The sequence below is a fragment of the Saccoglossus kowalevskii genome, chromosome 22 (genome assembly GCF_978046115.1).
Source record: "Saccoglossus kowalevskii chromosome 22, keSacKowa6.1, whole genome shotgun sequence".
In the NCBI taxonomy this organism is placed as follows: domain Eukaryota; kingdom Metazoa; phylum Hemichordata; class Enteropneusta; family Harrimaniidae; genus Saccoglossus; species Saccoglossus kowalevskii.
Window position 1 is genome coordinate 23,657,049 of NC_140662.1, and position 72,089 is coordinate 23,729,137.

General features: G+C 37.1%; 3 protein-coding genes across 4 annotated transcripts; all 3 read left to right on the forward strand.

Annotated features, from left to right (window-relative positions):
• Window positions 1-8,061: 8,061 nt before the first annotated feature.
• Window positions 8,062-14,386, forward strand: LOC146729198 (sushi, von Willebrand factor type A, EGF and pentraxin domain-containing protein 1-like). The gene is made up of 11 exons (XM_085495603.1): window positions 8,062-8,104; window positions 8,971-9,045; window positions 9,431-10,051; window positions 10,284-10,466; window positions 10,621-10,800; window positions 11,132-11,311; window positions 11,771-11,950; window positions 12,263-12,346; window positions 12,541-12,619; window positions 13,449-13,609; window positions 13,899-14,386. The coding sequence occupies exons 2-11, from the start codon at window positions 8,982-8,984 to the stop codon at window positions 13,907-13,909; spliced, it is 1,743 nt and encodes a 580-aa protein (XP_085351729.1). The 5' UTR covers window positions 8,062-8,104; window positions 8,971-8,981; the 3' UTR covers window positions 13,910-14,386.
• Window positions 14,387-17,964: 3,578 nt separating this feature from the next.
• Window positions 17,965-19,152, forward strand: LOC146729199 (uncharacterized). The gene has a single exon (XM_085495836.1). It carries the CDS (start codon window positions 17,965-17,967, stop codon window positions 19,150-19,152), a length of 1,188 nt encoding a protein of 395 aa, XP_085351962.1.
• Window positions 19,153-26,813: 7,661 nt separating this feature from the next.
• LOC146729200 (C-reactive protein 1.1-like) lies at window positions 26,814-41,060 on the forward strand. 2 transcript variants are annotated; one of them, XM_085495534.1, is made up of 4 exons: window positions 26,814-27,406; window positions 28,067-28,249; window positions 28,364-28,543; window positions 40,929-41,060. In XM_085495534.1, exons 1-4 carry the CDS (start codon window positions 26,815-26,817, stop codon window positions 40,973-40,975), a joined length of 1,002 nt encoding a protein of 333 aa, XP_085351660.1. In that variant the 5' UTR covers window position 26,814; the 3' UTR covers window positions 40,976-41,060. The 2 variants fall into 2 exon arrangements, with proteins under 2 accessions (XP_085351660.1, XP_085351659.1); XM_085495533.1 differs by lacking the exon at window positions 40,929-41,060 and adding an exon at window positions 28,654-28,868.
• The last annotated feature ends 31,029 nt before the right edge of the window (window positions 41,061-72,089 follow it).

The window sequence follows — 72,089 nt, forward strand, 5'->3', positions numbered from 1 at the left end:
CGGGAGTAACAAATGCTGTCTTTGGTATATCTTCTTCAGCTACTGGTATCTGCCAATAACCCTTACTTAAATCAATTTTTGACAGGAACTTACTATTATGTAGCCTCTGAAATATGTCCCCTGTTGTTACCATTGGCTCAGGGTCGGTTACAGTGACCTTATTTAATTTCCTTGTCTAAGGTTCTCCCTTATTGCATATGGTCGTGAGTATGGCTTAGATCGTATTGGTGTATCATTTGTCAGGTCAATCTTATGACTGATTATCTTGGTCTTTCCTGGCAAGTCAGTAAACACCTTATCATAAGTATTGACTAAACCCACCAGTTCTTTCCTCTGGTGTTCTGTCAGGTCTGTACCAATTTGAACATCTTTACCTCACTCCTTGGGTTTACAAGTTCCTAACTCTAGAAGATCATCTTCGTCTACAGCATTCTCTTCATTCGATTCGTTGCACCCCGCTGTAGCTGCGCGCACATCATTCATCAGGTCTATGGCCGTATTTGGTGAGTAACTTGTCTCACTTCCATCTGGTTGAGGTGACGTCTCCCGCTCAACATACAACTTTAACATATTAACATGATAAGTCTTCACTTTGTCACCTACCCTAACTCGATAATCGTTTTATTACCTGCTCCACCACATAAGGACCCTGCATCAGTAGCTTGTTGTTGTCAGTTGGCAGCAAAATTAACACCTTATCTCCTTCCTTAAAGCACTTGTTTCTTCGTTTTACGATCATAATAACACTTTTATCGGTTCTGTGCCTTCTGTAATTCCTCTCAAGCAATCTCTAAAGTCTGTTCTAACTGATCTCTCAACTCAAACACATACTGGTAACTATTAACTATCTCAGGAGTATCGCTCTCTTGGGTCCATAACTCTTTAAGGATCTTCATTGGGCCTCTAACCATTCGACCATATAACAGCTCAAATGGGGAAAACCCAGTTGACTCCTGTGGTACCTCTCTATATGCGAAGAGTAAAGCACTAATATACCGATGCCATTGACTTGGTTGTTCATGGCACAACCGCTTTAACATCTTCTTCAAAGTACCATTAAACTTTTCCACCAGTCCATTACAAATGGGATGATAGGGCGTAGACGTCAGTCTCTTAATGTTGAGCAATCTTGATACTTCTTGCATGCATTCTGACACAAACTGAGTTCCCATGTCACTTAGTACTTCTTCTGGAACCCCCAATCGGCTATAAAAGTCAATCAACGCCTCGGCTACAGTCTCTGTATCTATATTTCTAAGTGGAACCACCTCTGGGTACCGTGTAGCATAGTCCACCATAGTTAAGATGTATCGATGACCCCTGTCACTGGCTGGCGTAATTGGTCCAACCAAATCTATAGCCACACGCTTGAATGGCATATCAATTAAAGGCATCTTACCTAATGGGGCCTTCACAACTGATCCCTTTGAAAAATCTTCTGGCACACATCACACGACCTACAAAAACTGGTAACATATTGATGTAGCCCAGGCCAAAAAAAGCTAGTCACAATCCGGTCTTCTGTCCTCTTTATCCCCATGTGTCCACCAAATATTGAATCATGGGCAATCTCCATAACACGAGTCCTCAACAGTTTCGGCACAACCACTTGACGTACCATCTTGCTTCCTGGAACTGAACGATCCCGATACACACAATATAGCAAGCCTCCATATACCTGGAACTCGGTTGTATGGTGCCCTCTCACTTCTGGTTCTCTCTTATTATAATACTTCTTCAACGATGTGTCTGCTTGCTGCATCTCGATTAATTTGTCTTTTGTTACATGTGCTCCAGTCTTTACATCACACACTTTGAGTGGCTTCAACTTACCAGATTTCTTCGCTTGCGCACTGGTTGTTACTGCTCCACTCACACTCCACACTGGATCCGGGTCATCTGGTGGTCTTGCTCTGGGCACATTCCCAACAATTAACTCATAGATTGAGTCCTGCACACATAATGCTTCAACCGTGCCTCTCAAATATGGCGTATCAATTTCCACCATGGCGACTGGAACCCTTCTTACAGTATGATCAACCATCAATATATGACCCTTCTTTTTTGTATACTGGTCATCTGGTACCAAGCTCTTCTTGACTATAATGCCATTACACCCAGTGTCTCTCAACATGGTCACAACTGTGTCACCAACCTTCCCTTGACCCACAGGCAAAGTCCTGTCCTCCACAACGCCACTCCGTTCCATACGTGCACCATTCACAATCTTTAACTGCTCCCCCGATGCTAACAACAAATGGTCCTTCTCAATCATATTAGGCACATCACTGTTAATTTGAACAGCACAGCTAGCACTGATATTAGATTCCTCTTTAACCACTGCAGCTGCACCAGTAGTAGTGCTGGGTTTGACACTCTTTCTTTCTTGACCCTTGTGTTGTTTACTATGGCAGAACTTAGCCACATGTCATATGGCACCACACTGAAGGCACTGTTCACCTTTGTCATGGTTGACATCAGTAATGCGGGATGGACATTGTGCTGCTCGATGACCAACACCCTGACATACAAAACACCGGATACTACTAAACTGCTCCGATCTGATCTCAGTGCTGAACAACTCCCCTATATATACCCCCACTGTCTATAAATAGACCATTACATCAGCATACATAATGAGTCTGGAACTTACTACAAATTTCTAGAATGTTCCATTACCTTATATTTCCTCCTACAGTTTTCTATTACTTATTCAACCAGTTTCTAAAAAAAATCTAGAATATTTCACCCAGACACAGTACGGTTCTAGAACATTCTCAGTGACACGGAAGTGGTAAATAAGTCGTATGCGACACACTGCGAGAGCTAAAAAAGAATCAGCAAAGTGGAAATGGAGTGAAAAAGAACAGAATGCTCTAGACAAAATAAAAAAACTAGCAGCAGACTCTACTCTAGCTTACTTTGATCCAAACAAAAAAACAGAAGTCCTTGTCGATGCGAGTCCAGTTGGACTAGGAGCTATATTGATACAGCGTGGTGACAATAATCAAGTCTCTATTGTTACACTAGCTAGCCGCTCTCTCACACCGGTAGAGCAGAGATATTCACAGACTGAAAGAGAAGCACTAGCCGTCAAATGGCGTATATTACACTTTATTTGTATCTTTATGGAAGTAAGTTTCAAGTAACAACTGACCACAAACCACTTGTACCATTATTCAACACCCCAACATCAAAAGCACCAACACACATAGAAAGAAAGACTTAAACTCCAAGAATATGACTATAAGGTAGTTTACCAGCCTGGAAAGTTAAATCCTGCTGACTATATGCCACGTCATCCATTACCATCAACAAAACAATCAAGTCGTGAAGAAAAACAGTGCGTATCGAAGATATACAGCATGCAACGCTAAAAGATGACGCCCTGCAACTCTGTATAAAATCAATGCATGATGGGAATTGGTATGAAAAGTTGAAACATACAAAAGGAACCAAAATTGGGGCAACCCTGCGAAGTCTACATGCAACACGCGATAAACTCACCATCACTGCCTCCAAAGATCTTGTTCTTCATGGTAATCGGATTATCATTACGCAAATACTACGACAAAAGATAATCGATATAGCGCATGAAGGTCATCAAGGAATTATAAAGACCAAACAACTCATACGAGAAAAGGTCTAGTTTCCACAAATCGATGCAATGGTTGAACAAACAATCAACTCATGTTTCGCATGCCAAGCCACACCATTTGATAAGAGCAGTGAACCGCTAAAAATGTCCAAACTTCCAGATGGACCATGGCTAAAAGTTAGCGTTGATTTCGCTGATCTCGCAACAGGAGAATACCTACTTGTTATTACTGATGACTACAGTCGCTTCCCTGAAGTTGAAGTTATCAGTTCATCTTCAGCCAGAACAGTGATTCTGCGATTAGATTGCATATTCTCACTACTTGGTACACCGCTGATTGTGGGCACAGATAATGGACCACCATTCAACGGAGCAGAGTTTGAATCCTTTGCTAATTATTTGGGATTCAAACATCGCAAAATTACTCCAAGATGGCCTAAAGCCAACTATGAAGTTGAACGATTCATGAAGACTATCAAAAAAGTCTACCGAACATCACATACTAACGGCAAACCATTTAAACACTGCAGGAACTATACCGATTCCTAAGAAATTATCGTGCTACACCACCCGAAAACTAATGCTTAATCGATCATTTAGAACACGTCTACCCGAAGTTACGGTCAAGTCCAACGACGCGATTGTCAACGCGACAAAAAGCGAAAATTTCAAATGAAAGCATATGCTGATGCTCGTGAAAATATTAACAAGCATCCTATTGCAATTGGCGATACCGTACTAGCCAGAGGTGAAGGGTACGTTCCTAAACAAGTTTTGCCATACGACACAAAACCATATAATGTCTTCGCCAAGAAAGGCCGCATGATTACTGCAACTAGAAATGACCATAAGATAACGAGAAATTCATCAATCTTCAAGACCCTCAAAAGCCAACCTCCAACACAAATTGATGAGCAGGAAAATGATATTCCAGCTGATGTCGGGGACATTACTAATGATGCCGAGACCACACCTAGCCCTCCTGTACTACGTTATCCGACTCGTGAACGCAAGCCGCCATCCTACCTGCAAGAGTACATCACTTAGCATAGGGAACTGGATGCTGAATATCCATTCAGAGGGTGAATGTGCTAGAAACCTCTCCCCTCAAGTTAGGTTTGAACTTTTAATAGTTTAATGTGTTTTGATAATATTATGTATTTATCTTTCATTGTATTTACTCGTAATTTCCTCGAACTTACAAATTCATGATTTTACTCGTAATTTACGTGAACTTAAAAATTCATGATTTTGAATTGCTGTCTAGTTAAGTTATTGAAATACTGAGAACTCACTCATAGATGACATTTGACAACAACATCTAATGCCTGATGTGCCCATATACTAGTTGAGTTATTGTTAAGTCATTATATTACTTGTATTTTACTTGAACTTACAAATTCGTGATTTTGAATTGCTGTCTAGTTAAGTTATTGAAATACTGAGAACTCACTCATAGATGACGCTTGACAACAACATATAATGCCTGATTTACCAATATACTCGTTTTATTCAAGGTGGAAAGGGATGTAATGTTTATATACTCATCATAATGTCATGATGACATAGCGCCCTCTATAGTTCAAATGTACTTTAATTAGAATATCATGTATCAGTGTCATAGGTGAAATAAAGTAGTTCTACACCGGTAATCAGTGTCGTCTGGTTGCATTTCTTTCGTACTCAAATCCTACAGTGATCAGCGTGAGGTTTCTGCCCGTATGTTTGCCCTTCCCGGCAGTTCCAGGGACCAAGTATGAATTTATAGACAGGATGTTCGACACCGTCCGATAAAAACATGCGCGCTCAACTGCCCGTTTTATATATTCAATCAATTACTGCATCTTGTGTCAATTCACTTTTGTGGTATTTTCTTAGTCAGATGGGGAAAACAAGATAGCATCATTTATGCCCGAGCTGCGCTTCCATGTACTTTACCGGAAGAAAAACAAACCATTCCGTTTGGAAGACGACTGTACAAACCCTGATAAAAGCCGGCATTCCACTACAAGAAATCATGAGGCAACACTACATACTGTCTCATATTCGGCGCATTTCAGATATAAGAGATATTCTTAGTCGAGATACGTCCGAATCTACAACTGTAAATCAAATCGGCCCCAAGAAAACGCCCGTTTGTTATGTATTCGAACAAGTCAGTAAATTACCAACTTAACTGGAATGTAGTGTTCATTCTTAAGAAAGTTTCTAATGAGTTCGTATTTATTACCGTTAAAATATTGTCATAAATTTACGTTTAACTGCTGTTCAATTGAAACGTAATTTGTATATGTATATATACATTGTGTGAGAGTGGTTAGAGAAAACGCGTTTGCGTCGTAAAAAAGTAAAAAGGCCCCACTGTAGCCCGGTACTTACAGGTACTATAGATTTTTTTTCACATAAGTATTGTGAAACACGTCTTTTCAGCTAACATGTCATTTTAGCTAATTCAGCTAACTTGTAATTCAAGATGTCGCTAATTTAGAATAAAAAAAATACTCTCACAATAAGATTGTTGTCAATTTTAGCTAAATTAAGATTTTGTTAATTCATGTATTGAGTCAAATTCGCTAAATGACATGTAGTTATTTCAATGTGTTTTACAGTATGATAAAAGCTCCAATCCATACAGATTATTACAACACTGAACAAACACAGCTATGAAATACGACCACCGTGAAATGCACGGTAATATTCGTGCGTATGATGCAAGATATCCGCTCTCAGTATAATATGAACATAGACTTTCACACACTAAGACGCACACCACTGTACTATGTATTTCTACGGACTCTGTGTGTGCTGCTGAGGAACATGGACTTAGGGTACTTTTATTTTCGTTATTATCATTTAACTTAGTAATACCACTTGATTCCATTTTATTAGTACTTATATTTTCAGTATTCATTTAGTATTAGCTGCCAGTCGGCTTCAGACCAGGCATTTCATTTGTACCTATATTCAACTTGGAACAATTAGATCAATACGAATTTTGCATGACCCTGTGTCTAACTTATTTTCCACCCGTAATTTGGGGGCTGTCACTGCAGCATGCACGACTTTGCTTGGGTACCACGATGTCCTTGCCATAGTGCTAGTCGATGTTGAGACTGGTACCATGGCAACATCACTTACGACGCCCACTGCCAGGGTTGTCGTAGTGACCACTCACACTCAGGTAACCAAACCATGACTTGCAAATACTGTTCAATTGCGTTCCGTGATTTGAATACATGATGTAGTGTATATTTTAAGCATTGTAAAACATAGAAAGCTGACATACACAAGAATAATCGCTCTGTATAACAGACCACTGCAATAGAGTCATAGTGCCCATATATCATCAATTGAGCAACAAATGCACAAGCAGTGACAATAGGTTTACATTGCATTGATTCTTACAGCCAAAGCAGTTTTGTCGGAGTGGGTGCATTGTGTTACATATGCTACAATAACAGGTTCGTGAAGTTACTCGGTAAGAATTTTTTTTTGAATTAAATATTTTGTTTTGTCTTATATAGAAATGTTTAGTATTTGGAAACAAGTAGCATTTATTGAAATCACAAGTCGCTCATAATTATGGATGACGCGACGAAATCAAAATCAAAATGCATGTCCTACAATTATGCCAATGACAACCAAAAATGTACTGATCTAAATATAGATATACTTTACCATATGTTTTCTCTGTCGCAAAGAAGTGGTATATTTGTTTAGTATAATATTGATGTGTCCTAGAAACTTGCGTATCATTTTCTTGTCATATTTTTTTTTTTTACATTTTTTTGTAAAACGATGTGAAATTGTTTAAGTAACCATGATAATAGTTTTTCTTAGCCATGTATCTCATAAAATATACAAAAGCTATTCACTCGTAAAGTTACTACTACGATAAAAGGTCACTGTCACATTATCTCATAAACTAATTGTTAGGCCCCTCACTACATTAAGTACCGGATGAATAGATACAAATGTAATGGGGAACTCGTTGTTCATTGTACAGCCCCTGTTTAATACTTATTACGAACATGTAATGTTCATATTCAATTTTACAGTTAATAATTCTTAATTTAAATAGTGAAAACTATTTGTGATTGATTGATTTAGCATTGAAAGAAAATAATTTTGTGAGCTAACATTTCAAATACTTGAGTAATAGAACCTGGACTACATGGTAGAGGTAATCTCAATAGATTATTTTAAACACAAGTAATTATGTTAAAGGTTTTTTATTCATGTACCTCATAAAATATTCAAAAACTATTCACCCGTGAAGTTATCAGGCAACGGTTAAAAGGTTAGTCGAGGTTATTTCCTCGTCAACCTTTTGCTGGACCATTCAGTGCGTCAGATGTCGGTTGAATGAATATGAATAGAAACTATCGACAATAATACAATAGGAAACAATGGCATTTATTCATGGTATATTCCCTGTCTGATACTTATTAGAAACATGTATCGCCATTGTCAGTGTGGATCCTTTGTTGGAGGAGGTCGTTCGTGGTAAATAAGCAAACTTTAGCCGTTTGGGAGATATAGAAAAAAGCTGTACTTCTTATGCAAGATTGACTTTCATGCTAATCTCATTTATTCATGACACTGAAGTATAGCGTTATATTGGCTAATTCATTTCCTACAATTATGTTTTTGCCCATACTCAGTGAATTATGTGTGTGTGTATTTTTCATCAGTAAACGTGTATCTAATAACAGTAACTTCACTCGCTCTAGATAAATAATAAGTAGTACAATTTCTTCATCTGCGGACTAGACCAAGCTATCCTAATATGTGCCACAAACAAATCATGCATACCAGAGTACCTCAGTACTTTTGATTTGTTGTTTTATACTACAGGGCAACCCTAGTGACATGCGTGGGTTTCACCTATATGAAAACCCTGGGATATTTGGGGTATAATATATTTTGTATTGTATCTAATTATAACGTTATACCATTCCTGAGGGCTTATCACAAAAATAAAGTTCATGTCCATTGTTTTTTCCAACGAAACTAGACTGCCAGTGCTGGTGTTATAACTTTTATTAATGTCGTACAACATAATTTTGTAGCATAATTTTGCTTCTAAACTTGTATAGCAAATTTGCAGAGCTCTGTGTTTTAATTTACTGCTGATGAGTGTTTAGTGCACCAGATTATGTTTTATGGTGAACTGATTTACTAGTATCTTTTATTATTTCTTTAACTTTGAGGTTTATAACTTTCAACCATGCTATCCATTTATGTATCTTCCAAGAATCAGAACCGAAGAATTCAATCTCTATTAATCAAGGATGCATTTTCACAAACATGTATGCGAGTAATTTCTTCGAGGATATGAACGTTAACAACATTATATGTATTCATTGCAGTGTTCTTGAAGATGAAGATATGGATAACTATGTTTTTGGTATATTCCTTGTTTATGGCTGTAAAGAAGAGTGAAAGTAAGTCCTAATGTAATGCTTCAACAACGCGAAAAGTGTTTGAGGTATCTCCACGCTTAAAAATATGATTTATACATTTGACGATGGACATTTCGATGAGGTAACGGTGTCTCAACAACATATTTACCTCTGAAAGATCGGCATTTTGACTATCAAATTGGTCGATTGTTACTGCAGACGCAAGTTCAATTCGAATCTTACAATGAACAAAAGCCTCTATTGAAGCTAGATAACAATTACCTGACATTTAGACTTGCTTTCATTTGTGTACATGAACTGGAGTCATCATTAGAACATAAACAATCGTTTAAGAAATCATATAATATTTGTATGCACTGTAAATATCTCTCCTGACATTCACATTGTGTGGTTTGTGTCATTACAGCATCCCTTGTCTCGATGTATGGCAAAAAGATGCAACACAATGACGACTCCAGAGCGGTGATTACTGAGACGATCGGCATTCCGAGTCTCAATGCTTTTAGTGTCTGTATGTGGTTGAAATGTGAATTGTCTCGTCAGTGGAATACAGTGTCATATGCAGTATCCATTAGAACTAATGAAATATCTCTAATTGGGATGTCTGGTTCGAAAATTAGGCCGTTCATAAAGAATATAAATCTGGGCGATTACAACCACCAGTTCACTGATGGTGAATGGCATCATCTTTGTATGACATGGAGAGGTAGTGACGGTGAATGGCAACTTATACAAGACGCAGTTGTAATCGCATCTGACAATGGAGTTGAAACTGGTGAATATATTGCTGGCGGTGGTTCTTTTATTATTGGCCAAGAACAAGATTCTGTTGGCGGTTCCTTTGAGGCATACCAATCGTTTGTAGGGGAAATATCAAATTACAACATATGGAACTATGCCCTTTCATTGACTGCAATCAATGACGTAATAGATTGTGGTTATGTGGATGGTAATGTGTTTTCTTGGTCCATGGATATATTATCAGTATATGAAATGGAACACATTGGCAATGATGACTCATCATGTGGTAAGTATTTATATTCCAAAGTATTGACAGCATTCCATATGACACCAATTAAACCAGTCTATAAGTAATGATAACAGATGTTGCCGTTGTAGTCGATAAAAATGAATAACATGCTCTAGTAATCCAGTGTCATGTGTATACATTAGGTAAACCTAAACAATATCCATTCTGACCATGTTTATATAATAATGGCATAATTGTATACAATAACAATCGTTTTGAATATTACCAGCTAGAATATGTGAAACACCACCCCACGTGACACATGCAGAATTGTCCACGCCGTGTTCAAATGAGCAGTATTACGATAGTCAGTGTACATATATATGTGATTTGGGTTACGAGGCTGTGACGTCATTGGTTACAAGATGTGGATATAATGGGCACTGGTCTGTCAGTACAATCATTTGTGTCAGTAAGTAACGTTCAATTCAATTACATATTTGAATGTCTATAGGTTTTAAAGTACAAATTTAGAACGTCTAATTCTATCCGTGTTATTAACATTTTTACATTACATACATCAGTACATGCGAAAGCTTAGCATCATTGGTTATTTTTATTTTCAGTTACCACATGTGGATTACCGCCAAGTGGAACAAATACTGGATTCCCATCATGTACAAATCACATGAGTTACGGTAGCCAATGTACATACAAATGCAATACTGGTTACTATGCTGTGACGTCATTGATTACGACTTGTAACAGCGAGGGGAAATGGAGTATTGACATTATCCGATGTAATAGTAAGTATCAAATGATAAGTACAAATGATAACAACTATGGTAGTCAATGTACATATAAATGTGATACTGGTTACAAAGATGTGACACCGTCTACCGGAACCTGTGGAATTGATGGGTATTCGGACTTTATATTGTAATAGTAAATATACTATGTTATGAAATGGTATATATCAATCGAGGATTCAAGTCTCCACCCGTTTATCAACACCAATGCCAAATAATTGCACATATAGTCATTAGTCTTTTGTCAATGGTTATCACAGCGATATTTGCTGCAGTCAGCAAGGGGGCATATGGTCGCCGACAAAAACTATTTATTCTCACATTTCAGTTATTACATGTAATAGTGAGCCACACACAATAAATGCTGAGTTGTCATCTTGTACAAATGATATGAACTATGGTAGTCAATGTACATATAGATGCCATGTTGGTTACGAAGATGTGACGTCATTAATTACAATGTGTGAGGACAATGGACAATGGAATATCACCAGCATCATATGCAATGGTTAGTATAACACATCACACCGTATAACCTGCAATATCATGTATAATGTTAATTTATTTAATAGGAATACCAACGTATATAAAAAAACATAATGCAACTAATAGTTTTCTAAGAATATATAAACAAATTAAAATATACTAAAATATTAAATACAAATAGCCAAATGATGAATCTAAATTCTCTTAAAAAGTGCAGTTACTGCTAAAAATATGAGTTTTACAATTGACTTCAACAATATTGTAAAGGTAGACACACTACCGTACGCGTTTCATTTGTATCTAAGAGAAAACTTGACAAGCAGACGAGCACAACTATAATGACAATTGAAAATCTAAAAATTACGTTTACAAGAATACGCACACAAACCTTTTAGTAGTAAATACCGAATCCCTTGGTAAATATCAGTTGTAATTATCATTTGACTACATACGAAATCAGCAACACGGTTCTTTGTTTCAGTTATATCATGCTATGATGCACCATTAGTGGTAGCTGCTGAATTATCGTATTGTACAAATGGTGTGAATTATGGTAGTCAATGTACATACAGATGTCATGTTGGTTATGAAGCTGTGACGTCATTGGTGACTTCATGCGAGAGCAATATGCAGTGGAATACTACACGTATCGTGTGTAACGGTTAGCAGAACATATCATGATTATAAAATATATATAATTATAAACTCAAGAAATAGAATTATATAATATATCACATTAATAAAGTAACACTTATACTTAACAACGCAGTGACGAGTATTTAAAGATTAAGTATCATGTGAATATATATAATTGCACTGTACTGTGTAAAATAGTCTAGTCTTTTTATACATATATTTTCTTACATATATTTAGATACTTCCGACATTCAATATAGATTAGTTAGTGTGCTATGTATGACAATGTACATGTGTATGCATAGATTATGTATTTCTTTTATGTATATTTCAATAGAAAGCATTTCTCCTATGGTGACAAATAAGTATAATGCTACACAACCACTGACAGACGCATCTAATGATGGAAATATTTCTACAGGTATGGCATCTTGTATTTAAGTTATAGAGTATGTACTTTTAGTCGACACTTTTATATTTATCATACGATACTTCTTTATCGTAATGTATTGCATGTAACGTCCTTGAATGTTTAACTATAAGGTAATACGCAATATCCTTATAATACAATCATTACCTATTTGTGAATGTATTTTTTCAATCTATAACTTCTAGGTGTTCTCGTAGCTGTGGCATTGGTATGCTTGGGTATGGGTATATTATTGGGTTTATTAATAGGTTATTTAAAACTAAGGTAAGATTTTTTATGTTAGTTACAGCGAATTCTTATACTTATCTGCACTCTTTATCAGTTTTTTTTATACACATTCATACTGTAAAATACATTATATTAGCTGGAATAAAGTTTTGCTGAAAAGACTTTTTGGGTGTTTTGTATGAAATTTATTTTGATTCGTGACAAGTTTAATGTAAAATATAGAGAAAAAGGTATATTCGATGGATTGTATTTTCACTGAATCATTCCTTCAGCGAAAATAATGAAAATTAATTGCAAGCGAAAATAAAGTATTCTACAGTAACAAAAATTTTACTACACTGTCGAATATGTTAAATTCGTCTGGTTATTCTACAGTTAACATTAGGTTTAAAATTGTGTGATATCGTATCAGAATAAATCATTCTGTACATAATGTCAAACTCAATTCAAACTCCGATTCAGAATATTTTCTTGAACCTGTAATATATGTATACATATTAAGTATTTGTTTACGTAAGTGTCACGTGGCAGACGTTGCCGAACATTGCCAAAATGGTTAAAACCGCAATTGCAAAACATTTCTGGTAATCTTCGCATTTTTCGTGTGAAATGAGTCCCGGCAGCAAATAATTACACATATAGTAGACCATCATCTCGCGACAGAGCATTTTTAACCGCCACTCGAACATATTCCCGTCTAAATAAGGAATATGCTAAAATTCAATATAATAGTAATAGTTATAGTAATAAGCTTTTCCACTAAAAAAAGTATGTGCAAATAACATGATTTGACGAGTGCGTTTTATATAGAATACATACAGTGAATTATTTTACAGTGAATTTGTATATATTTGTGTACTTGTAGGCATTACACGAAAAAGACTCCAAATGACACTTGTGACACAAACGTGACAAAGGAGAACAACTACACCACATTAAATTTGAATGGAATTGTACCAAATGTTTATGAAGTAATACAGAAGCCCCCAAACTATCAAAATCCAGCACAACTACGATCACACTCAGGTAAGGTAATCTCACAATTGTTTATCGTGTAAATCATAATAAATTCGTATAAAAATAATACAAATGCCATGAATGTGAACATTAATTAATCAAACTGATGTTTAAAGTTCATTATTTAAGATTGTGGAATCTATTCGATTGGAGTGTTGGAAGTTTAGTGACCGACGTTTTCATTGGTTAACTATTATCATGTATCAGTGACGCCGTTGTCAGTATTTACAGTTTTGTCATCAGATGTAATTTTGTTTTTCTTTTGTGTTGAATCATTATATTTATTTTGTGTTTATAGAAAATATTTAGAAGGCATCAAGTGGACCCAGAGGAAATGCATTCCATGAATGCAAGGAAGTAATATTCAAGTATAGAAATGTATATGTGTACATATTCGGATTTTAGTAATGATGTTATTAATTAATTAGTTTTGTCGACTGAGGCTTCCATTTTATTTTTTAAAAGACAGAAGAGTGATAACATCACAGTTCCATCACTGACAGCAAAACTGTAAAATTTTGACTTACCACTGTAATATAATAATGTAGCTGCAAGCAGCAATATATGAGTTCGAAGGTAGATAACGAGGTTATGGACATTACTGGTTGCTACGAGACCAGATATGGCAACTATTTTAATTTGAGAATGATGATTTTAGAAGGTTGTCATATATATTGTCTTAGTTGGTAGTGATTCGACCACCAGATATTGTGTTGTATATTATGTGCCAGAAAAATGCTTTAGGAACCATTATTGAATAAAGTAAACGGATGAGTGCATAATTGATACGGTGAAATGCATGCTACCTTACAAATACAAAGTGAATACATACTACATGTACACATATTCAGACTTGTATAGATATATATATATACATTAGCAGACGCTTGTTTTTCGACATCATGTTAGATTTATCTGGAAACAAATATGAGACAATTGCATTTAAATCTGACAAGCTTATTATGTTTGGTCATATGGTTCACATATTTGAATGATGAATCATAGCTAAAATGATCATAATGATCATCATTTGTACACAACCAATTCATTTGAAATAACGATTGTGAATATGGTTGTTCACTTGATCTTCATGTTGGATTGGTACAGGATCACGTTCATATGCCCACCATAATTTGTTTTGCACGTTGTTTAACATATTACTTATTTTATTGTGTTTATTTGAAGTACTTGAATCATGAAAGCATATAATAGTTACATATATTGTGCTGTAGTAGTAATCACTTCGTGGTTTAAAAATGGTGTATTATGAGAAATTAATTTTAGTGAAAATTTGACAGTGTTACTTTCCAGATATTTTTCTGTTTTGTTGTATCTTCAATGTTTTGTTTTCAGTAATTCAATTTTATCGGTATATTCCTATATAATATCAAATTTCGAAACATATAGTTTAAATTGATTCAAGGGAAATAAATGTTTCACATTAATTAGTATGATTTTAAAAACATATTTGTTTTATACATGATTCTGAAGGATATTAATAATTGCTGTCGATGTCAGATGTTCTAGCTGAATAAGTTGGTTATATTTCCAATTCGCATACTGACCTTTACGCATTTGTATCGTATGAAACGTTTATAGAGACTAAAATACGAGCTTCTTTCAGAACATGGCAAAGCCTAAAATAATGGAACATTGCGCTTATCACACTACTGGTGACACGGCCTACCATATTCGTGCCTGCAACAATACATTTAGAACCAAAAATACAATTAGTATTCGCAATAAGAGGATGTGTGTCACCCCTCGGACGACCACATGGAATAGAACTGTAGGTCTCTACCCCCCTGTCATCAATACATCAATCAAATTAGTAATGCGTCGTCAGGTTGTGATATCCAAGCAATTAAATACTTAATAAACGGCAAGGTAAATACTACGTCAAATCAAAGACTCGAACCGGTGTTCACGTTCGGCACCTAATCGCTCAGCTTCACGTCGCTGCACGTCTTCTCCTCATATCTGGCTGTACTAGGATGGTGAAAGCCGAAAGTAATGGTACAGCATTATTATAACAGTGAATAAGTACTGCGAAATAATTGTAAACTCATAGTTGCTGTTGATATAGAAAGTAAAGTAAGTAAATAATAATTAAATAAATACTTCCCTGGTTTCGATATTATGATGTTGAAATGTTTGTACATTAAATCACTAATCCGAATATTACATGGATGATGTGTAAACATAAATGAAACCAGTTAATACATTCTGTGTAATGGAACAAGTATTCCCTGTTTGGGGAATCATTCAAACATTTTCCCGGCCTGTTCCCGACAATCGTCATTACTGCATATTCGCTGTGAATGAATTAATTGGTAAACGCGTCAATTTCCTGGAACGTTTTTTGTTTATTAATTTGTTATTAAAACGCAAGCTTCTCGAGAAAAATGGAGTCGGTTGCGATAGTCACGCTAGTGAAGCAATAAATCCGGACGAAGAAGACGCAATGTGGAAGGTAGGTAAACTTGGGACTGCCGATGGGAACACTCAACATTTCACGCTGTGGTGTTTACCAAACATTTCGGACTTAGCGGCTGGAATGAACATAGAAAGTTGTGCCCTGGAGATGTTACAGGGATGAAGCTGGACGCGAATTTCTGAAGTTCAAATAACGCGATACTAAGTCTCGTGATTGAAAGCAGGGAACGTATGCAATCTGATTAAAATCTGATGTAGTGTACGGGCTTTAACTATTTTGGCTATACACTTATTTTAATTTTATTTTTTATTACTTTTGTTATTAATGCCCTTTTATTTTATTATTTTACTTTGATTTTGTGATTTGTTTTGATTCCGCCCTACCTACATCTGATCCGACGCCTATGTAAGTCCCGTTGAAATCTCGCGTAAGTAACAGCCAATCACAGCCCCCTTTTATACAGGCTGTCGGTTGCTTACTTTTCAGTGTATACGGGCAATCTTTCTGGACATTATATTTTGCCCACTTGAATAAACCATTAATAGAAAATTGCTAGTATATTTTTATTTGCAAAAGACATTCCACAGCATTTTACAATTTTTGTCATAATATTGAATATTTTTTCACTTCCAACAAATGTGTACACTTCCAGATACATCTTCGCCAGCCAAGGTTCGTTCATTCAGTCATCGCTTCAATTTTACATCACTGAGCATAATTATCTAGAATGGAAGCAAAAAAAATAAGTAAATCGTAATGATTAGAACATTGTAAACAGCTATAGTAAACAATGCAAACTGATTTTAAATTGTATAACGGTCCACGGCCTCGACGCAGAAAATTGAAGCAAAAAAACATTTCCTGACCAATTGCGATGTGTTCCAAATAAAAAATATTTTATTCCAGTCCAAATCAGCTCAATTACTTTAATAAAGAGTTATTGTATAATGTACAAAATGTTGATACAATTTGATGAATATTTACAGCTACGGCTTCAATACCGTAGACGATTTTGGCCCGATCGTCAACAAAACATCACCCGTCTCCAGGGCAGGCGACTGGAAAAAGACACTAGTGTTCGGTCGAACCGGTGGAAACAAAATCGTCACTCTCAGAATAGCTATGCAAAATAACCATCTAAAGTCGAACCATTCGAGCCACAATATTAACATATAAATGACTTTCGTTGTATTTGACAATGATAAACTTACCGAAAAGCCGTGTTTTTCCCGGTCGCTCACGTCTTATCCGCCATTTTATTTGAGTGTGTTTGCCACCAGACTCTGCCCGGTGACGTCATCATGTGCGCTATAGAAGGAGGTCTGTGATTCGTTGACTAAAATCGTCGATAGTGGGTCTCGTTGAAATCTCGTTACATAGGCATCGGGTCAGATGTAGGTAAGGCGGAATTAAAAAAAATCACAAAATCAAAATCAAAGTAAAATAATAAAATAAAAGGGCATTAATAACAAAAGTAATAAAAAATAAAATTAAAATAAGTTTATAGCCAAAATAATTAAAGCCCGTACACTACATCAGATTTTAATCAGATTGGGAACGTATGGTGATTATAATGTTTATGTACTCAGCATAATGTCATGATGACATAGTTCAAAGTTCAAATGTACTTTAATTTGAATATCATGTATCAGGGTCATAGGTGAAATAAAGTGGTTCTACACCGGTAATCAGTGTCGTCTGGTTGCATTTCTTTCGTACTCAAATCCTACACTGGCGACGAGGATGCAAATAGAACTCAAGTGATCAAGAGTGTTTTAATCGAACACAAGACAGAATACTACGATTTAGGGTAATCTTTCCGTGAAAACAAGTGGAAGAAAAACCAGCGAAAGAAAGTCTGAAAACTGACGACATTCCCGCCACACAAGTACGCGCAGTCACAGTGAGTACTAACTTGTCAACAAATATGGCGACCCAAAATTTGCCATCGTTTCCAAGTTTCTATGTCCATACTGATATTGGATCAACTGGTCCAAGATGGGAGAAATATGTGAAAAGACTCGAAGTAATGTTTGATGCATTTACTGTCACTGAGGTTAAACAAAAGCGAGCCCTATTACTTCACTTCGCTGGGGAAAAAGTGATGGATGTTTTTGACACACAGTCTGACACTACAAGACAGCTCATGATAAATTACAAGCATACTTTTCTAGTTAAAGCAGTTCAACATGAAATAGATAGTTCTGAGGAAGAATATGTGTTCACTGTTAACTCACAACACAGTGGCAAAACACCTTTGATTACTGCATGTGTGAACAATATACCGCTTCCCATGCTCATTGATACTGGTGCTACGTCCAACATAATGTGTTATGCAACTTACAACAGTCTACCTGAGAAACCTGAACTCAACATTAACCAGAAAATTCGTATTTATGCATACGGTACGAAAGAACCACTACAAGTTGTTGGCACTATTTCAGCTGAGGTATCACATGAACCTCAGTCATGTTCAGTCATGTTCATAGTTAGCAAACCAGATGGTGACACGCTTATTAGCTACAATACGGCAAGTAAACTCAACATGGTCATGATATCTGACAAAGTAAATGCAGTAGCTGCTGTCGATGCTAACTACTGGCATAGCAAATACAGTGACCTATTCCATGGTATTGGTAAGCTGAAGGGTGAGCAATGTCGATTACATGAAGACAAGTCAATGAAACCCATCGTACAACCGCATAGACAAATACCATTTCATGTTCGCAAGAAAACCGAAAAAGAGTTACAAAAACTACTTGATCTGGACATCATAGAAAGAGTTGGAGATGAACCAACACCTTGGGTATCACCAATTCAATTGGTCCAAAAAGCGAAGAAACCAGATGATATCAGAATCTATGTAGATGCATGCAGCCAAAAAGCGATTCAGACAGAGACACACATAAACCCAACACTAGATGACATAATTACGGATCTGAATGAAGCAAAAGTATTTTCCAAACTCGACTTGAATGCTGGTTACCATCAAATCGAACTTGATCTAAAGTCTCGTAATTTAACTGTCTTCTCTACTCATAGCAGATTATTTCGCTACAAACGTCGTAACTTTGGTGTGTGTTCAGCTGCTGAATTGTTTCAAAACTACATCTAATCAGCACTACAGGGACTAGATGGCATATTAAATATTAGTGACGACATACTTATATTTGGTAGAAATGAACGATGAATGACTAGATGCCTGTTTACAGCGCTTACGTAAGAAAAACCTAACATTCAACAAGGACAAATGCAGATTCAAAATAAGTCAAGTAGAGTTTTTCGTCTGTATATTTAGTCACAACAGTGTCTCGCCTGATCCAAAGAAAGTAGCTGCAATCAGAGATGCTCCACCACCACAAAATGCTGCAGAGGTAAAATCATTCCTTGGTATGGTTAATTACTGTGGGCATTTCATTTCAGACCAAGCTACAATGTCTGAACCACTGTGTCACACGCAACGTAATATTACCGTAATTGGTATAGTACAGGTGTGATGGTTCAAATACCAAAATGGCAACAGTAACATAAAGACTTCCCTGGCGGCGATGATAACATACGAACACGGAGCCAACAGATGAGGTTTCAACTGGTACTGGTATTATTATACTCTGCAAACATCAAGTACAATAACGTGGTAAAACTCCAAACCTCCAATAAATAGATACTTAAACTCCAACACAATTCAACGAGTTCTCCGATCTGATCTCAGTGCTGAACAACTCCCCTATATATACCCCCACTGTCTATAAATAGACCGTTACATCAGCATACATAATGAGTCTGGAACTTACTACAAATTTTTAGAATGTTCCATTACCTTATATTGCCTCCTACAGTTTTCTATTACCTATTCAACCAGTTTCTAAAAAAAATCTAGAATATTCCACCCAGACACAGTACGGTTCTAGAACATTCTCAGTGACACGAAAGTGGTAAATAAGTCGTATGCGACACACTGCGAGAGCTAAAAAAGAATCAGCAAAGTGGAAATGGAGTGAAAAAGAACAGAATGCTCTGGACAAAATAAAAAAACTAGCGGCAGACTCTACTCTAGCTTACTTTGATCCAAACAAAAAAACAGAAGTCCTTGTCGATGCGAGTCCAGTTGGACTAGGAGCTATATTGACACAACGTGGTGACAATAATCAAGTCTCTATTGTTACACTAGCTAGCCGCTCTCTCACACCGGTAGAGCAGAGATATTCACAGACTGAAAGAGAGGCACTAGCCGTCACATGGGGTATATTACACTTTCATCTGTATCTTTATGGAAGTAAGTTTCAAGTAACAACTGACTACAAACCACTTGTACCATTATTCAACACCCCAACATCAAAAGCACCAACACGCATAGAAAGATGGATACTTAAACTCCAAGAATATGACTATAAGGTAGTTTACCAGCCTGGAAAGCTAAATCCTGCTGACTATATGCCACGTCATCCATTACCATCAACAAAACAATCAAGTCGTGAAGAAAAACAGTGCGTATCGAAGATATACAGCAGGCAACGCTAAAAGATGACGCCCTGCAACTCTGTATAAAAGCAATGCATGATGGGAATTGGTATGAAAAGTTGAAACATACAAAAGTAACCAAAATTGGGGCAACCCTGCGAAGTCTACATGCAACACGCGATAAACTCACCATCACTGCCTCCAAAGATCTTGTTCTTCATGGTAATCGGAGTATCATTCCGCAAATACTACGACAAAAGATAATCAATATAGCGCATGAAGGTTATCAAGGAATTGTAAAGACCAAACAACTCATACGAGAAAAGGTCTGGTTTCCACAAATCGATGCAATGGTTGAACAAACAATCAACTCATGTATCGCATGCCAAGCCACACCATTTGATAAGAGCAGTGAACCACTAAAAATGTCCAAACTTCCAGATGGACCATGGCTAAAAGTTAGCGTTGATTTCGCTGATCTCGCAACAGGAGAATACCTACTTGTTATTACTGATGACTACAGTCGCTTCCCTGAAGTTGAAGTTATCAGTTCAACTTCAGCCAGAACAGTGATTCCGCGATTAGATTGCATATTCTCACTACTTGGTACACCGCTGATTGTGGGCACAGATAATGGACCACCATTCAACGGAGCAGAGTTTGAATCCTTTGCTAATTATTTGGGATTCAAACATCGCAAAATTACTCCAAGATGGCCTAAAGCCAACTATGAAGTTGAACGATTCATGAAGACTATCAAAAAAGTCTACCGAACATCACATACTAACGGCAAACCATTTAAACACTGCAGGAACTATACCGATTCCTAAGAAATTATCGTGCTACACCACCCGAAAACTAATAACCCGAAGTTACGGTCAAGTCCAACGACGCGATTGTCAACGCGACAAAAAGCGAAAATTTCAAATGAAAGCATATGCTGATGCTCGTGAAAATATTAACAAGCATCCTATTGCAATTGGCGATACCGTACTAGCCAGAGGTGAAGGGTATGTTCCTAAACAAGTTTTGCCATACGACACAAAACCATATAATGTCTTCGCCAAGAAAGGCCGCATGATTACTGCAACTAGAAATGACAATAAGATAACGAGAAATTCATCAATCTTCAAGACCCTCAAAAGCCAACCTCCAACACAAATTGATGAGCAGGAAAATGATATTCCAGCTGATGTCGGGGACATTACTAATGATGCCGAGACCACACCTAGCCCTCCTGTACTACGTTATCCGACTCGTGAACGCAAGCCGCCATCCTACCTGCAAGAGTACATCACTTAGCATAGGGAACTGGATGCTGAATATCCATTCAGAGGGTGAATGTGCTAGAAACCTCTCCCCTCAAGTTAGGTTTGAACTTTTAATAGTTTAATGTGTTTTGATAATATTATGTATTTATCTTTCATTGTATTTACTCGTAATTTCCTCGAACTTACAAATTCATGATTTTACTCGTAATTTACGTGAACTTAAAAATTCATGATTTTGAATTGCTGTCTAGTTAAGTTATTGAAATACTGAGAACTCACTCATAGATGACATTTGACAACAACATCTAATGCCTGATGTGCCCATATACTAGTTGAGTTATTGTTAAGTCATTATATTACTTGTATTTTACTTGAACTTACAAATTCGTGATTTTGAATTGCTGTCTAGTTAAGTTATTGAAATACTGAGAACTCACTCAAAGATGACGCTTGACAACAACATATAATGCCTGATTTACCACTATACTCGTTTTATTCAAGGTGGAAAGGGATGTAATGTTTATATACTCATCATAATGTCATGATGACATAGCGCCCTCTATAGTTCAAATGTACTTTAATTAGAATATCATGTATCAGTGTCATAGGTGAAATAAAGTAGTTCTACACCGGTAATCAGTGTCGTCTGGTTGCATTTCTTTCGTACTCAAATCCTACAGTGATCAGCGTGAGGTTTCTGCCCGTATGTTTGCCCTTCCCGGCAGTTCCAGGGACCAAGTACGAATTTATAGACAGGATGTTCGACACCGTCCGATAAAAACATGCGCGCTCAACTGCCCGTTTTATATATTCAATCAATTACTGCATCTTGTGTCAATTCACTTTTGTGGTATTTTCTTAGTCAGATGGGGAAAACAAGATAGCATCATTTATGCCCGAGCTGCGCTTCCATGTACTTTACCGGAAGAAAAACAAACCATTCCGTTTGAAAGACGACTGTACAAACCCTGATAAAAGCCGGCATTTCACTACAAGAAATCATGAAGGCAACACTACATACTGTCTCATATTCGGCGCATTTCAGATATAAGAGATATTCTTAGTCGAGATACGTCCGAATCTACAACTGTAAATCAAATCGGCCCCAAGAAAACGCCCGTTTGTTATGTATTCGAACAAGTCAGTAAATTACCAACTTAGCTGGAATGTAGTGTTCATTCTTAAGAAAGTTTCTAATGAGTTCGTATTTATTACCGTTAAAATATTGTCATAAATTTACGTTTAACTGCTGTTCAATTGAAACGTAATTTGTATATGTATATATACATTGTGTGAGAGTGGTTAGAGAAAACGCGTTTGCGTCGTAAAAAAGTAAAAAGGCCCCACTGTAGCCCGGTACTTACCGGTACTATAGATTTTTTTTCACATAAGTATTGTGAAACACGTCTTTTCAGCTAACATGTCATTTTAGCTAATTCAGCTAACTTGTAATTCAAGATGTCGCTAATTTAGAATAAAAAATACTCTCACAATGAGATTGTTGGAATTTTAGCTAAATTAAGATTATGTTAATTCATGTATTGAGTCAAATTCGCTAAATGACATGTAGTTATTTCAATGTGTTTTACAGTATGATAAAAGCTCCAGGCCATAAAGATTATTACAACACTGAACAAACACAGCTATGAAATACGACCACCGTGAAATGCACGGTAATATTCGTGCGTATGATGCAAGATATCCGCTCTCAGTATAATATGAACATAGACTTTCACACACTAAGACGCACACCACTGTACTATGTATTTCTACGGACTCTGTGTGTGCTGCTGAGGAACATGGACTTAAGGTACTTTTATTTTCATTATTATCATTTAACTTAGTAATACCACTTGATTCCATTTTATTAGTACTTATATTTTCAGTATTCATTTAGTATTAGCTGCCAGTCGGCTTCAGACCAGGCATTTCATCTGTACCTATATTCAACTTGGAACAATTAGATCAATAAGAATTTTGCATGACCCTGTGTCTAACTTATTTTCCACCCGTAATTTGGGGGCTGTCACTGCAGCATGCACGACTTTGCTTGGGTACCACGATGTCCTTGCCATAGTGCTAGTCGATGTTGAGACTGGTACCATGGCAACATCACTTACGACGCCCACTGCCAGGGTTGTCGTAGTGACCACTCACACTCAGGTAACCAAACCATGACTTGCAAATACTGTTCAATTGCGTTCCGTGATTTGAATACATGATGTAGTGTATATTTTAAGCATTGTAAAACATAGAAAGCTGACATACACAAGAATAATCGCTCTGTATAACAGACCACTGCAATAGGGTCATAGTGCCCATATATCATCAATTGAGCAACAAATGCACAAGCAGTGACAATAGGTTTACATTGCATTGATTCTTACAGCCAAAGCAGTTTTGTCGGACTGGGAGTATTGTGTTACATATGCTACAATAACAGGTTCGTGAAGTTACTCGGTAAGAATTTTTTTTTGAATTAAATATCTTGTTTTGTCTTATATAGAAATGTTTAGTATTTGGAAACAAGTAGCATTTATTGAAATCACAAGTCGCTCATAATTATGGATGACGCGACGAAATCAAAATCAAAATGCATGTCCAATTATGCCAATGACAACCAAAAATGTACTGATCTAAATATAGATATACTTTACCATATGTTTTCTCTGTCGCAAAGAAGTGGTATATTTGTTTAGTATAATATTGATGTGTCCTAGAAACTTGCGTATCATTTTCTTGTCATATTTTTTTTTTTTTTTACATTTTTTTGTAAAACGATGTGAAATTGTTTAAGTAACCATGATAATAGTTTTTTCTTAGCCAAGTATCTCATAAAATATACAAAAGCTATTCACTCGTAAAGTTACTACTACGATAAAAGGTCACTGTCACATTATCTCATAAACTAATTGTTAGGCCCCTCACTACATTAAGTACCGGATGAATAGATACAAATGTAATGGGGAACTCGTTGTTCATTGTACAGCCCCTGTTTAATACTTATTACGAACATGTAATGTTCATATTCAATTTTACAGTTAATAATTCTTAATTTAAATAGTGAAAACTATTTGTGATTGATTGATTTAGCATTGAAAGAAAATAATTTTGTGAGCTAACATTTCAAATACTTGAGTAATAGAACCTGGACTACATGGTAGAGGTAATCTCAATAGATTATTTTAAACACAAGTAATTATGTTAAAGGTTTTTTATTCATGTACCTCATAAAATATTCAAAAACTATTCACCCGTGAAGTTATCAGACAACGGTTAAAAGGTTAGTCGAGGTTATTTCCTCATAAACCTTTTGCTGGACCATTCAGTGCATCAGATGTCGGTTGAATGAATATGAATAGAAACTATTGACAATAATACAATAGGAAACAATGGCATTTATTCATGGTATATTCCCTGTCTGATACTTATTAGAAACATGTATCGCCATTGTCGGTGTGGATCCTTTGTTGGAGGAGGTCGTTCGTGGTAAATAAGCAAACTTTAGCCGTTTGGGAGATATAGAAAAAAGCTGTACTTCTTATGCAAGATTGACTTTCATGCTAATCTCATTTATTCATGACACTGAAGTATAGCGTTATATTGCCTAATTCATTTCCTACAATTATGTTTTTGCCCATACTCAGTGAATTATGTGTATGTGTATTTTTCATCAGTAAACGTGTATCTAATAACAGTAACTTCACTCGCTCTAGATAAATAATAAGTAGTCCAATTTCTTCATCTGCGGACTAGACCAAGCTATCCTAATATGTGCCACAAACAAATCATGCATACCAGAGTACCTCAGTACTTTCGATTTTTTGTTTTATACTACAGGGCAACCCTAGTGACATGCGTGGGTTTCACCTATATGAAAACCCTGGGATATTTAGGGTATAATATGTTTTGTATTGTATCTAATTATAACGTTATACCATTCCTGAGGGCTTATCACAAAAATAAAGTTCATGTCCATTGTTTTTTCCAACGAAACTAGACTGCCAGTGCTGGTGTTATAACTTTTATTAATGTAGTACAACATAATTTTGTAGCATAATTTTGCTTCTAAACTTGTATAGCAAATTTGCAGAGCTCTGTGTTTGAATTTACTGCTGATGAGTGTTTAGTGCACCAGATTATGTTTTATGGTGAACTGATTCACCAGTATCTTTTATTATTTCTTTAACTTTGAGGTTTATAACTTTCAACCATGCTATCCATTTATGTATCTTCCAAAAATTCAATCTATATGAATCATGGAGGGCTTAGCACATAAATAAAGTTCATGTCCATTCCTTTTTCCAACGAAACTAGATTGCAAGTGCTGGTGTTATAACTTTTATTAATGTAGTACAACTGCCAGGCATAATTTTTCTTCTAAACCCATATAGCAATTTTGCAGTGCTCTGTGTCGGAATTTACTCTAAGATTTCTGTTTATGAGTGTTTATTGCACATGATTATGTTTTATGATGAACTGATTTATCTTTTATTATTTCTTTAATTTTGAGGTTTATAACTTTCAATCATGCGATTCATTTCTGTCTCTTTCAATAATTCAATCTATATTGAACAAACTAAATTTTCACAAAAATGTATGCGAGTAATTTCTACGAGGATAAGAAAGTACACAACATTACATGAATTGATGTTCATTGCAGTGTCCTTCAGTATTTTACACTTCAAGATGAAGATATGGATAACTATGCTGGTATATCCCTTGTTTATGGCTGTAGAGAAGAGTGAAGGCAAGTTTTGGAAGTCTCCCATGCTTACAAATGTGATATATACATTTGATGATGGGCATCAATATGACGTAACTGTATCACTTACTTATGGAGCACAATTTTTTTTTACTGAACTTACATTTAGACTTGAATCTAGTTGTGTACATGAAGCGGACTCATCATATTGGAACATCAATATTCTTTTAGGAAATCATATAATTCGTATGCACTGTAAATATATTTTGTGACATTCATAATGTATATGTATATGGTATATGTCATTACAGCATTCCTTGTCTCGATGTGTGGCAAAAAGATGCAACACAATGATGACTCCAGGGCTGTGATAACTGAGACCACCGACATTCCGACTCTCCGTGCTTTTAGTGTATGTATGTGGTTGAAATGTGAATCCTCTCATGAATGGAATACAGTGTCGTATGCAGTACCCAATCGACCAAATGAAATATCTCTAATTGGGAGATCTGGTTCAAAAATTACGCTGTACATAAAGAATATAGATCAGGGCAATTACAACCACCAGTTCACTGATGGTGAATGGCATCATCTTTGTATGACATGGAGAAGTAGTGACGGCGAATTGCAGCTTCTACAAGACGCAGTGGTAATCGCATCTGACAATGGAGTTGAAACTGGTGAATATATCGCTGGCGGCGGTTCCTTCATTATTGGCCAAGAACAGGATTCTGTTGGCGGTTCCTTTGATGCATCCCAATCGTTTGTAGGTGAAGTATCACATTACAACATATGGGACCACGCCCTTTCATTGGATGCAATCAACGATGCAATGGCATGTGATTATGCAGGTGGTAATGTGTTTGCTTGGTGTATGGATATGTTATCCGTATATGAAATGGTACAAATTGGCAATGATGACTCATCCTGTGGTAAGTATATATATATATATATTCCAAAGTACTGACAGCATTCTATATTACACTGATTAAACCAGTCGAATGTCGTTGTAGTCGATAAAAATGAATAACATAATAACTCTTTGATCATCATCGTCTTTTACATTCAGAAAGTATCACATTGTCCAATATTAGGCCAGTAGTAGTAACCCAGTGTCATGTGTATTCATTAGGGTAAACTTAAATAATATAAGATTTTTACGAGAATACCTCAATGTATGCACAAAGACAGTACAGCGGAAGTATCGACCGACGCAGCGTACTGTCTGAGTGCATACTTTGAGGTAATCTTGGAATATCCTTTTTATTATACATCTTTTCCTTCCAAGGATACACTATGGAAATGTCGGAATCCAACAAATTTAGAACAGAATCACCGAACTTCTTTGTTTGGAGACCGGTCAAACTCCGATGGCAGCCATGTTTGTTTTTATTATTAGAGGACGCTCACGCGCGTAATCATTCCATATTGGGAATTCGCATTTTCTATTTAATATTGTAGGATGAAAATACCCTGTAAACGCTGTAACGTGTGGCGTTACGGTAACAGATGTATAATAATATTCATTATGACCATGTTTATATAATGATGGCATAATTGTATACAATAACAATCGTTTTGAATATTACCAGCTAGAATATGTGAAACACCACCCCACGTGACACATGCAGAATTGTCCACGTCGTGTTCAGATGAGCAGAATTACGATAGTCAGTGTACATATATATGTGATTTGGGTTACGAGGCTGTGACGTCATTGGTTACAAGATGTGGATATAATGGGCACTGGTCTGTCAGTACAATCATTTGTGTCAGTAAGTAACATTCAATTCAATTACATATTTGAATGTCTAATTCCATCCGTGTTATTAACATTTTTACATACATACATCAGTACACGAGAAAGCATTGGTTATTTTTATTTTCAGTTACCACATGTGGATTACCGCCAAGTGGAACAAATACTGGATTCCCATCATGTACAAATCACGTGAGTTATGGTAGTAAATGTACATACAGATGTAATACTGGTTACTACGCTGTGACGTCATTGATTACGACTTGTAACAGCGAGGGAGAATGGAGTATTGACAATATCCGCTGTAATAGTAAGTATCAATAGTCGTGTTTTATATCATAGATGTAAGCCCTCATCAAATATTAAATATAAATCATTTTACGCAAAATCAATAACTCATATTATTTTCTTTCATTCAAGTCATTACATGTTATTATAGGCCATACACACTAAATGCTGAGTTGTCATCTTGTACATATGATACCAACTATGGTAGTCAATGTACATATAGATGTGATACTGGTTACGAAGATGCGACACCGTCTGCCGTAACTTGTGGAATTGATGGGAATTGGGACATTGATTTTGTCCATTGTAATAGTAATTAAACTATATTATGAAATGGTATATAAGAATCGTGGATATTTAAATTTTAATTTTTTTTAAAATTTTACAAAGATTTTCATGAAGTGTTGAAAAATTGAAAATATTTCTTCTGACACAATTACCACTTTGCACTGATCGACCTCTCTAATTTAAAAATCAACCGAAGTGCATTGTTGTACGCTACATGCAAAGCACGCAACTGCTTAACAGTATAATTGCTCCATACATTTGAGCAATAGTTACTATATAAAAATGCGCGAAAAAAAGTACATTTCACATGTTCCGAACACTTCCCAAAGTTTCTCAAAATAAGATTTGCCCTTGCATAAATTGACCTAAGTTGTCTCTAACATCATCTCTAGAGGTGCTTTATATCATCAACAAATTGTAATGGTTTGTTATACAAATATACAGAAGGAACTCTGGCTTGTTTCCAATAGTTTGGGAAAAAAGCCATACATTTTGTTTTTATTGGATGAAATATAATATCATGGCGTGTACCACATACTCCTCACATATTTCAACCAATTTACGAAGTGCCTTCACCGACGGAGACATTAACATCAAGTCATCGGCGTAAAGTAAATGATTTATAGGCACACCTGCTAAATAGCATCCCACTTTTGCCAAACGAAGCGTATCACTGAGCTCGTCTACATACAATGCAAATAATTTTGACGAAAGTATACTTCCCTAGCGGACACTGTTAGTCACATTAAAGCTACTTGTTACCACCGTAGCCCACCGCACACATAAAAGCTGGCTGCTATACCAAACCATTAGAAAACGCATAATAAACAATGGAACACCTCTATTAATTAACTTACTTAACAATGTCCAATGATTCACCCGGGCGAACGCTTTAGATGCGACCATAAAACAAGCGAATACCGGCGACTGGTGGCATTTATAAAATTCTATAATTTCCTTAAGTACAAACATACATATATCTGTCGAGTGCCTCTTCTTAAAGCCAAATTGATAGTCACTGGTATGAATATACTTCTCGAGCGCGTTAGAAAACACGATTCTAAAACTTTAGATAAAACGGACACAATTGCCACTGGTCTATAATTTTCTTTTGACAATACATCTTTGGATTTGTCTTTGACGATAGGAACAGTAAGTGCATTCGTCAAACTACCAGGCAGTTTCCCGTGCACAAGGAATGCAGTAAAACACAAACCAAGAATTGAGTAAAGGCTTAATTGGTTTATCAACACCAATTCCAAATAATTGCACATAAAATCATTAGTTTTTTGTCAATGGCTATCACAGCGATGATATTTGCTGCAGTTAGCAAGAGACCATGTTGTTGCTGACAAGGACTGTTTTGGATTTTACAGCTTGTCACATGATATAAAGATGGTCATGTGATGCCAATTTCGAGAATTATAGTATTCGGGAATGTTAATATGGTCGCAATTATATGAAATATATTGATAAGAAATGCGACGCATTCGGAAACGATGCATTGAGTTTGAAGTATTTTGAAAGTGTAGAGTTGAGTTGAATTGAAGAAGAATTATACATTCATTGATATCAATATTTTTACGACCTAATTTTTCTATTTTCGATGTTGTAAACATTACATTCATTATAATCAGAAACAAGTCATAAATAACACTGCCTTCGCTTGTTGTCTTTTTAAAGTTGCATGGACATAAATTGACAAACTTGATTTCTATTGCATTTTCAAGTTTATAGCACTCTCCATCCAGTTCAGCATTATTCTCAGCAAGAAACCCAGATAGCGACAAACCAGTACAACAGGTAAAATGACAAGGATGTATACAAATCAGATCTGCAAATATGTAGACGAGTCAGTGTTGTGTCTGTTTGGATAAACTAATTTGTGGCCCTGGATTAGTTTCAATATCTCTAATAAGGACAAGAGTACTTCTCACATGACAATGACACAAATAAAGTGCAAAAATCCAGAAAAATATTATCAAGTTTTTATTATACATTAATATTAACAAATCCAGCACTGCACGATCGCTAGTTTCTCATCAAAGTCAGGACACAAAAGAATAAATCAAAGTTCATAATAAATACCATAAGCACAGTTTCTTACCTTTGAAACTGACAAGATAGAATTTAATCCATATAAGCCTTGTGCACAGAAAGATACAGTCCCGGAATACAATATCCTCAGTCGAAAACTATGGCGATTTCCTCAGTGGTTAGAATGGCGCATGCGCCGCAATACGTTATACAATTCTCGTGAAAAATCGGATTTTTTTTTTACATTTATTGCAAGATGTCGTTAAAACTCAGTTTTTACTGGCAAATTTCGGCATTTTTACCAGTAAAACGTTGAAAATCACAGAAAAACACAGTGAAACTTTGGCGAATAAAAAAAATACTTCGCGTACATATGTATGGCATTGAGAATTACATATGCACCAACTTTGAAAAGCATTGGACAGAGCATATAAAAGTTAAGAGAGGTAACCGACAGACGAACGAACAGACGGACGAAAGCAAATCTAGAAGCCTTCGTCGGACTTCGTCTGCGATGGCTAATTATCAGCCATGCAATATTACGTTCTTGTGTTCGGTCACATGGTTCACATAGTTGCAGTTCATTCAAAGTTCGAAGTTGCGTTGGGATTACGTTGATACAGTGTAACAATGTCGGCGCTGGAGATCTCTTACTCGTGCGCAACGCAACGTAGCCAAAATACATGTAAAAAGCATGGTCATCTGAACACTGCTATTACAAAACTGGTAGGAGGTAATACATTTTGGGGCGAAAGTATTCAAAAATAAGTTTTTGGATGTTGCATTGGCAGTTGTAGGCCAGGATTTTTTTAGTGGGGACGACCTACCTGTAATGTATGAACAAAATCAGTCGAGCCAAAAAAAATTACAGAGGAGTTAAAAGCCGTTGCTGGTGAAAAGTTACCCCAACTTTGGGGTCTAATTTATCGGTAATGAAAACAAATTCAAATAGTAACTTTGTGCCCACACTCAAACTGAGTAGAATGAGCTATGTTAGGGGTGTTTTATCCCAAATTTGTAGGAGGAGATACATTTGGCGCGAAGCTATCCAAAACAAGTTTTTTTTTGGCTGTTGCTATGGCAATGGTGGGCCAATTTTTTTTCAGATTTTTTCCAATAACTAGGGTGAAGGTGTGACCTACCTGCCAATTTGGAGCGAAATCGGCCAAGCCAAAGAACTCACAGAAGAAATAATACGTGAAAACACTGGAATTCACACACACATATACAAACCCAAAAAAGTGATCCTAGCGGAGGGGATCGCCAAAAAGTGATTTTAAGGGCAATCCTAGCAGAGCGGATCGCCAATATGTTATTTAGAGTGCTAACAAATTCCCACTTCCGGTCCGATTAGAATTAAAATGCACCACGAATATTCACTTTTGAGATTTTTGGTATGTGTTGGTTCTTGGATATTTCAGCTTCGTCGTCCTGTACTTCATTTAGTAATTCGAACTTCCCAGATTGTGTCAAATTGGAGAGTTTCCTGATTTTGGTATCGAAACCGCTTTGGCTTAAAATAATTAAATTAAATAAAATAATTAATATTTTATTTGTTTTAGTATATCTTTATTTATTAAAATATGTACACATTCTATTTAATTAAGGTGGGTATCGCCAAGCAAGTTTATAAAATTATACACAAATATTTTTTGTAAATAAAACTGACCGCGAAATACGCCTTTGAGAAGTATTACTGATGAATACTTTATATTGCAATTTCTTTCAATTTGAATTAGTTGTATTGCAATGCATTAGTAATAATAATAATTTTGGAACTCCTGACAGGATGGCATTCTTAGAATAGTTCCAATTGTTAAAGAAACATAAAACTTTAATTCTCAACAAGGATGAGAGGACCAGTTATTGAGACAAAACCCTACTCCCCGCAAAACCCTACAGATACGAAACCCAATTACCGCGAAAGCCACTCACCGCGAAGCTACTAGTATATGTATATTATTCAGCGACATTCGTTTGTGTATTGTGTGAGAGTGATTAGTAGAAACACGTTTTGAATCATCCGTATAAATCCGCATTAATAAAAAGGCCCCACCGAAGCCCGGATTAAATCGAATAAATTTTTATTTGGGGAGGGGATATAAGGTACTGTGAAACACGTCTTATCATTGGAAACCACACATGTTTTAGTTTATGTTAGAACTTTATGATTACGTCATTGCTACATTTAGCTACATGTTTTAGCATTCAGCGAATCGCATGGTTTACCGCTCAAATGTTGTTATTGTTACAATCTGTCACTTTGCTGTTGCTCTACCATCTTGTTATTTCTTGGTGTCCGAAATAAATTTATCGAATGTTTAACTAATTCTCGTGACTGGGTGATATTCCTGAATCGACCACAGACGTTCCTAAATAGATTGTGGCTATCCCCACACGTTTTTTCAGCTAGCATGTCATTTTAGCTAACCTGTAATTTCGCTAATTCAAGATGTCGCTAATTTAGAATAAAAAAAATACTCTCACAATGAGATTGTTGTCAATTTTAGCTAAATTAAGATTTTGTTAATTCATGTATTGAGTCAAATTCGCTAAATTACATGTAGCTATTTCAATGTGTTTTACAGTATGATAAAAGCTCCAATCCATACAGATTATTACAACACTGAACAAACACAGCTATGAAATACGACCACCGTGAAATGCACGGTAATATTCGTGCGTATGATGCAAGATATCCGCTCTCAGTATAATATGAACATAGACTGTCACACATTTGAAAACATGGCAACTGTATTTACGGCATGTCTCTGGCGTAAAACCCATGAACTGGGTAGACTTTAATTTCAATATATGTAAATGTATCTTCTACACCGATCTGACGCATAACGCGCAAGGTGTGCCGGGAGTTTGTTCGAAATTTTGAACGTTTGGAAGTCAGTCGTCGGTTGGCATGTATTACAGATATATTAAGTAGTTTCAGGAACCTGTTTACTAAATAAGGATAAATGAAACTTAGAAAACTTGTAAGAACAAACTGGGCCCAAATTGCGCAAATTTGCACTATGTTTACGCTGCTAGTGTCTGGTTCGGAAGGCGTTCTACGCGTGATTTTATCACTAAAATACGTAATTAAAAAGCAACTTAAATTTGATTTTTTTTTTCATCAAGTTTCGAGTATAAACACTAGTGTAAAGAGGCGGCGGTGCGCTATTTTAGCCAAAATCGGCTCGTAAGGCGTCGTATGACATTCGCTGGTTCCCGGCGTCCTTTGCGAATGGCAGGTACGCCATGACAGTTGAGGCGGGAACCAGCCAACATATGACACAGGTCTGTGCTGGGACAGCGCTTCCTGTGACGACACAACGCTTTCCCCGTGTTTAATTTCTTATGTCAGAACGGTCGATGCGTTGAATTACAGGTTTTTAAATATGGGAAATCGAAAAACACGTCATATCCATAGTCAATCAATCCCGGAACAGGCTGAATCACACATACTTATAATTATACTTTATTAAACACGTAAAATTCCCCAGGAGGAATTAAAATGGTTACATTTACACTAAACAAAACTAGACTAATAATACAAAACATTAAGACTAAAGTAATGATTAAAAAAAAAATAATAATCGAAATAAAAAAAAAACTTAAAAAAAAACATGAATAGTAATAAATCCCACAAACAGCAATAATAAAAGTAGAAGAAACCATTGTTAAAAAAGTAATAACAATAATGATGTGTTAATGCATTAAGGTTTAACAATTTTGGAGGTGTTGCTGTCTTAAGTCGAGGGCAGTTTTAATGAATTGTCCGAGTGTGATATGAAATGAGGTAAAATTATAACTCATTGTCAGTGCAAATTGTTCATTAACTGTAAAATTATCAAAATTATAGAGAGACACAATAGAGACGAGGATATGTTGAGTGATTTTGCATTTCTTACAGCCATTCCGAGAATTATTCGGACAGTCAGTTAGCAAAATGACTTGCAACTTTGCAAAACACTTTGGTATTTACCCAATCTAGTCTTGAGTGACGGGCGCGTGGTTTGGAATTACTATTTCATAGGGGTTGTCGGCTTGGTGAATTGCAAGTATTATTTAGCGTGCGTTTACAGCATTCTTTATTTTTTACAATTATATTGTAATTATTTTCAGTAATTTTGAAAATCACAAGTTGGGTGTTGCTTAAATCTGTCGAAAAATGTAAACCCCTCGCTCATTTTAGTCAGTTGTACCTGTTACAAAAATGGACTAAACTTAATAACGGTCGTTATACCCCGTCATTTTCAAATTGCAGTTGAAAAAGTGATTCGCTAAAGGAAGGCACTTTTGATTCAAGTTGACAACGTCCATCAAACCGTTATAATCGAGTTTTCCATCAGTGTATCCCTGACGTACTCTCCCACCTCGGTATAAAATCTGAATTTGAAACATAATGCACCAGTAATGTAAAAACAGCTTTTAGTTTGGCCCAAAACTGTCGCGAAACTTCTGCGCATGCCGCTAAGAAACTTTACTTTGAGCCTTCCCGCCAACGACGAGTTCATTACTCAACACTCGGTAGTTGTTTTGTAAATTGCGCTTTGTCAGGCGCACTGACTCAGATGGTTATAACAATTTGTAATAACACTTTGAATGCATATACAACATATAACATGTTAATATATGGTAACCAACGCGTGTCGTTTTGAAAACAGAGTTTTACCCGCATCTTGCAAGATAATGGAATGATTCCATTTGTGGGCGTGCCAATACAACGGCGCCATCAAGTCTAGATTGGAAAAGACCCAAGTGTTTTGCAAAGTTCCAAGATATATTGCTAACTGACTGTCCGAATAATTCTCAGAACGGCTGTAATAACAAAACAGGAATGGAGACAGATTGAATATGAACAATTCAGATTAACGTGACTTTTAAAACAGTGTAAGCGTGCCTGAACTCTGAAGGTGAAAGAGAAGAACGAATATGTTTTCAGTGCTATTTTTTTCTGAAACTATTACGTAATGTATTATTTTGTAATACTAGTATAATCTTTACCAATCGAAAATATATAAAAAAAAAGTATACGCCGCCATGTTCACCAGTGGTTCACTAGAGATTGATCGATCTCCGTTTGGCTGATTACAATCATGAAATTGTATGAAAGGCTCTCCGCCATGATTTTTTAGCCGGGCGTCGAATCCCCGGTCTATGCGTCTTCCTAGGACTGCTGGGGTTGAAGAACCAGCGGAAAGAGACCAAACTTACTCGGGGCTAGTATGTATTGCGATTGACGGTCCACATTTAGGTACTAGTATTGTAGGATTCATAACTGTATCTCTTGCATGTAAAAGTTTTCATAAATAAAATTGTAAAATTTTGCGTTTTCATATCATGGGTATTAATCGGATGTAATCACTTCTATCAACTTACTAGCAGTGTTCTCTGTCCATCCAGGGTCCCTGGTCCATCATGGACCACCCTCTTACGATTGACAGTGGACAATGAACCGCTATTAAAGTTGCTGTACTGTACCTGGGTTATTTTCACGCGAATTTTGTCGTAGTCACTACAAACAATTTTAATTTTCACGCTTTAGTCCAAAAAAGGTCTAACATTGTAATTTTTGCATTCTCAAATAATAAAATTATTCATATGAAATAACCGCGAATACACTTCATAGCACTGCAGTGCTTGTAACGCACGTACCCCCATGAGAACAATGGTTGCATCTAGTCCATCTTTGTTTCCGGTCACGTGATTAACTTTGCCGCCTTGAGTTGTTAGTCCCCGTTCGGACGTAGTCCGAAAACGGGGACTTATGTTTTGCCCTGTGTGCGTCCGTCCGTCCGTCCGTGATCACCTGTATCTCGAACATAAATGGACCGATTAAGTTCAAACTTCACTCATACATCACACATTATATGGGACATATGCACATGCATTTATTTCATGATCCGATTAACGATAGCCGAATAGCGGCCATTTTAAGGCCGAAAATGCATCAAAATCGCACATTTTCACCATTCCGGACCCGGATCTCAGCTATGCATGGACGGATTTCGTTCAAATTTGGTACATACATTAAACATAATAGGACCTTGATGCACGTCATTTTTTTTCGGATCAAGTTCGAAATGGCCGACTGGCGGCCATTTTGTTTTAAAGAATTCAGTTCTGGATCTGTATCCGAGACATGTCTGGATTGATCAAGTTCAAACTTCACACACACAAGGTACATCATGTCACAAATATGTATGTGCATTTGTTTCATAATTCGATTAACGATAGCCGAATAGCGGTCATTTTAAGGCCGAAAATGCATCAAAATCGCACATTTTCACCATTCCGGACCCGGATCTCAGTTTTGCATGGACGGATTTCGTTCGAATTTGGTACATACATTAAACATAATAGGACCTTGATGCACGTCACTTTTTTTTTGGATCAAGTTCGAAATGGCCGACTGGCGGCCATTTTGTTTTAAAGAATTCAGTTCTGGATCCGTATCCGAGACATGTCTGGATTGATCAAGTTCAAACTTCACACACACAAGGTACATCATGCCACAAATATGTATGTGCATTTGTTTCATGATCTCATTAACGATAGCCAAATGGCGGCCGCTTTAAGGCCGAAAATGCATTGAAATCGCACATTTTCACCATTCCGGACCCGGATCTCAGTTATGCATGGACGGATTTCGTTCAAATTTGGTACATACATTAAACATAATAGGACCTTGATGCACGTCATTTTTTTTTTCGGATCAAGTTCGAAATGGCCGACTTGCGGCCATTTTGTTTTAAAGAATTCAGTTCTGGATCCGTATCCAAGACATGTCTGGACTGATCAAGTTCAAACTTCACACACACAAGGTACATCATGTCACAAATATGTATGTGCATTTGTTTCATGATCTCATTAACGATAGCCAAATGGCAGCCGCTTTAAGGCCGAAAATGCATTGAAATCGCACATTTTCACCATTCCGAACCCGGATCTCAGTTATGCATGGACAGATTTCGTTCAAATTTCGAAATAGCCGACTGGCGGCCATTTTGTTTTAAAGAATTCAGTTCTGGATCCATATCCAAGACATGTCTGGATTGATCAAGTTCAAACTTCACACACACATGGTACATCATGTCACAAATAGATATGTGCATTCGTTTCGTGATCTGCTTAGCTGAATGATGGCCATTTTAAGGCCGAAAATGTATCACAATCACGTATTTTCCCAATTCCGGAACCGGATCTCAGTCATGCATGGATAGATTTTGTTCAGATTTAGTACAATGTGTTGTACATATGCAGGTGCATTTCGGTCATGATCTGCTTTGAATGTATATGTCACTCAAATATGAACGGAACGGGGACGTGTCATTGACAATGACTTGTTTTCATTGACAAGACATGGAGGTGAGTTACTCGATACTTTATCCATTGTTTTGTTAGAAAAGCAGTTTAGACAGAGGGTAAATTGACGAAGATTTGGTCGAATTAGTACAATAACGTTTATTTTAGTCGGAGTTTTAGCCACTTGATGCCCTCAATCCATCGTTAGAAAAGCCTGGAAACCAGCATCTTCAATCTATTTGTTTTTCCTAAAGTGCGCCCTCACAGATTTTGTTTATTTTCCCTCTAAAATAACTTTGCATAAACTGTGGCTTTGGGCTTTGGTCGTCGTGCGAGTGCAAATTTTGTCTTATTAAAGTATTTTAATCGCGTTGTGTACGTCTCTTTGATTAATTCCCAATTTAGGTTCAATTTACTGGAAGTTGGAGATGAATTCAAATTACCGGTATGCACTAATGACACAGTCACTTGGGGGCTGAAAATCAATAAATACTAGTTTAAAAAAAAATCATCCGCTATACGTATATAAATAAACAAGTTGTGAAACATGGCACCAAGTAAATCGACACCCTGTCAGTTTCAAATTTTGATTTCTTAAAATGCGAAACAAAAATTTTAGAGGGGATCAGGTGTTATGTTAATAACCATTGTTCATAATCGCTAACTTGGTTTTATTCAAAACTGCACAAATCCTGCGTTTTCTGATGATATCCTACGATTTCAGATCATTTTCCATTACATTTGGGAATTTTGGTTCCCCGACAATAGTTTGATGACCCCAATTTTAGTTTCATTTTCAGTGTCATATTGGCTTTAACCCATCAAAATGAAAAATATGATATGTACTCTTCAATTTGGCTCAAAGCAATACTACAACTGTGTATATTTCCGAGGAATGAGAGCCAAAATCCAAGTATAATTTGTTAATAACTGTTTGCTGTCTAAACTGTTACTGGGGCACTCAAATTGGTGGGAAAAAATCCAGAATTTTATGAAAATCTCATAAACAGTGTTCTATTTTGTCCATCCATTAGCGAATTGGTATGATTTATATGAAAACCAAAAATAAAGTTTTTTTGTACAAACCCCAAGATACTTGTGTTTCAGATGTAGTTGAAATTCAGCAGGCCGTTCAGTTTGAAAACAATTACCGTAGTTGCCTATTGGAGGTACATTGAACAAGAAATTACATTTATTATATACTAGATCATTAAAATATGACTTATTTTGGCCTTATGTACGTAAATGCATGTACTATTAATAGAGCAATTACGGAACAAGAAAGCAATCAGAGATAGCAGATCATCTGCCATTTCATTGGAAGACTTCTAGTAACTGGTTATAGTTAGCTAACAGGAGTTTATATCTCAACTGGGGAGTAAGTAAATTAAAGCGAGACAAAAACAGTGAGCTGAGAAATCAGTATAGAGAAAAACATCCAATAATTTCAATATACAATTGGTTGCATCTGCAATGGTATCAACCGTCTTTGTTTTGACAAATTCTCGCAAGCTGGTTAAAGCTTACAAATTTGTTTTTATAGTACCGTAAAATCTCTATTAGAAGCCGCATCTCTAATAGAAGTCGCACCCATTCTTTTTGAATAATTGAGAACCAAAAATTCATCATTTCCCATATGTGTAGGTGCTCTAATAGAAGCCGCATCCCTTCTATTACATTGTACCATTTTAATAGAAGCCGAATCTTCTAATACAGATTTTACAGTAATACATGTACTACCAGTTACAGTGACACATATTCTATAGAAGATTAATGATTTTTGGACTTTGAGCTAAAAAATTACTAATTACACATTCATGAAGAAAAAACTCCTTAAGACTTGCACACCTAATCTAATACTCCATCTCCCCAATACAATTGTATATGCCCCTCCAGATAACTATAGAACATGTTCTGAAGGGGGCATCTACATTTCGGGGTGGACTATTAGAAAAAAGGGGGGCGATGGCAGAATTGAAAAAAATGTAAATCCTGCAGGGAATTAATAACAGAAAAAATTCTACATGTCTATTTCACAGGGAAAAAATATTACACACAGAGAAAATAAAAAACACAACAAATTCATTATCGAAAAAAAATTAGCACAGAACTTACTAAGTGTAGGATAAAAATATTTTTCATACTTTTTTAAATATTCGTTTATACTGTCTGTAGTGTAATTTCTCTCATTTAGGACTTTGTTGTTGAAATAAATTTATTGGGCAAATTCCGTGAATTGATTTTACATTATCGTGTAAAGCTATGAGATAAAACATATTATTATACATCTGTCACAGCATGCCGTAATTTTGCAGTATTTTACGGAGTGTTTTCATCCTACCATAGTAGGAAATGCGAATTCCAAATATGGAATGATTATGCGCGTAAGCGTCCTCCAATAATAAAAACAAACATGGCTGCCACCAGAGTTTGACCTGATTCAACACAAATAAGTTCCAGTCGCTGATTCTGTTCTAAACTTTTTGAATTTTGTATTCCAATGATGTATCCTTAGAAAGAAAAGATGTATATAAATAATAATACAGTTATTATGAGAATACCTCAAAGTATGCACTCAGACAGTACGCCACGCATCGACCTCCGTTGCGTGTCGGTCGATACTCAAGTTGTACTGTCTTCATGCATACTTTGAGGTATCTCGTAATAACTTCATAATCTCATAATAACTGAATTACATACATGTATATCAAATGCAAATATACTCAGAGTTAGTAAAAATTATTGAGAAATTTACTCGCCATGTTACATTTTTCTTGCAGACAATACGCTGTCAGTCTTTCTTTCGAAGAAAAAAGAAAAGAACTGAAGAATTAAAGATAACCACATTTATCTCTGGTAGAAAATATACTGTAAGGAAAAAAATACCGATACCCAACGAGAAACCTGCAACTAATAAAAAGTCACACATACCAGTTGCTTGTGATTTGCCTACAACCACAGTTATTTGTGATGACAATTCAAGTAAGTTTGCAAACTGATTTAAATAATATTTCTCAGTGACAAAGTGATTGTTATGAATATTTACACTTTTTTCTTGCAAATGTTACACTGTTTGAAATAGTTTTGATGTTGTTTCCAAAAATTCTTGACTCTAGAATAAATAACAAGAAAACATGTGTGTAAGCATGGAAAGTAATTCATGGTACTAACACACGCATGGTAAGTGGTTTATTGCCAAGATAGTCGTAGCATGGTAAGTGGTTCATAGCAGTGATAGTCTTAGCATGGTAAGCGGTTCATGGCAGTGATAGTCTTAGCATGGTAAGTGGTTCATGACAGTGATAATCGGAGCATGGTAAGTTGTTCATGGCAGTGATAGTCGTAGCATGGTAAGTGGTTCATAGCAGTGATAGTCGTAGCATGGTAAGTAGTTCATGGCAGTGATAATCGTATCATGGTAAGTGGTTCATGGCAGTGATAGTCGTAGTATGGTAAGTGGTTCATAGCAGTGATAGTCGTAGCATGGTAAGTGGTTCATAGCAGTGATAGTCGTAGCATGGTAAGTGGTTCATGGCAGTGATAGTCGGAGCATGGTAAGTTGTTCATGGCAGTGATAGTCGTAGTATGGTGAGTGGTTCATGGCAGTGATAGTCTTAGCATGGTGAATGGTTCATGGCAGTGATAGTCTTAGCATGGTAAGTGGTTCAAGGCAGTGATAGTCGTAGCATGGTAAATGGTTCATAGCAGTGATAGTCTTAGCATGGTAAGTGGTTCATGGCAGTGATAATCGTAGCATGGTAAGTGGTTCATGGCAGTGATAGTTGTAGCATGGTAAGTGGTTGATGGCAGTGATAATCATAGCATAAGTGGTTCATAGCAGTGATAGTCATGGCATGGTAAGTGTTTCATACAGTGATAGTCGTAGTATGGTGAGTGGTTCATGGCAGTGATAGTCTTAGTATGGTAAGTGGTTCATAGCAGTGATAGTCGTAGTATGGTAAGTGGTTCATGGCAGTGATAGTCTTAGCATAGTAAGTGGTTCATAGCAGTGATAGTCGTAGTATGGTAAGTGGTTCATAGCAGTGATAGTCTTAGCATAGTAAGTGGTTCATAGCAGTGATAGTCTTACCATGGTAAGGGGTTCATAACAGTGATAGTCGTAGTATGGTAAGTGGTTCATGGCAGTGATAGTCTTAGTATGGTACATGTAAGTGGTTCATAGCAGTGATAGTCTTAGCATAGTAAGTGGTTCATAGCAGTGATAGTCATAGTATGGTAAGTGGTTCATGGCAGTGATAGTCTTAGCATGGTAAGTGGTTCATAGCAGTGATAGTCTTAGCATGGTAAGCGGTTCATGGCAGTGATAATCGTAGCATGGTAAGTGGTTCATGGCAGTGATAGTCGTAGCATGGTAAGTGGTTCATGGCAGTGATAGTCGTAGCATGGTCAGTGGTTCATAGCAATGATAGTTTTAGCATGGTAAGTGGTTCGTGGCAGTGATAATCATAGCATGGTAAGTGGTTCATGGCAGTGATAGTCGTAGTATGGTAAGTGGTTCATGGCAGTGATAGTCGTAGCATGGTAAGTGGTTCATGGCAGTGATAATCGGAGCATGGTAAGTTGTTCATGGCAGTGATAGTCGTAGCATGGTAAGTGGTTCATAGCAGTGATAGTCGTAGCATGGTAAGTAGTTCATGGCAGTGATACTCGTATCATGGTAAGTGGTTCATGGCAGTGATAGTCGTAGTATGGTAAGTGGTTCATAGCAGTGATAGTCGTAGCATGGTAAGTGGTTCATAGCAGTGATAGTCGTAGCATGGTAAGTGGTTCATAGCAGTGATAGTCGGAGCATGGTAAGTTGTTCATGGCAGTGATAGTCGTAGTATGGTGAGTGGTTCAAGGCAGTGATAATCTTAGCATGGTGAATGGTTCATGGCAGTGATAGTCTTAGCATGGTAAGTGGTTCAAGGCAGTGATAGTCGTAGCATGGTAAATGGTTCATAGCAGTGATAGTCTTAGCATGGTAAGTGGTTCATGGCAGTGATAATCGTAGCATGGTAAGTGGTTCATGGCAGTGATAGTTGTAGCATGGTAAGTGGTTCATGGCAGTGATAATCATAGCATAAGTGGTTCATAGCAGTGATAGTCATGGCATGGTAAGTGTTTCATAGCAGTGATAGTCGTAGTATGGTGAGTGGTTCATGGCAGTGATAGTCTTAGTATGGTAAGTGGTTCATAGCAGTGATAGTCGTAGTATGGTAAGTGGTTCATGGCAGTGATAGTCTTAGCATAGTAAGTGGTTCATAGCAGTGATAGTCGTAGTATGGTAAGTGGTTCATAGCAGTGATAGTCTTAGCATAGTAAGTGGTTCATAGCAGTGATAGTCTTAGCATGGTAAGGGGTTCATAACAGTGATAGTCGTAGTATGGTAAGTGGTTCATGGCAGTGATAGTCTTAGCCTGGTAAGTGGTTCATAGCAGTGATAGTCGTAGTATGGTAAGTGGTTCATGGCAGTGATAGTCTTAGCCTGGTAAGTGGTTCATAGCAGTGATAGTCTTAGCATGGTAAGTGGTTCATGGCAGTGATAGTCGTAGTATGGTAAGTGGTTCATGGCAGTGGTAGTCTTAGTATGGTACATGTAAGTGGTTCATAGCAGTGATAGTCTTAGCATAGTAAGTGGTTCATAGCAGTGATAGTCATATTATGGTAAGTGGTTCATGGCAGTGATAGTCGTAGCAGTGATAGTCGTGGCATGGTAAGTGGTTCATAGCAATGATAGTCTTAGCATTGTAAGGCGTTCATGGCAGTAATAGTCTTAGCGCGGTAAGTGGTTCATGGCAGTGATAGTCGTAGCATGGTAAGTGGTTCATAGCAATGAAAGTCTTAGTATGGTAAGTGGTTCATGGCAGTGATAGTTGTAGCATGGTAAGTTGTTCATGGCAGTGATAGTCGTAGTATGGTAAGTGGTTCATGGCAGTGATAGTCGTAGTATGGTGAGTGGTTCATGGCAGTGATAGTCTTTGTATGGTAAGTGGTTCATAGCAGTGATAGTCTTAGTATGGTAAGTGGTTCATGGCAGTGATAATCGTAGCATGGTAAGTGGTTCATGGCAGTGATAGTTGTAGCATGGTAAGTGGTTCATGGCAGTGATAATCATAGCATGATAAGTGGTTCATGGCAGTGATAGTCGTAGCATGGTAAGTGGTTCATGGCAGTGATAGTCTTAGCATAGTAAGTGGTTCATAGCAGTGATAGTCGTAGTATGGTAAGTGGTTCGTGGCAGTGATAGTCATAGTATGGTAAGCAGTTCATATCAGTGATAGTCTTAGTATGGTAAGTGGTTCATGGCAGTGATAGTCGTAGCATGGTAAGTGGTTCATAGCAGTGATAGTCGTAGCATGGTAAGTGACTCATGGCAGTGATAATCGTAACATGGTAAGTGGTTCATGGCAGTGATAGTTGTAGCATGGTAAGTGGTTCATGGCAGTGATAATCATAGCATAAGTGGTTCATAGCAGTGATAGTCATGGCATGGTAAGTGTTTCATACAGTGATAGTCGTAGTATGGTGAGTGGTTCATGGCAGTGATAGTCTTAGTATGGTAAGTGGTTCATAGCAGTGATAGTCGTAGTATGGTAAGTGGTTCATGGCAGTGATAGTCTTAGCATAGTAAGTGGTTCATAGCAGTGATAGTCGTAGTATGGTAAGTGGTTCATAGCAGTGATAGTCTTAGCATAGTAAGTGGTTCATAGCAGTGATAGTCTTAGCATGGTAAGGGGTTCATAACAGTGATAGTCGTAGTATGGTAAGTGGTTCATGGCAGTGATAGTCTTAGCCTGGTAAGTGGTTCATAGCAGTGATAGTCGTAGTATGGTAAGTGGTTCATGGCAGTGATAGTCTTAGCCTGGTAAGTGGTTCATAGCAGTGATAGTCTTAGCATGGTAAGTGGTTCATGGCAGTGATAGTCGTAGTATGGTAAGTGGTTCATGGCAGTGATAGTCTTAGTATGGTACATGTAAGTGGTTCATAGCAGTGATAGTCTTAGCATAGTAAGTGGTTCATAGCAGTGATAGTCATAGTATGGTAAGTGGTTCATGGCAGTGATAGTCTTAGCATGGTAAGTGGTTCATAGCAGTGATAGTCTTAGCATGGTAAGCGGTTCATGGCAGTGATAATCGTAGCATGGTAAGTGGTTCATGGCAGTGATAGTCGTAGCATGGTAAGTGGTTCATGGCAGTGATAGTCGTAGCATGGTCAGTGGTTCATAGCAATGATAGTTTTAGCATGGTAAGTGGTTCGTGGCAGTGATAATCATAGCATGGTAAGTGGTTCATGGCAGTGATAGTCGTAATATGGTAAGTGGTTCATGGCAGTGATAGTCGTAGCATGGTAAGTGGTTCATGGCAGTGATAATCGGAGCATGGTAAGTTGTTCATGGCAGTGATAGTCGTAGCATGGTAAGTGGTTCATAGCAGTGATAGTCGTAGCATGGTAAGTAGTTCATGGCAGTGATAATCGTATCATGGTAAGTGGTTCATGGCAGTGATAGTCGTAGTATGGTAAGTGGTTCATAGCAGTGATAGTCGTAGCATTGTAAGTGGTTCATAGCAGTGATAGTCGTAGCATGGTAAGTGGTTCATAGCAGTGATAGTCGGAGCATGGTAAGTTGTTCATGGCAGTGATAGTCGTAGTATGGTGAGTGGTTCAAGGCAGTGATAGTCTTAGCATGGTGAATGGTTCATGGCAGTGATAGTCTTAGCATGGTAAGTGGTTCAAGGCAGTGATAGTCGTAGCATGGTAAATGGTTCATAGCAGTGATAGTCTTAGCATGGTAAGTGGTTCATGGCAGTGATAATCGTAGCATGGTAAGTGGTTCATGGCAGTGATAGTTGTAGCATGGTAAGTGGTTCATGGCAGTGATAATCATAGCATAAGTGGTTCATAGCAGTGATAGTCATGGCATGGTAAGTGTTTCATAGCAGTGATAGTCGTAGTATGGTGAGTGGTTCATGGCAGTGATAGTCTTAGTATGGTAAGTGGTTCATAGCAGTGATAGTCGTAGTATGGTAAGTGGTTCATGGCAGTGATAGTCTTAGCATAGTAAGTGGTTCATAGCAGTGATAGTCGTAGTATGGTAAGTGGTTCATAGCAGTGATAGTCTTAGCATAGTAAGTGGTTCATAGCAGTGATAGTCTTAGCATGGTAAGGGGTTCATAACAGTGATAGTCGTAGTATGGTAAGTGGTTCATGGCAGTGATAGTCTTAGCCTGGTAAGTGGTTCATAGCAGTGATAGTCGTAGTATGGTAAGTGGTTCATGGCAGTGATAGTCTTAGCCTGGTAAGTGGTTCATAGCAGTGATAGTCTTAGCATGGTAAGTGGTTCATGGCAGTGATAGTCGTAGTATGGTAAGTGGTTCATGGCAGTGGTAGTCTTAGTATGGTACATGTAAGTGGTTCATAGCAGTGATAGTCTTAGCATAGTAAGTGGTTCATAGCAGTGATAGTCGTAGCAGTGATAGTCGTAGCATGGTAAGTGGTTCATAGCAATGATAGTCTTAGCATTGTAAGGCGTTCATGGCAGTAATAGTCTTAGCGCGGTAAGTGGTTCATGGCAGTGATAGTCGTAGCATGGTAAGTGGTTCATAGCAATGAAAGTCTTAGTATGGTAAGTGGTTCATGGCAGTGATAGTTGTAGCATGGTAAGTTGTTCATGGCAGTGATAGTCGTAGTATGGTAAGTGGTTCATGGCAGTGATAGTCGTAGTATGGTGAGTGGTTCATGGCAGTGATAGTCTTTGTATGGTAAGTGGTTCATAGCAGTGATAGTCTTAGTATGGTAAGTGGTTCATGGCAGTGATAATCGTAGCATGGTAAGTGGTTCATGGCAGTGATAGTTGTAGCATGGTAAGTGGTTCATGGCAGTGATAATCATAGCATGATAAGTGGTTCATGGCAGTGATAGTCGTAGCATGGTAAGTGGTTCATGGCAGTGATAGTCTTAGCATAGTAAGTGGTTCATAGCAGTGATAGTCGTAGTATGGTAAGTGGTTCGTGGCAGTGATAGTCATAGTATGGTAAGCAGTTCATATCAGTGATAGTCTTAGTATGGTAAGTGGTTCATGGCAGTGACAGTCGTAGCATGGTAAGTGGTTCATAGCAGTGATAGTCGTAGCATGGTAAGTGACTCATGGCAGTGATAATCGTAGCATGGTTAGTGGTTCATAGCAGTGATAGTAGTAGTATGGTAAGTGGTTCATGGCAGTGATAGTCTGAGTATGGTAAGTGGCTCATAGCAGTGATAATCATATCATGGTAAGTGGTTCATAGCAGTGATAGTCATGGCATGGTAAGTGGTTCATGGCAGTGATAGTCTTAGTATGGTAAGTGGTTCATAGCAGTGATAGTCGTAGCATGGTAAGTGGTTCATGGCAGTGATAGTCGTAGTATGGTAAGTGGTTCATAGCAGTGATAGTTGTAGCATGGTAAGTGGTTCATAGCAGTGATAGTCGTAGCATGGTGAGTGGTTCATAGCAGTGATAGTCGTAGCATGGTAAGTGGTTCATAGCAGTGATAGTCGTAGTATGGTGAGTGGTTCATAGCAGTGATAGTCTTAGAGTTGTAATGGGTTCATGGCAGTGATAGTCTATTAATAATAATTCTATGAATTTTTATGAACAAGGAGACATAAAAACAAAACCCATATGGTTCTAAGTTTGACATTTTGAGTAAAATAAAATGTTTTTCATACTTATGCTTCCCTAAATAACAATAAATATGAGAGGTATATGATATTCATATCTATACATTCTCTCTATCATATTCCAAGCCACAAAATATGAGTGTTACCTAATGACAGTATGGTTTGTAAGAAAATGCCTTCGTGTAGTTAATACAAATTTGTAATGTGATGTATTACCATGCAGTTATGTACAAACTTTAACAATTAATGTACCTTTACTATATATATAGGCCTGTGTGTGACCGATTATGCCCAATTCACAGCGTATAGACAACAGTCACTTTATAATGCATGTTGCAGCAAAAGGGGTGTCACGAATGTCAAACATTAAATCATGTTTATGTTGTATGTCGTGATGGTGGCGTTTTGTGTTTGTCTTACGGCGATAGATAGGCAATGTTGTTTTTGGCGATAGATAATTGTTAAATATAGAGTGGCAAGATGTTTCTTTTAGTCAGCACTAGGGAAGCGGACTTTGATAGAACCCGATCTGAACGTTCATGTGATCAAATGTGGATGTCCGATCTTGTAGGTACCACAGTAAGCCATTGAGTAATATTGCATCATGGGAGTTTGTGATCTATTCTGGAGGACGTCGGTTCGCCGTTGCTGGCAGTATACCATTTTTTACGTGTCTACTAATCACGCGTTTGCAAGTAACGTTAGAACAATACACTGTGTATTGTCATACAAATTAATGTATTGTGATCTACGGAATGTGCATCATAAAGATAATTCTACTGGCCAATTCCGGCCTACTGCAGTTAACGAGTGGGGAAACTCGCCAGTGAATGACATTCCCGATTTTGGTTCTGAACTGGATGTGCCTTCTAATTTATGTTACTGGCTACAGAGGTGTACTGCGGTGCAAGGGAATCCACCCGGACCACTCTCCTTCTACAAGTTACGAATATTGGACAGATAAACTCTGTAATTGATTGGTATCGTGCTCGACTGAGTGTGCAGCGTGTATTCTACGACTACAGTGCTTCTGACTGCGTTTTGTAATTACCGTCGTCGCCACCGTTAGCAGAGACTCGCTGGAAAATACACCGTTATCACGCAAAGACCCGTTTTCATCTAGTTTGAAGAAACTGTATGTAGGTAGGGCTGTGTCCGATCGCCAGTATATTATTTGCGTCCGTTGTTTGTTATGTATGTTTGTCTCTTAGTTTTATGCATGCATGCAAGATTCTATGTTAGACAATTATTTACATTATCGATTTAGGCATTTCCCCGTAATAGTATAACGTAATCCACTACCCCTTTATAGAGGGTTTGGCATTTCTTGCCTACCCTTTTCCCGTGTGGAAATATTACAATATTATTACTGAATTATATTTCTAGTGTAATATTTTTGTGTAACAAAACAACGTGTACCCCACTACCCCTTGTAACGGGTCAGGCATTTCCTGCCCATCTTTTAGGTGTGTGGAATAAAGTACGTTGTTTAAGCCTTACTCGTGTAGCGTGTACTTGTTGTTTATGTCGCATATAAATTATACAACTGTCTTAAGTTTCGAATTATTAAAGGACCCAGTTCACAGGGGTGTTATGGGTGTCATTTGTTTGGGACAATTTGAAACTTTAGCTCAACCCAACTAGCACCCTGTGACAAGGGGCAAAGTGATTATAATTATAATTGATTGAAACACTATAATATTTTCATTGTCTTCGATCAATTAACATGCTGATTGTTTTAGTCAAGCAAGCACTGTCAAGTATAATTGACTGTAGTTTGCACTACTCAAATGGATGAGTGTACTTTTTTTGAATATTGTAACTGTGGTTTAAATCAGCCAATCATACCATAGGTGCTAGCTTAACTGGACAACCATTTGCTTTATTTTTCTTAATAGATAAAAAGACATTTACAGACGTTCAGACAGGAGTGGCTGGCTGTCATAACAGTGAGTTTCACGTTTTAAAATTATTTATATATAAGTGTATTTGATCTATGTTGGTTGATGAGCAGATTGTTACATTTGTCCTGTGACTATAATTATACTATAATTACTTTATGCATGCAAAATACATCACCTTTCATCCAAGAATAGGCAAAGAGGGAATGGTATGAATATAGCCTTCATGTAAATTACACATATGTTATTTTAGGTAGTGGTCCAGATCTGGTGGAGTCTCGGTTACTTTGTGCACCAACAGAAAATGTATCTAGTGCCATATCTGAAGGTAAAATGATAATTTAATTGCTTGTATATGATATTATTATACATCTGTCACCATAACGCCATCAGTTATAGCGTGCGTGGTTTTGCGGTATTTTACAGGGTATTTTCATACTACCGTATTAGGAAATGCGAATTTCAAAAATGGAATGATTACGCGCATAAGCGTCCTCTAATAATAAAAACAAACATGGCTGCCACTAGGGTTTGGCCAGACTCCACATAAAGAAGTTCGCTGATTCTGTTCTCAACATTTTATATTTCGGCATTCTCATAGTGTATCCTTGGGAGGAAAAGATGTATAATAAGGTTTTTACGATGACACCTTAAAGTATGCACTCAGGCAGTATGCCGTCGGTCGATACTCCAGCTGTATCCTCGTAATAATCTCATATTATTTGAATAACAATGTACCTAGTGTATTACAATTTTTCAATCAATTGTGTTTGATATTAAGGATGTAATGAAAGAAAATTGAACAAATAATTACATTTTAGTTAAAACCAGTTGCTGGTTATGTACAACCGACAAAACATTTATACAAAATTTATGTAAAATTCAATGGATGTTGAGAACATATACAGAAACAACAACACCTATTAACAGTTTATTAACCTTTTCACCACCAGTTTCCTCTTTTCACCACAAATTCACAAAATAGTCATGTTCATAGCACTTTCCTTCAAAAGATTGGGAAAAATAAACACCAAATTTTTTGAGTTACTACTGAAAATTGATTCAAATTTTGTCTGTTGACTACAAAATCTTCCAGCAATATTTAAGAATATATAAGAAAAAAAGTAAAGAAAAATTTGAGTGAGAAAGTCTGTGGGTGAAAACGCTGAACTAATCATAGAAATGACAAACATTCTTAATTCAAGGGGGCAGGGTATGTATAACACCATTGCTTGATTGGGATTGGTCACATATATATAATGGGCCATTCCAGTTTATATCTGCACCCCCCTGTTGATGAGCTTGTGTGTTTACTTCATACAGGGTATAATTTCCATGGGTGTACAAGTCATACAAAGTTTTATTTCCAAATCAACATTCACCATACAGTAATGGAAATTCAAAACTATAGTTCCTACTTATGGTGTTGATGAGTTCCATTGTGGCACCATACAGAGTAGGATTTCCAAATATAACTCTCATCATATGCTAATTTACCAAGTTAAAAATTTTATATTTGATAATGGAAATCCAAACTAGTCCTGATTCACGGTGTTGAAGAGCTCATTCGTGCCACCATCCTTATCTAATTTCAGTAATAACTATTTCATACTGGCCCAATTTTTTTTATCATATACAGTCAGAATTCCAAGTTTTTTAGTCATACTGTTGGAAATCCAACCTCATCAACCGGTATGTGGCGAGATAAACTAGGCCATATTTTATTTAGTAGCCTGGATTTCCAGGATTTTTTTTCCATACTCGTCTGGATTTCCAGATTCTGTTTCCCCATATACAGTTGGAATTCCGGGGTATTTTCCCCATCATACAGTGCTGGAAATCCGACCACATCAACAGGGGGGTGCAGATATACATGTAAACTGGAATGGCCCAATTGGAGAAAGGCTGTATGTGATTGGTTTTATTGGAGAAGCATGATTGGCCAAGAGGTTGAAGGTTGGATCGTCACCAAACTCTGTGATTTCATTTCCAAAAAAAACTAACATTACAATAAAAATTGTAACATAATATTTGTAATCAATTGTATTGACTTATTTTAACAAATATAACTAATGTTATTTTTCCAGTAAAAAAGAAGTCAAAGAATGAATCTGGTAAGTATACATTCATGTATGATGTATTTAACATTTTTAGTCTCTGTTTGGACGCATTTTGAAAATGGGAACTTGTGTTTTGACCTCTGTGCGTCCGTGCGGACCTTAGAAATGCCTAGACCAATCACAATAAAACTTCACACATGCACCATACATTACATTATACAATGTACATATGCACATCAATTTGTTTCACGATCTGATTCAAGATGGCCGAATGGCAGCCATTTTTGTCCTGACAAATCATCAAAATTAAGCAATTCTCGCTGATTACAAATGAATTTTGTTTAAACTTAGTATATACATTGAACATTATAGGACTTTGATGCACATCATTTTGTTTTTCAGATAAGATTCAAAATTGCCGGCGGCTGGCGGCCATTTGCTTTAATTAAATGGGCTTCTAGAGCCATATCTCTGACATGCTTTAACTGATTATGTTCAAATTTTGTATATTCATTATACATCATGTCCTAGAAATACAGATGTATTGGTTTGACGATCCTATTCAAAATGGCTGAATGGTGGCCATTTTTGTGCTAAAAATCAAATCAAGTATTTCTGGCATTTATGGATGGATTTCATTCAAACTTGGTACACACATTAGACACTATGTGTTTCTGATGCACGTAATTTTATTTTTCAGATTGGATTCAAAAGGCTGACTGGCGGCCATTTTGTTTTAATGATTGGGCTTCTAGAGCCATATCTCTGACATGCTTTGTCTGATTATGTTCAAATTTTATATATTCATTATACATCATGTTATAGATTAATACATGTATTCATAATGGCTGATTTTGTTTTAATTAATGCTGTTCTAGAGCAATATCTCTCAATATGGACAAGAACTCGTTTGATGATCAGATATAAATGTCAATCTTTTTAATGTTAAACAATCATCATAATCATATTCCCAACATGGTTATATTCCAGCTATATTACTATAAACAAAACTATAAGCCTCAAATTCAATAATTAATGGGGACTGTGCCATTCATGTCTTGTTTAATTTTGTGCATGGTGAAAATGGAGTACTTGAATGAAATATAACAAATGTTATTAGTTGTTTCTTGTGTATACCTAATGTGATACTTGTCACATTGAATTTCCTTGTTTGTTGAATAAGGTGATGTCTTGAGCAGAAATAGCAATCAAAAAATAAACAAGAAAGAAAAGAAAAAAAACAGATAACTCTGGTAAGTGTGGATAACTCACTCCATTGGGTTTTGATGTAGAGTAAAAGTTCATCTAGTGTTACATTATACATAATTATAACTTAAAACATTGTGTTTACAGAGAAAAATTTCTGTGTTCTGTTACTGGGTGGTTAACATGACTGAAACATAAAAAAAATGGCTACTATATTGCTTTGAAAATTATTTGTGTATATTAATTGGAGCTATACGGACTAGTTACCCCAGAACTTGTATATAATGTATTAACACTATTGTTTTCATTTACCATATTTGTTTCATTAGTAGTGCATTTCCAATTGAAGCGAATATAAACCAAAAATTGCATTTGTTGAATCATTAAAATGGCGTATTATACGAGAATCATGCCCATGCATAGATAAAAATGGGTAGTTTCATTTTTCGAAAATGAATTTTTTTGCATTTAGAATACTTAGCACTTGTTTTCCAAGATGTGCTATGCCTACTGTAAAAGCATATATGGTTTGTTGACAGAATGGGTTGATATTTACAAGACAGCTGGAGTAAAGTGTAGCTGCAGTGCTGAGATGTATTAATCAAGTTCTGTATTACAACTTAGCCAACCCTGTAATGTGCATTATTTTATTTTTTATTCAGGAATCTTTACTGTTGAAAAGGTGCTGAGGAGAAAAATTATTAATGGAAAGAAGCATTGTTATGTTAAGTGGATGGGTTTTGGAAAAAACACTGTTCCTGGGAACCTGAGGAAAACTTTCAACTGTTATGAATAATCAACAAATAATAATCTTTATTAATGCTAATTAGTGTAAATTTTGTAACTGAGCAATTTTGCATGATCTGATTATACAAATTCATGAGCTTGATTACAAATTCATTCAAGGGGGAAGTCTGGACAGGTTTTCCCCTTTAAGAAATAATAAAACAATTTGCATATAAATATACTGTGGAATACTTTATTTTCGCTGGAATTAATTTTCACTGAAAAGGCATTTTGGGCGTTTTGTATGGAATTTATTTTCACTGATTTTTGATGAGTTTGATGTGAAATATAGGAAAAAAAGTATATTCGCTGGATTTTATTTTCATGGAATCATCCTTTCAGCGAAAATAGCGAAAATAAATTCCGAGCGAAAATAAAGTATTCTACAGTAATTCTTGTTAGATTGATATTACAAGAGCCAGTGCTCAGATTCACATAAAACATATACATGTATACTTAGTATATTTACTATAGATCAGTCTCTTTTGAAATGTTGATATGTGCAATTAGTTAACTTTGAGAAAATGTTAGAGGAATTCATATTTTTGCATGTCCCAGTTGGATAGTTTTTGCATAATGTACTTACTTGGCATAAGTTTTTGAAAATGGCTGGTCTTGTCATCTCACATTTTTAACTGACTTTACATCAGTGGTTTCTAGTCTAATTTATTCCAGATCACCTGTAGCAAATTGAGATATCATATATTGGCTAATACTAATGGTTTTCAACATTAAACTAATAGGTCTGCACAATGTCACACGCCACCTATTTACCAAGTTTCCTTCAAAATGTGTGCTCGAGATATTAGTGTAAAAGCCAAAATTAGGTAATTATTATGCGCAAATTTTAAATCAAAACTAATCAGATCTGTGCATTGTCTCAGAGCATCTATCTATGTACTAAGTTTCATCAAAATCCAATAAGTGGTTCTTTAGATATCAATAGAACAAACACGCACATATTGTATGCTTCGCATGCAAACATGTCTACAAGGAATGCTGATAATATATGGAAGGTGCACAACTATGTTTATTTATTGTCTTCAAATTCCTACTTTTTTCTTTAAACTAAAAAAAATATTTTAATTCATGCAACCATTATATACCAGCTTTCTGTGAAAGAAAATATATAATGATTATACTTATTTGTAATGTCTCATTTTCCAGACTATAGTGTTATAATCATAGTGAGAATAAACAATTTGTGTATTTGTCAATCTCACTGTCAATCAAAATCCTTTATAAACCTTCTGTAAGAAATAACCCCCAAACGCAATACCCTTGTTACAATAAAACTGCAAAATTGGAGATCTGCGCCACCAACACAAAAAGTGGACTTCTTCACCACCTAGTGAACATGGAGGGCGCTTTCTGTGAAAGAATAATTGCAATTTGTGTGCTCAAGAGCATATTGCTATCCTCGGGGTCGGACATCCGGGCATTTTCTACTGCCTGGCAACCCTCGCGGTGAAAACAAAGACTAAAAACTCGCAGAAAACGGTACTTTGGGATGGTTGTTGAGACTCCCCTGAACAGTATAACAAGATTAGCCCTGCCTGTGTAACATATATGAATTTGGTTGTTCAGGATTACTTCAAAGTTGAGTTTGTGTTGTTTTCTCGAATTTTCACCAGATCCACCGGCGTTCCACAGCAGTGCGCACAAAGCCCATAGAAATATGTGGTACAGTGGTGGGCGTTTAGCAACGTAGAACGTCTGTGACGTAGCTCCGCCCCGAGAATTCAATGTCAATTTCAGACCATACGAGCATCAATAAATTCCCAGAAAACTACATGCAAGAGATCCAGAAGCTTACTGTATCTTCACTGATATACTAAGATTTACTATGATGCAAGCTACTAGTATTTGGGAGGGTGTAATAGCTATAGCTGATCACGCTAGGAATCAAGCTACTTCTGTACAGCTTGGATGACAATAGAAAACACAGATTGGCAATGCTTGTTCAATGCTTTACCCAATATTAGCGATTGCACATATTCCAGGATTCTACATTATTTCTGCAATTTTTGGTTTGACTGGCCGCAAACTATTCATTAAAATCGTCAATATTAAAAATTCAAGTTGTATTCACGAATTTAAAAAACAAACAAAATATTTAGTAATTTATCCCCCAAAGGGTTTTCCCCTATGAAAACGATACTTATTACAGTAGCTAGTGTGGCTTGAAACTTCACTTGGTCGTTCTTGTCGACACTTAGTACGAAAGTACATGTACGTCACTTTGTCTTGTAAACACACAATTCTAAGGAGCCTGGCTAAAAAGAAATTAAAACCTTCAGTCAGTTATATGAGAGCACAGCGACCTCAATGTTTGCTCATTGCCCAACGCATTAGTTGATGGGAATGATTTCATCACATGATTGAATACAAGAATGATAATTTTTAGCTACCGAGAACGTCAATAAAATACAAAAATAATTGTTTTTAAAAGTGTAAGTATTAATAGTAAAATTAACGTGAAAATACTCAGCTATGAAATTTATAGCGACCCCAATCGCGCCCTTTGTCCGTTGCCATCCATAATGGCGTGGTGTCATCCCTTTTGTAATACAATTGTTAGCGTTTCAAGGGTACAAATCGAACAGGGTCAAGTGCAAACTTCACTGGTAAAATCTGTTGAAAATTACTATTGATTTGGACTGGTTGGGCACCATTCAAGGAGGTCAATAAACTGTTTGATATATTGAAATTATTTTTGTACCGGTGTTTCTTTTCTTGATTTAGGTGCAGTATTGTCATAAAAACAGGGTAAACATAACGTTACATATGCAAGTCGAATCTGCAACAAAATGAATCGAATATGGATAACTATTCAAATATGAAGTTTGAGCTTTAGTGCTCACATGGGCAGTAACTGCCGGCCGGAGTAAGGAGCGACAGAAGCACGATGGACAGAACTTGCATGAATAGCAACGCAGTTGTACTGAGAAGAGAGGCAATTCATGGTAAAAAACCTGTATATGGTCGAATAGAAGGAGCGTTAAATGTTGTTTCAGGTGTTAGTATGTGTATCTAGTGCCAAACTCCATTTGTGTTCACGTTCAAGAGATTTCTGCTGACATAATGCTTAGTGAAATGCACACTAGAAGAAAATACTTAACTTGCTTAAATGAATGTGGATGACCAGCTCGAAAGCCATTTCCAAGCTGAAAGCAAATTTTTGAAGACATATTGATAAAATAAAAATGAAACTACCTGTGTATGCTGAGCATTTTTAAAGAAAAGGTGCCGAGTGCAGTTTATATTGAAAAGGCCGTTGGCCTGGAAGGATAACATTCATGGGTAGTGTCATATATGCGTTATTTGTGCTTTGACAGAAGCAGAGATTAAACTACTTCAACCCACAATGGGATCTCTTGTTGCTTTCAGACCTCCTGTAGATCTTCTGGATCCTAGTGGCATTGGAAATGTGTAATTGCTGACATTTTTATTAAAACTATGCAAGTTATAGCCACATGTGATCAGAATGCAATTACTGTAGTGAGAGTTTTAGGGTGTACTTTGTCTTTCTGAAAAACTGTCAGTCTGCCCCAATTTCTTGCCACCCGAAGCTGTTTCACACACAATTCATGCCAAGTAAAATTATAACCTACATACTATCAGAAGGTTATTTTTATTTCAAACCAGCAATAGCTACCAGGCGTGTCTATCAGGCATGTCACAATTTCAACTAAAAGCCAAGGGTGTTAAAGTTCACCCATGTTTTCTGGGTTGTACCAAATAATGACACAAATATATCGGATAATATATTTTAATTTCATTTATAGTACTTGTAAATAAACCAACACTATGGCCATAAACATAAATGAATTTACACAACTTGAATACATAAATAAATTTACACTACAAGGATATGTTTCATTTACAGAGATTGATAGGGTCTACTTGTCGAATAAATATCGAGAATATTCCAGCTGGTTCGACTGGTGAACAAGTCTACACCACGTGGCCTGTCTTTGTTGTATCACAAAACTTGTAGAGCGACTTTCCTTCGTGTTGATATCGCGTATAGGGACTTTGGTCGGCACTGACAAAATTCGCAGTCCACAGAAACGACCTGAAACAGAAGACACCTAAAGAAAAGCTTTAAGTTCACAAAGGAAAAAGAAGGGAAAGAAACGACGACGTCAAACCAGAAGTGAGAGCAAAATCCATGGCTTTCCTATGCAAAGCATTGTGGATTTAAAAGCGCCACCAATGGTTCAAACCATATTTAACCAGACACATGGGAGTGCTAATACATTTAATTTCTTAAAGTCTTTTTGTAATATTTTATATTTAATTAATGCTAAGAAATGACAATAGAGACAAAGTCTTGGCTGAGAGTAGAAAGGGTGTGAGCCACGGTCAAGCGTCATCGCCGAAACCTGCTTTGTGATGTGAGTCGCAGATTTGATTCACATCATGGAGAGATTAGCATGGTACTTGATCAAGACCAGTCAACGCAGAGGTCACCACCTGACCGTCGTTGCGGATACCATTTCCGTGCACAGAGTCTAATGTTCGACTCTATTCACAAAGAATGGTAGCATGTTAATTGAGTGGTCCCCGCATACACTGCGATGATAACCCCCACATTATGAGATGGCCGGGAATGGCGCAGCGACAAGCAACCCAAGGAATCATTATAAATGAACCTGGGAATTGTTGTAGCATTAAAGTACATAACTGTGATGTTGCTTGTGATATATGAAATGCAAGAGGTGGTGGTCATGATTGAAAGTGAAAAATGATACAAAAGTGTCACGGTAAATGTCTAAAGTGAAATAAAGTTCATTGTAAATAAATGTAACGAGGTAATAACGAGCGAGTAGAAAGTTGGATGGTCGAAGGTAGTACCACGGCATAACACAAGTACATAGATGTGGCAAACAAGATGCCAGCGTGAGAGTCACGTGAGGTTGCGAATCCACAAGGCAGTAGGAGGCACCTATGATGAATGTCCGCAGAGAATGTGAGGCACAGCTTATAGAGTTGACGAAGGTGTGTCAATATACACTTCATATGCGGCACTTCGCCATCTTCCTAGAGTCTTGATTAACCAATCTTGCACGTTCGCCTCTGCTGTGGTTGTCACTGTCCCTCGTCTGAAGCTGTGGGTTGTGTACAGGCTTGGATTTTGGATCCCAGAACTAGTCAACAGGTCACGTAAGTGGGTAGGCAGGCGTTTGGGGGTGATGGGGCACAGATGCTGCGATACTTGGCTTGTGTATTTGGGTGTGCGGCTAGTAGTTCTGAGATATGATGCGCTCTGGGAGTAGATCAGGTGGAATCGGAGAAGCGGTGTGGTTGGCTGTTGGAACCAGTTGCTTGAAGTGTTGCATCTTTGAACGAGAAAGTGAATCAGCAATAGAGTTATTGACGCCATTAATATGGTTGATCATAAGCTCCCTTTTGCAGCAACAAATAAGATTACCCGGACAAGGCGCATGATATTTGAACATTGTGTTGATCCTTTCTTCCAGATGTTAACGACAGCTTCATTGTCACAGTGGAACAGTATGCATTGACCATGCCAGGAATGCCCCCAAATTGAACAAGCGATGAAAATAGGATACATTTCCTTCCACTCAATGGAGGTTGAAAAATCTGCTGACCATGGTATGGTAAACCAATGGCCAAAGTAGAAACCGCCGCAACCAATGGAATCTGAGCTTCGGAGCAGGTGACCAGTTGAACTCTTAAGAATGATGCGGAGCCATTCCAGGATGGTAGGAAGTCACAACACCTCTGAACAGGCACATACATACAAGCAAAACTCAACGTGCCAATCAGTGACAAGAGCTCTCCTTTCATGCTGGAGTTTTATGGAGCCAAGTGGGAAGTACATGTAGTAGGTCGTTCAACTTGTCATCTGGTAGTCTGATGACCATGTTGACAGTGTCTAGTTCAATCCTGAGAAATGTGGGGGTAGATGAGGGGCCTTCCACCTTTTCCTTGGTGATAGGAACACCTAGTTCTCTGCACATGGATAGCATGGTGTTCATGATGTGCGAGTTGGGAGGGCGAACAGCCAAATAGTCGTTCAGGTAGTGTATGAGGTTCTGTGTGTTTGCTCGTTGGGTGATGATCCACTGAATTGAGCTGGTTGAAAAGGTACAGAGCTGATCTGAGGCCGAAGGGGAGGACTCTGTCGAAAAAGTAACATCCAAGCCACTTGAAACTGAAAAGAATCCAGTCATCTTTCCTCACAGGACAGAGCAGAAAGGCATGTTGGATATATCGATTTTTGCTAGTAGTGAACTTTGACAGCATTTCTGAATTAGTGTGATGGCATCATAACACAAGAGTAACGGAGGGTGTAGTCATCTTTATTTGTGTGGTGGTTGACGCTGTCGGATGTGGGTTGAGATAGGTCTAGGATCAGACGATAACCACCAGTCTTTTTTGGATGAAGGCCAAGCGAGTTGACAACAAAATTTGGCAACAGTGGTGAAGCAAATGGCTCGATGGTGTGTCCGAGCTTTACCTCCTTCAGAAGAAATTTAGTGATGGCGTTAGTGTTTTCAACAGCTAATTTTGCGTTGGGTGTAGTTCTACAGTGCTGTTGTCCGTTAAAGCCAAGATTTGCACCCTCTGAGATGTTGCGTAATAGTGAAGCTGTGAATTCTTTTTCTGGGTGGTCATGTAGGGATGATGTGAAGGCATGTAGCTTGTAGAGTGTAGAGTGGTGTTGCTAGAAATATGGTGTGGGTTGAGTTAGTTGCTATGATCATTCCCTCGAAAGGGCTGCAGATGAAAGGGCTGCTTTGCTGAGTTGGCTCCACTACTGCCGTGACTTGATGAACCATGGTCGGTAGTGGAGCATATGAGGCACATGTGAATCCCTCCAGCTTGACAGGGACTGCTGCATGTACCATTGTTGAATTTCCGACAGAACTGAGTGGAGTTTGCATTTGATGTGCGACTACCAGATGATGATCTTGGCTTGGGGTTGCTTCAGTAGTATGGGTTTGTATCAATTTGTTGGTTTGTTGTGCACTCCACAGGAAAAACATGTTGGTATGATGAGGTGTAGGTGTTGTTGAAAATGAATGAAGTCGAGCTGAGGATCGGGGATACTCCAGTTGGTTGTTGTATATCGTGCTGCATTCATACAGAATGATTTATCGTAAGCAAGCCAAGCTTCGGGTTGATAAATTTCAGTTTTTGATGCGATGAAACGGTAGTAGTTTGAAAGGTAGATACATTCTGATGGGAAGTAGAAAGCTCTGTAGGCATGGAAAATTGAGAAGCACTGGGACCAAGATGCATAACTGTCTATGGTTTTCCGTTTCCCTTGGGTTGTGAATAACGCAATTCTGTGGTTGTCCGGGTTGAAGCCGATGTTTGTTTTTAGTAGTAGTTGAAGGCCTGAGAGTGTCACTGAGAAATATCTGACAGCATTGATGAATCTACAAACTGCATATGAAGATCTGCTGGTGGAACGGTGGCTGGAGGCCTGGCTGATCTGGTAAGCTGAACAGCTGGTTGTTGATATATGTGCGCAGCCATGTTTGAGTTCGTATTGGGGAGTGCGCCACCTACGCCTGGAGTTTGTCTTATATCCGGGATGCAGGAAAGTTGAAAAGTAATGGCTGCTGTTTGTTGACGTATTTGTGATAGCAGCGATGTTGGATTATGCCTTATGTCAGAAGCGGTGGGCTGTTGCTGTTCGATAGCCAAATCGAGTTTCAGACATCACGGTAGTTGGTGGGTGCTGTGACACTGTTATCTTCCAAACCATTTACAGTTTTGGACCGAGTGTTGTTCACCGGTTGCAACGATGCGAGCGCCATTGCAATTCAAGCTTGAATGAGGCCGTTGATATTACGTGGAATATCGTTTGGTGAGTTCAAACTTTTCTTGTTGGATGTACAACTTGGAGTTGATCTTGGTTGTGTTGGTGACATTGTCGGAGAATCGACAAGATGGGCTGGTCTTCGTGTAGCGTGAGTTGACTTTCTGGTTGACTTAGCTTTTACCATGTTGGATGACAGTGGTTTGAGAAAGATCTGAGGAACTGTCAAATACAGAGAATGATCGGAAGTGCGTAAAAAGGACCGGAGTAATAGCTTGAAAACGGGTTGAGGTCGCTTGCTGAACGTGGAATGACTATGCTAAGGCAAAGCAGGATACAGGAAATGATGATGATTGCATGGCAAGTAGGATTAGGCAAATGATGTGAATGGAAATAGCACGTGCAAGGCATGTACGAGATGGAAGGTCACATGCCTATGAATGTGGGCACATGTTGATGTCATGTGCGGGGGATTACGACTGGCGTGCATTGCATAAGTCATGTGTTAGGAATTAAGACTGAGGCGTCGTTACCCAGCATTAACACAGACTATGCTGACGCATAATCATGCTATTTAAGCCACACATAACAGGTTCTATTTCCTGTCTGTTTGTCATCTGTAGTCAGTAGCTTCGTCTTCAATATCAAGGTGTCGTACACAAAATTTTAATAGTGCAATATCTTCATTTCATCACAGGATTTTGGTAGCAATTTCACGTGTTAATCACATCAAACAAAATGTCTGGAAACACTTGATTGTACTACTAGAAATGTTATTAATGTAATTGAGCGTTCTTGACTCATTTATGTTATTGGGACTGGTAACAGCCTTAAAATGAATAGACATTGAATTAATATTCCTTTTGACTTGGACATTTACAATCATTTTAACCAAGAAAATAATTCTGTGCTTTGCATTCTAGCAAAGATGGGATGGGCAAATAGTTCATTACTCAGTTCACGTTTCCATAGAATGAGAATTGCTGGATTCCACAACTTGGTAGTACGATTGCCTTACGGATGCATTGACAACATATCTCATAGTTGGTCCTGGGTGTATTGAAGCTAATGTAATGAGACTCTATATAGCGAAAACAAAGTCACGGGCACATCTTGTGCTGAATCGGCATATTCTAACTGATTCAGAACGTTTTTTGGGACTATATAGCAGAGCACCTACGTGTTCACTATATAAGTATTTCATTATTTTCAATTACACTCTGCAACTTGTAGCTCTTTATAAACAATAATGGAGTGCAAAGTGTGTTTGTGCCCATTATGGGCCGACAGGGAGTACATTATTGTTAGTATTATGTAGCTTTGCAAATACCTGTGAATTTTACCAATTTAAAAACAAACAATGAAGCGAATAGGAGACGATGTTTAGAAGGGCCCAGGAATATGAATACAATATTTGCATATACACACCAAAACATTCGGACGCGATGTACACAGGTCTGACTTATGATATTATTTATCTCGTCAGAACAAATAAATCTGAACATGTACAAGAAAGCAAAAGCAAAAAAATAGGATACAAAATCACAGGGCGAAAGTCGCCGACTAATTAATGTAACAGCTGATCGACGTAAAAATATGCCGACAGTTGTAGTTGTAATATTCAAGAAACATGTAAACAAAATTAATATATAGGTTTCAAAACCGAACAAGCAATTCGTTAAAAAGATTAGGTAAAAATTTAGTCTTCGAGATGGCATTATGTGATGTACATGAAATAGAATGAGAAGTTCGACTACCGTGAAAATCAATGTTGATTGGGCTTGGAAAGTGCAGTTGACGAACATGCTTGAAAGACGAGGTGGATACCAATGAATTTGAAACAGTTCTTGAACTTTGAATATTAGTTATTGGGAGAGGAGTCAACAGATGTAGGATGACTTGATATAATTCTTGGGGTGATGATGCATGCAGCTGGATGTTGTACTGGTTTAGTGACGATGACAGTTGTCGCTATTGATGCGTGGAAGGCTGGTTCGAATAGCTTTTTACACTACCTTCGTTGACATGCCAACTGACATTCATAATATGCCGACTGTCGAAACAACCACCATCCAGTAGTTTACATGCAGTGGCACGGATACAATTGTTGGTATAGATTTTAGATAAACCTGCCTCTTTACTCAATGTCTTCATCATTGCTCCAAGCGTTTTTTCATCCCATCGGCGCATACAAATAGCATTTGCGCCATAAACTTAAGACTGGAAGTTACACGAGCCGTTATCGCAACCTCGAGCAGGGTGTGACCAGTGTGTGTAACCTCAGACAACTAGTAACTTTATTATTTGTCTGAGGTGTAACACGGATGTCAGTATCCGCATTCTGACACTGACTGGGTGCTGACGTGTGTTTGGGTGCTGAGCAATCCCTTGTGTTTTTGTCAAGCAGTTTAATCGTATCATCGCATTATGAAGTGTAATGACTGTGGAAATGATGATCCAAGGTTAGTTAACTTGAGCAAAGCTGATTATCCACTATGTGAATCTTGTAATCAGCGTAGATTCGGTGCCCCTTCGGAAAGTACCGCACCGATGGCGTCAGCCATTGTTACCAATAGCATCGGTACTACCACTGAAGATGGCCACGCAGACGATACACCACCAGTACAATTAATGCTCTATTAAAGGATCTGGAAGCTTTTAGAAACATATTTGTGCAACAGAACAAATATATACTAGATTTGGAAAGCAGAATACGTAGTCTTGAATCCAAGATCAGTTCTAATGATGGCTGTATGGAAAATGTATCACCTGGTATTTCCGAAGAGCACTGTGAAGTCACTCATTCTCCACCGCAAGCTCCGCCATATGAATCTGAATCAGATCGACTTAATTCAATTATTATTGGAGATTCACTTCTCCGAGATATTGATTCAAGTAGATTATACAAAACCGAAGTGATTGCAATGTCAGGGGCGCTTTTTCCGGATGTTTCAAGGTGTGTTGACAATATGTCAGAATTGATTGCAGCTGTGTATTCATTAAATCGATCACTTCGACTCGTGGCGGAAAACAATGGTGCTTCTTTCATTGACAATGACACAATAATACGTAACAATGCTGGCACCATTAACACTAACTTATACAGTGACAAGGTTCATTTGAATGCCCGGGGTACAGGCAGGTTGGTGGGAAATTTTAATACCATGTGTCCTATCACTCTATCCATCCAGTTTTCAAACCGACGTAATAGTGCTCATCGTAGAAGTATCCATGGGGATAATTTGAATTCTCATATTCACTCTAATAGCAGACGACGTGTGACGTGCTACAGCTGTGGTAGTGTTGGTCATACTTTCCACGTGTGTAATTTAAATAGGCAGCAGCACAACAGTAGCGATGTAAAGTGTTACAATTGCGGCGAAGCAGGCCATACATTTCGCGTATGTCGACAAGCAACAGGTATTCGATGCTGGAGTTGTGGGAAAACGGGTCACAAGCAGAAACACTGTAACTTTTAGATATCCGGCCAGGATGAGACGGCCGTTTCTAGCCACTCCAGTTGTAGTGTTTCGGACAATTGCAATCTCGTGAATAATTTAAACCTGCAGAATGGTCTGAGGCTTGGGTTTATTAATATTAACCATTTATCTAACAAAATTGATGAGCTTAATTTGATACTTACTGCTGATTGTAAAAAACAAGTCGACTTATTTTTTGTATGTGAAACCTTTCTCAATTCGTCTTACTATGACAATGAGTTTCATATTAATGGTTTCAATTTAATTAGGCGGGACCGTCCAAACGGGAGAGGGGGTGGTCTTGTGGCTTTCATCAACTCCGACTTTGTTTTTAGTCGTAGACTAGACCTTGAGAACAATTTTATTGAAATTATGTGGATTGAATTAAATCCACCCACTTGTAGGTCTATTTTACTTGGTTGCGTTTATAGACCTCCAAGTACTGTTCATAACATAGATGTGCTGTTAGCTCATAACATTGAAAAAGCTTATCTAGAAGGCAAAGAAATGTATATTTTTGGTGACTTTAATTATGATGTTCTATCTAATTGTACTCACTACTTGTTTAATTGCTTAGCTGATTTAGGCTTTTCTCAAATTATTAATGGTGTTACGAGGCCTGCGTCCGGTAAATGTCTGGACCACGTTTATGTAAATCATAATGAAAATGTTAATTTGGCTCTCATTCACAACTTGGGTATTTCGGACCATAACCCTATATTCGTGGTTCGCAAACTCCGTTCCTTCCCTCAATCAAACAATCATGTTTCTATTCGTTATAGAAATTTCAAAGTGTTCGTTGAGTCTCTATTTTTGGCTGACTTTCGGAACACGCCTCTAATTTCCGTTCACAACATTACTGATACTAATTTAGCATTTGAGACTTGGCATTCTATTTTTAATAATATTTGTGATTCGCATGCCTCATTTGTTTGTAGACGTGTGAAAAAATTAAGACAGCCAGGATGGCTGAATACGGACATTCTACTTAAAATTAGAGAAAGAGACAAACTTCGGAGGCGTGCACGTACTTTATGTGATGTTACTGTCTTAAACCAATATAGAGCCAAACGTAATCTGGGAGTTAATTTAATCAAGGCCGCTAAGAAAAACCATTATATTCAACTTATCAAAATCAATAGCTCCAACAGTGCCGTCTTGTGGAAAACCCTTAACGATTTAATCAGTGGTGGTAAATCTAACTCTCTCAAAGTTCATATTTCAGTTGGCAATAACTTCGAAAAAATTGTTAATAATTTCAATACACATTTCGCTTCTGTTGCCGACAAGTTACGACCCAATGTTACAGTGGGTGATTCATATTTTACGAATTTACGAAATTTATTGAACCCAAATTGACCAATACTTGACAATTTGTTATTCCGCCGGTCACATGCCAGTTCGTGAAGAACCAACTGTTTTCACTATCTTGTTCTAAGTCAGCTGGCCTTGACAATACATCATCTAAACTTTTGCGTATTTCTGCTCCATTCATTTGTGAAAGTTTTGTTTACTTATTCAACCTTAGCATTTCATCAGGTATTTTTCCAGACATGTTTAAGCATGCGAAAGTTATTCCATTACACAAGGGCGGGTCCCATGACTTGTGTAATTTTCGTCCAATTTCGTTGCTCCCAATAATCTCAAAAATCTTTGAAAAACACGTGCATGATCACTTATACCATTATTTGAACAGTAATGATTTAATTTCTAAATCGCAGTCAGGTTTTCGGAAATCACATTTTTGCCATACAGCTATGATTAAGCTATGCGATGCATTACTTAGCAATATGGATGATGGCTTATTGTGTGGTTTGCTTTTCCTTGATTTAAGCAAGGCGTTTGATATGGTAGATAAACATGTATTATTAAATAAGCTCTCAATTTATGGCATTTCTCCAATCTCCCTTGTTTGGTTTAATTCTTATTTAACTGACAGAAAGGAAGTTGTGTATTTGATGGGTAAAGTCAGATGCCGTCAATATTCGACATGGCGTACCACAGGGTTCGATTTTAGGACCATTATTATTTCTTCTATTTATTAATGACCTACCATTATTTCTTGAAAACAGTTCCATTGATATGTATGCGGACGATCAAACTCTGTTATCATCTGGACCAAGTATCAATGTAGTCACAAAGTGCATTAATGATGATGTTTGGCCAATTTTGCGTTGGGTTAATTGCAATTACATGTCAATCAACACATCTAAATCAAAATCTATGCTTGTAGGATCCCGTCAAAGGCTAAATAATATTGGCGAAGATTTTCTGGTTAACTTCAATGGTGAAATAATTAAAACAGTCAGTTTTGAAAAGTCGCTCGGGGTGGTTTTAGATAAAACTCTATCATGGGATTATCATGTTGATATGCTTTGTAAAAAGCTTAGCCAAAGAATTGGTGTTCTTATGAGAGTTCGCAGCTTCTTACCTATTTCCGTCAGAAGAACATTGTATTTTTCATTTATTCAGTCGTTATTGGACTATTGCTGTATAGTATGGGGAAATACAAGTCAATCAAATTTATGTCGGGTGTATAAGCTTCAGAAAAGGGCAGTTCGTGTGATTTCCTCTGACAACTTTAGCCAATCGTCGTTTGAACTGTTCAAAAAACATAGTATCTTGCCTATCGATTACAGAATTTCATATTTTCTAGGTATCGTAATGTATATGGCAACCAATGGCTTGGCACCTTTATATATAAGTGAAATGTTCAGTCCTATCTCCCAAACCCACAAGTATAGTACACGTCCCTCTCTTAAAAATAATTTACGCATTACTAAATGGAAAACATCCATGGGTCAGAGAACGTTTCAGTATAGAGGGGTAACCCTATGGAATAACTTGCCATTCCATATCAGAAATTCAGCCTCTTTAGGCATTTTTAAGAAAACCTACAAAATTTATCTGAGTGAAAAATTTGTTGTAAATGACTCAAGCCTATAATATGTATATTGTGTTTTTTGTCCCTACAGAGGGCCCAATGAAAATTACTTTATTGTATATTGGCCTACCCTCTTTAAATAAAGTGTTAAGTAAAATAAATAAATAAATAAATCCGGGTTGAATGGGTACTGTGGTCGTTGAAATAACGAGTTGTTGATGGGGTTTAATAGGCTGATGTATTTCTCAAATGATGTTACAGGACAGCGTTCAGTACCAGTTTCGTACATGCGGGCATGTCATCGGCATCGCCAGCGTGTTTTTTACTTTCTCGTTAAATGCGTATTTGACATATCTTTGGCCGATGTCGTCTCTCTCCACCACAAATGATGATTTTGACCGTATTCCTTCTCGACCTCTCGTACCAAAAATGCAACATAAGGTCGAACCAAACCTTTCGCTGCAAGCCGACGTTGGTCGCAATACAAAACACTGGAGAGGCCGAGAGCTTCGTCGGATCACCGGTGTTGATCGGTTCCTTGTGCGTAATTGTGTCCTTTCCCTCTTTCTTCATGGTCTTCACAACGCCACACAAGATATGATTGGCAACCTGGAACTCTCTGTCATGCATAGTATTTATCTATTTACGGATTGACGCCCATAAACAGGACAGCGATGATTTGCCATAACTTTCTTCATCTTACTTTCGAGTCGATTTATAGAACTCTCATAGCAGGGAAGCATTTCAACTGGCAACAACTCAAACTCTAATGAATATTTTTTGTAATCAAACCATTCTGTAAAAGAAAAATACAAAATAGTAAGGATTATGATTTATTTAGAGGCATTTTTTTTATTATTTGACCTGATTTAACAAATACACGACCCCGTCGTCGATCGTCTTGGGTTTGTCGGTGATCCAAAATTCATGGATTTTTACTATTTGAAATCAAGAAATGCCCAAAAAGTAGAAAATTACTTACCTAGCAACACTCGCACTCCCCATTTTGTTTGCTGTGACATTTCTCATTTCTCGCATTTTCAAGGGCATCCAGCTCTGCTTCGCCAACATCAACACACCGTGCCAAACACTGATAATGCCGGTGTTGCTCGCCGTGTCGCGACGATGGTTTAGGCAGGGCGTGAACCAAAATGTTGTATAACTCATAAAAATATTCATTATTAATGATATAGCTCACAATTATTTAGTTCAATTTTTAATTTGTAAATTGTTTACCCAATAATTTACCTTCTTTTTAAATATCTTTATTCGTTTTCGAACATAACATTGTATTTTTATGCTTTTTGGTACACGCATTGTACGTTTTAGATTACAGGTTCACGAAAATTTGTTTTACAATCGGATTAAAGATAGCCGACTGGTTTCATTAATGTTTGGCACATACATTATAAATATAGGAAAACATTTTCATATCAGTTTGTTCAATAAAAAGACCAAAGATGACTGGTATCCTTCTTTAAAAAAATGTTGTTTCTTTGACAGGATTTGTAGTTTTTTGTTTTTTGATACAAACATTGTTTATGTTGAGATACCTTGATGATTTGTTTAGTGTTCGAATCCAAAATGACCAACTGACAGCCATCTTTTTTTTCAAAATGTATTGTTGACTTGTTTTTTTTCCTTTTCGAATTAAATATGTTATGATACATGTCGATGACAATTAGTTTCACAAAATCGGATCAAAGATGGTTGACTGCCTGTAATCTTGCTTTTTGACCATACTACTATATCTCTGTACTAAGGAAATAATTATTAGCTTATCCTGTTTAATTTCTGGCCATATATTACTATTTTGGAAAAGTAATTTAATACTTCTAATTTCAGGTGAAACTAGACCAACCTTTTATTCACCCTAAATTACTAACTATACTTTTAGTCTGCAACTTTATTTTTGACATGAATAACATTTTCCCTAATTGAATATTTCATGTAATAGTTCTGTTATATGTAATCCGTAATTGTGTGCAGACTAATATAATTTATGCAGCACACGTTGTTAATACTGACTTTATCAGATCTTGGTAAACTGTAAAGTCCAATAAATTACATTGACGATGAGTTTTAGTTCTGCTACGAATAGTATGCCTGGCTGGCTGAACTGATTTAAATTAACAGAATTGCACCTGGGACCAATAAACAAAGTAACTGATAATTCGTCCATTTGAGGGCGCTATAACACTTTCCTCAAATGTACACAATTATTTTGAGGAGTTGCAATTGTTCACAGTTCATGCCAGTCTTACATGGGCATTGATCATTGCATCTGATCAGTTTCTTGAGCATACGCCCTCAACGCATAACAAGTGCGCCCTCTATAATCGGTGCTGTTAATTTGAGATAATTAAACATTTCCTAACGGCCACCTTGATATTCTCTCGCCTGGTCAAAGATGATTTGTTATTCATTATAAACATATGGTTAATGTCTGGCCTGTTGTACCTTGAGTACATAATTTAACGTCAGTTGTGTGTTATATTGACAGTCGGCAGGTTTTTCTGTGTATGATATATTTTTGTCCATATCCTAGCAAATATTGTGGTATATGAGACCCTAATATATCGAATAATATATCATATTGCACCATAATTGCTTGTTGTTTACCGAGTGTGTGTTGTAGTGTGGGTGCACGTGAAGCTGCCAAGAAGCCAAGATACTATCACCCCTGCCTGTAGATGATTTCAATAGCCGTGAGCAATCAAATGATAATGATAGCTGATAAGAGAAAGAGAGTAAAGAGTATGGGACATGATAAACAATGTGTCTTTTTTAAATTCGAACATTTTTCCCGTTGTGTATTTATAGAGGCATATGATGTCGACAGATTATGTATTACGAGATCGAAAATGGTAAATACTTTGTACGTGTCCGTATAGTCTTATATGATTATAATTATGAACTGAATTGTTTTAGACTTTAGTATATAATGCGGTCGTTTTGATATATTCACGACAAGATCGAATATTGCACCAGTTACATAAAACAAATGATAAAACATGTTTGCTGAAGATAATGTTCGATTAGATAAGTTAATTGGACTACAATTGTGTCCAATAATGATATACCAAATACTGTCTCAATATTTGTGTACGCTATACTGACCAAAATGATCGATTGGATGTCGCATAATTAGATGTTTTTCAATCAACAGCCAAATATTTACTTCTTGAGAGGCTTCACATCGATATGGTACCACATTCCGGTGTTGTATGGTTGCCTTTAAAATATCTTTCATCTAGAGTTATGTAAAAGCTGTAGGAAATTAACCTACTTGGTAACATCAAGTTCAGATTACCATGGTTATAATTAATTTACTTGATAGAAATGTGAACGGAACTTCTGCAATTGAGTCATTCAAAATTAGACCTGACATCTATACCATGTTCAAATAACCACTTGATACGCCGTAACAAATTTAAAGTTCAGAAGTTCACTGGTCTGTAATGATTGCAACACATCTATACGTTGCCGTGATATCTACTTTTATCACATGTTCATGCAAATCCCGAGTGATAACAGATTTTGATTGTTTTTGTAGACGTCATTGAATGTTCGGTGACAGAATATTGTTTAAAATGTGGCGAATTTGTTTAGTTGAAACATTTTGTTTCGTCTAATTCTACTAATCTAATAATTCCAAATCTTTTAGCCAATCCTGTGAATTAGCTTATTCATATAACCACATGTTGGTTATTCATACGATATGTGACGACAAAAGCATACCTTGGCAGTGGTTTTACGAAAACTTTACACGTGTAAATACATGTATCCATATCAATGATATTTAAAATGAAAGAGTCATATAATAATGTACAGAGTATATTTTTTTAACTAGACCTTGGTGACAACAGTTGTTGGTGACAACCTTCAAACAATCCCGATAAACATTTTAGGGCAGTGGGTTTTGTATTTAGCCATTCCACGCTGTACGAAACTGGGGTATTATTTACTTTTCTAACAATATTGACAAAATTTGGTGGCCAACTTTCAATAATTTAGTCGATATTTATCGATCAACTATTTTAAATAATATTAGTCACTGAGGTCATTGGAATATTCTAGACACATTTAATTACATTTTGTTTCAATATGCAGATTTGTAAATAATATTTAATAATTTGATCTACTGTTACGAGGGCATTGCGA

Coding starts and splice junctions, on each gene's coding strand:
- LOC146729198 (XM_085495603.1), top strand. CDS start 8,982: ATGAAGATATGGATAACTATGTTTTTGGTATATTCCTTGTTTATGGCT. Junction 9,046..9,430: donor GGCTGTAAAGAAGAGTGAAA/GTAAGTCCTAAT, acceptor GTGTCATTACAG/CATCCCTTGTCTCGATGTAT. Junction 10,052..10,283: donor CAATGATGACTCATCATGTG/GTAAGTATTTAT, acceptor GAATATTACCAG/CTAGAATATGTGAAACACCA.
- LOC146729199 (XM_085495836.1), top strand. CDS start 17,965: ATGGCGACCCAAAATTTGCCATCGTTTCCAAGTTTCTATGTCCATACT.
- LOC146729200 (XM_085495533.1), top strand. CDS start 26,815: ATGCAACACAATGATGACTCCAGGGCTGTGATAACTGAGACCACCGAC. Junction 27,407..28,066: donor CAATGATGACTCATCCTGTG/GTAAGTATATAT, acceptor GAATATTACCAG/CTAGAATATGTGAAACACCA. Junction 28,250..28,363: donor CAGTACAATCATTTGTGTCA/GTAAGTAACATT, acceptor TTTTATTTTCAG/TTACCACATGTGGATTACCG.